Source organism: Eucalyptus grandis, chromosome 6, assembly GCF_016545825.1.
Source record: "Eucalyptus grandis isolate ANBG69807.140 chromosome 6, ASM1654582v1, whole genome shotgun sequence".
Taxonomy (NCBI): Eukaryota; Viridiplantae; Streptophyta; class Magnoliopsida; order Myrtales; family Myrtaceae; genus Eucalyptus; species Eucalyptus grandis.
Window position 1 is genome coordinate 32,115,878 of NC_052617.1, and position 68,624 is coordinate 32,184,501.

The window sequence follows — 68,624 nt, forward strand, 5'->3', positions numbered from 1 at the left end:
TTGATAGTTACGACAACGTTATTATCGGTCGATATATACTTTTATTGACAGCGGCAACTTGCGGGCAACAGTCTAGAATATTCTAAATTCTAAACCATCCTACAAGAGGAGTGCTTTGCTTGACCAAGTGATTATCTCCCTCTCTCTATCTCTGTCAATTCTGAAGTTCAATTGTACTAGGTATGTTTACTTTTCGAAAAATAAATAATTTAAAAATATATTTTTAAAAATAATCTTTTATATTACTTGAAATAATTCGTTGATGACAATTATTTTCATTATCAATAATAATTTATGCCAAATCTTTTTTTGTTTCGCTTATCCTGGTACTTCAATTACTAGATCTGGTGCCAAACAAACTCAATTAGATATTTTACATAAGTAGAATGGTTTAATTAAAGAAATTATAGGGATTCAATCAAAAAATAGTAAAAGTACGTGGATAAAAAGGAAAACTCCCTTCTTCTTTTTTTTTTTTTTTCCTTTTGGTCTGTTAACGTGCAGTTGAATTCTTGATTTCATTCTACTTACACGCCCTTGGAAAATGTAGGGCATGAACAATGATATCATCGCAGCTGATGACGCTCCATACGATAGGAAAGGAACCCATACTTAATTCTTATTACTCAGTGGTCCTCGAAGTGGAATTGCTATTTGGTTTTTGCCGTATGCTTTACAACAGCACTTAAAATCTTGTCTTTCAATCGTGGTCCCTCGCTCGTCCTGCAATGGTTCCCGACATTAATATCTGCCTTGAAACTTAAACAAAGTCGACATATGATTGCGCTTCATGTATCCAATGAAGTGTCACTAAGGAAGGACTCTCTTTTGTTTTTGGGGTATGACAAAGCAAAGAGAGTTTGGTGCGTAGTAACTAGCTAGTTAATTGCTCTGTGGTTGAACCAAGTTTTTATCGCATGATTAATTGACTAAATTACTTCAATGATCTCATTATTTTTGCCTTGTCTATAAACTAATTACTAGAGTGAATGAGTCCCCCGCTCCCTTCTCTATGAAATTGTCCAGTTAGTCTTAAACTTATTTTAATGCCAATTAAGTCCAAAACTTTTTAGTTTTGCCAATTTGGTCATGGAGCTTTGCGCGAAATTCCAATATAATTCTTCCGGTTGATTTTGATGGGAAATTGCCAAGGTGATGAAAATTGACCAGAATGAATACATTGGAATTTCTCGCAAAATTTAGAGCTAAATTAGCAAAATGAAAAAGTTTGGGACTAAATTGACATACATACAATAAATCTAGGACCAATTGGTTATTCCCTAAGAACCTCTCTCCTAGGGAAATTGTCAAGTTAGTCTTAAATTTTTTCTGATGCAACTTTTCAATTTTGTCAATTTAATCATAAACCTCAACGCAAAATTCTAACATAATTCTTCCAGTTAATTTTGGCAAAAAATCGCTGACACAATAAAAATTGATCGGAATTATTATATTGAAATTTCACATAAAAGTTTAGGACTAAATTAAAAAATCAAAAATTTTAAACTAAACTAGCATCTATACAATAAGTCTAAAACTGGTTACTTGATCCCCAAGAGCCTCTCTCTCAGGGAAATTGTCTAATTAAGTCAACAACTTTTTAGTTTTGCCAATTTAATTACAAACTACGCAAAATTCAAATATAACTCTTTCGGTCAATTAGTGATGAAAATTGGTCAAAATGACTACTTTGGAATTTTAAGCAATAATTTATGATTAAATTAATAAAATAAATAAATAAATATATATATATATATAATTGAAATGACATCTGTACTATAAATTTAGGACTAATTGTTTAATCCTCCCTGCTTCCCCAACCTCCCCCTCCCGAAAAACAATTACCACCTCACCTACAAAGCTGGTTGCGTACATTTCGTGTTGTGGCATTATTGGGTGCACCAAACATGGCAACGATATTCACCCAACAACATGTTTTAATTTCAATGAATAAGTTGTTCTTGAACAGAGAAGGGAGAAAGTACAACGATCTTGTATCGAAACCAGTAAACAAACGCCAAAAGATCATTGAAATGTGTACCAGGCGTGGGGCTTCTTCCCCCATTCTGACAAGAAGAAGACGTGGTCCTTATCGATGATCCTTTCGGCAATCGAGAGAACGTTCGGCAATCGAGAGAACGCCATAAAAGACTTTGGTCCATAGCACCGGTCCACATGTCCACCCCGTAGTGTATTGCATATCTTGAGGCTGGACCCAACACATCCATGTTGATGTAAGACATTGTAGATTGTAGTGAAAGTGTATAGTGAAATGAGCTTTATTGACCAAAGATCAGCTGTTAATTTTCTAGACTATCAATGCTAAAATCTCCAGTGCAATTTCATAATTAACTGTCACTTGTTTACAGTGTTTTTGTTCTTTCATAAGCTTCCACGAAGTTTGCCTATATAAAGATTGACTTTGCACTCTTTTTGTCGCCCGACTCATGTATGGGAAGGAGCGTTAAGTTAGTATGATGATTTGTGTTGAATAATTTGGCAAAATTTAGAGGAAGTTAGTATTTATGATTTTTATTTATAAGTGAAAAGGTTGGTGAGGGCCAATTAATGCAGTTATTCCTCTAGACTTTATCATGAAGGTCTCATGTAAACACATGCATTGCAGTAACTAATTTTTTATATGACAAATTAATAGAAGTGAGTACCATATATATAAAACTAGGTTCTTCTCGTTAATGAGGCCCATTGCATATAAAATCCAAAATATTTTAAATTTAATTTTCAATAAAGATGAAATTAAAATATCATCAAAACAATTATTATTTAATAGAAGTGAGTACCATATATATAAAACTAGGTACTTCTCGTTAATGAGGCCCATTGCATATAAAATCCAAAATATTTTAAATTTAATTTTCAATAAAGATCGAAATTAAAATATCATCAAAACAATTATTATGTACTAATATATAAGTTATTAATTATAAATTACCTGATTTGCCCCTCCTTTTCTCCAACCACCATACGGCCCTTGACTCTAAAGATCCATCATACTCTCTCCTTATTTTACTCGTATCAATTCAAATATAAATAAGTAAGTTAGGTTTAACATTTAAATGAGCAATTATGTGAAAAAGGAAAAACGCATAAAGACTATGTTGTTTTCATCTTTTTTTGACTTCAAATGCCTCCTATCACCTTAAATTGACCTTATTATCTCTTGCAAGTCCTAGATTTGACATTATATCTTACATTTTTTTTTCTTTTTTTTTTTTTTTTTGAAATTCTGATGCATTTAAAATTGACAAAAAATATATGCATTTTCCAATGGTTTGATTGGATTGTCTTATAATGCAATTAAAATTGTCATAATTTTCTTGTCAACAACTAATTATTCCACTTAATCAACCATACTTTTTGGTTTTTTCAATATAGTCATAAACTTTTGGATGATATTTCAATATAGTCTTTCTCGTCAATTGACATCGAAAATCGATGACGTGATGTCTAGTCATCACTGGAAATCTTAAGTGGCATGCTAACGTGGGCAATTTGTTGATTTCCACATCACAATTTATGACAACAATTAACAAGAAAGGCTACTTTTATATTCTTCTATTTTTGAACCGATAGCCTGGATTTATTGTTTACGGTCTCTGCTTGTTGGCAATAAAAATCTAGAGGATCCAAAATGTTTACAGTGATGAAAAAGCTCAAAATGCTGAAATAACTTAAGCACCTGAATAAATCTAAATTTGGTAACCTACACTTGAAGGTCAAGATGACTAGGGACAGCCTACAACAAATTCAACATGAGCTTGCACAAGACCTTTTATAACCCATCACTCGGGCTGAAGAAAAGGCACAACTGGAAGAATTTTTTGCTCTAAGTAAGCACCAATAAGACTTGCTCACGCAAAAATCCAGAAATCTATAACTCAAGGTAGGTGATAACTTGGCATCCCAGTGTTGACAAGGACTGGGAAATACCTTGGCATCCCATCAGGTTGGGGAAAATCCAAAAAAGAAATGTTTGCTTGGATGTTGGCCAAAGTTAACTCTAAACTGGATGGGTGGAAAGAACAATTATTTTCCAAAGAAGGCAAGGAAGTTTTGATCAAAGCAGTTGTACAAGTAGTTCCTCAATATGCCATGTCTATATTTAAAATCCCAGTCTCGCTTTGTAAATCTATCGAACAGAAAATTGTAAAATTTTGGTGGCAATCTCATGGTAACAAACCAGGAATACACTAAAGGAATTGGGAGACCCTAAAGAGCAACAAAGACACCGGAGGTCTCGGCTTTCGAGACCTTATTACTTTTAATAAAGCTCTTTTGGCCAAACAGGCATGACGTTTATTTCAACAACCCCTTATCATTATGGAGCTGGATCTTTAAAGAGCTTTATTTCCCTTCTAAAGATTTCTGGCATGTAGACAAAGGCGCTAGACTCTCTTGGGGGTGGCAAAGCATACTGCTCAGCCGGGATTCTATTTCAAACAAGCTCCAGTGGTCAGTTGGAAATGGTCAGAAAATTCGAGTTCGGGAGGACAAATGGATCCCTATAGATATTATTGGCAACCCTGCACCTAGAAATGAACCTCAAATGGTAGCCGACTTTATCTGTTCAGAACAACAGACATGGAATATACCCTTACTTCGATGTACTTTCGATGATCGACCATATATGAAATCCTTAAAATTCAAATCAAGCGGCAATTCACGTAGGATCAACTAACCTGGACAAAGAGATTAAATGGACTCTATACAGTTAAGAGCGGCTATAATCAAATAAGATCAGAGTATGGTCTCACCCTCAGATTCAACTCAACATTCAGTAATTTCAAACACACAGGTTTGATGTGTGGATACTGGAAATATTCGAAAAGGGAAATGGCTCACCGAATCTTGCAACAGTGGCGTCTATTTTGTGGCAGATTTGGAAAGCTCGAAATGACTTTGTCTTTCGCCAAAAAATTCCAACCCCAAATCAAGTTGTCCTTGCCGCCCTCGCCCATGCCAGATCCCATCAAAACTGCCACAGGATGCTGCTACATTAGAGTTCACAAAAGCACCACTCAGTTCGAAAATAGAGCTCAGATTCAAGTTAGGTTGATCCCGTGGCCCTCACCATCATTGGATCCACTTGACCCTGTTTGAGATCGCTGTAGAATCTGCGACCTCGACTACACCATTCTGATCAGATTTGGCGCCCCCCGGATCTGGGCATGCTGAAGATAAACATTAACGGCTCCTACCTTATAGCATCAAACAAAGGAATTGTGGCTTGTGTGTGCCGCGATTCCTCAGGCCGATTGATCGATGGCTTCACTTGATGAATCAACTCAGCGTCGGCCCTGCAAACAGAAGTGCAAGCTCTCAACTTTTCTCTCCTTTATTTATTATAGAAAGGACAAACTCGGGAACGCATCCTATTGGAATCAAACTGTTTACAAGTGGTTGAAATGCTGCAAAACCCTAGCCGCACGCCATGGGAGAGTAGAGCTCTTTTCGTTAAGTTTGTGGCACTGTTGCAACTTTTCCCTATCCTATAGCTGCGTCACTGTCGAAGGGAGGCCAATTCTGTGGCAAACTGGGCCACAAAGGTCCACAATCAGAACTTCCTTCCTTCAAACTGGGCTGTATCCCCCCCCTCTCCTTTTCTTTTCGACCTCATTAGTTCTGAGCCATTAAAATTTTGTAGCTCTGTTCCAAGTTAATGCAGTTTTTACCTCTTTCAACCAAAAAAAAAAAAAAGGTAGGTGATAACAATAGTAAGATTTTCTTCACCTTCACGATGCATAGAAGTGCACATAACAGGATAAATGATCTATTACTTGACAATGTCATTGTTATTACTAACGAGAGAGTTCTCAATGGTACAATAATATCTTACTATCAACATACTCTAGACAACTCCAGTCACATTTGTGTCCCATACGAGAGATATGCATCTTCATTCCATAAAGATGTTAATGCTCTAATGAACTTACCAGCCTTTCAGGTCCTAACAGATATAACGATTTCTTCTAAAGGGGGCTTGGCCCATCATAGGACAAGACATTGAGGATGTCGTCATGGAATTCTTCGCATCAAAGAGAATGTCGAAATCCATACATTCTACATTGACTCTCTTGTACCGGAGGCTCCTAATCCATGCCACTTCAAGGATTTTAGACCCATTTTGTACTGCAATGTTCTATATAAGATCATACCCAAGCTACTAGTAGAACTAATTCGTTGTGTTCTCCCTCAATCGCTAGCCTCAACCAAATCACTTTCATCTCGAGACGACAAATTTTAGAGGATATACTACTTTGCCAAAACTCTTACATAACTACTGCAAGGGCGGTAAAGGTAAAATAAATGCATTACTACACCAAGCTTGCAATAAAACTTGTTCTCATGAAAGTTTTTGACATGGTAAAGTAGAAAGCAAAACTTGAGGTAGTCAGGGTTCTTAAAACTTTAAATACACTTGATTTCCTAGTTGATCTAATAAATTAGTGCATCACTACATCAAGGTTCTTAGTTGACTTCAATGGCAAACAAGTTGGCTATTTTAATAGCATTAATCGGCTATGACAAAATTGTCTACTCTCTCCTTATCTCTTTGTTTAGTTTATGTAAATTCCTAAAAAAATTATCAATGCAAAAATTGATGCTTCTTCCTTCAAGTTCCATTGGCACTATAAAACACAGAATAATTACTTATTTATGCTTAAAAAATGATTTGTTCCTCTCTGCTAATGGGGATATAGACTTTGTCCTTTGCCTTGTTGATGTATGGGATGATTTTGCATTTCTCATAGGATTGCACTTTAACCCAAACAAATGTCCAATCTTTTTTTATTGGTTTTTCGAGGATGAAAAGCTCCTCATATTGAATCATACACATTTCTCCATAGCTACCCTTTAATTAGAACATTGGCATTCCCCTTGTTACTAGAAGGCTTGCACACTCTCATTGCAAGAGTCTGATTGGAAAAATCTTCAAGAGGATATGGTATAAAAAGCTATGCATGATGTCTTTAGTTGGCCAAATCGATCCTAATCTCCATCTGCACTTATTGGATCCAAATGTTTCTATTTCCAAAGCAAACTAGGTTGAATAGAAGATCAAACGATTCTTATGGGCAGGTAATACAGAAGTACATAGATCCCACAAAGTCGTTTTTTTTTTTTGGACTAATAAGCTGGATTTCATTACTAACTGAGATTCTGAGCAAATACAGCATGAGCATTAGTACAAAGTAAATCTAAAAGAGCAAAGGGGGGATTAGTAATCTAGTTCCTAGGGAGATAGCCCATACGATGATGGGCTTTTTAGCTAACCAATCGCCACTTTATTGGTGGCGCGATTACAGTGGGCTAAAGTAAGTCCCGAAATATTAGCCATTTTATGCTTGGCCCGGTCCATTAGAGGTTGCGCTACCCAACTTAAAGGAGCTGAGGAGAGAACACTCTCCACCAGCGTACATCAATCAAATTGAAGTAGGAATTCTTTTTCTATACTATTCGGGGAAAGCTTAGAAGAGATAAAGTCTAGGGTTTCAATCAAAGCTATAGCCTCCGCCTGTTCCACTGAACTCACCTCGATGTTTTTAGCAAACCCATCCCTTATCTTGCCAAATGAATCTCTGCAGACGCAAGCAACAGCAGCTCGAGAAGAAGGTCGACACTGCTGAGCACCGAAGAATCGTCCATTCTTCCCTTTGGTTAAATCAAGTCTCTGTGCCAGATCTAGGCTGCCTTCAGCTTGTCAATCAATGAGATCAGGGCTGGGAGATGCGTCAGGTCCACCATCGGCGTCGCTGCTAGTTGGGTAAGTCCTGCACTTATTCCGCTCTTTCGATCTGTCGGTCCTTATAGGGTGGGCTTCATTGTTGCGCCTGTAGTCCTATTGCTTTACTGGGGAGGCAAAATTAGTATATTTGATTTCATGGTCGGGATTTGTAGATGATGTAGATCGCCCGACATTGGTTTCACTGGTCAAGGGGAGCTTGCTGCAATCTTGCACTTCGTAGGTACGGATCAGCTCAATCGGGTCTGTGCTGAGGTTGCGATGGATCGAGGCTGGGTAGATCTGCATTGCGTAGGGGAGGGCAATTGCGAAAGTGGCTGCGTTCTATCTGTCTTTCAGTGAGATTGGGGCCAGGAAGATGTGAGTCGGACCCTACTTCGTTGTCGTTGATGTTCGAGTAGGTGCGGCCTCCATCTATCTCATCCATTTTGGTATGCAGAGCAGGGTAAGCCAACTTGATGCACCTCCATTCCTAATTCCTTGCTCGGGTGTTAGAGTCAGAAGATCTGATTTTATGGTGGGGAGCTGTAGGTGCTGCAGAGTAGTCATCTTTGGTACTGCTACCCAAGGGACGTTTTCCACGATCTTGCGCTTGACAGCTACTCGGCATCTCGGGTGGGGTTTTACTGATGGGCATGTTTAGGCTCTCATTTCTGTTGAAAATAGGTAAACATTGGAGTTTTCGGGCCTTTTTCTGCGTTGATTGGGCACTAACATTATCTATCATGTCTGCTTGGGGCATCACAGCTTTGTACTTTCTATCCTTTCGGGCATAGCTTTGTTCCTTTGGGTTATGTGATGTGTCGGAGTCGCTGTCGGCCACGTCTTCAATCGACACTAGGGTGAAGGTTGGGGGAGCACTTTGTTGGGCCAGTGCATCTCCGCAAGTTGAAACTGAACCCAGGTCAGAATCTGAAAATATGTCATTGGTATGCATAAGATTTTCTTGGTTGAAATCAGAGGAAGTGTTGGCTGTACAGGCAATGTCGAATGAAGCATCAATGTTGATTTTGAGTACTCCTGAGGTCGATGGTTGCCTCTTGTTAGGTAGGTCATGTCCTTGCTTCCTTTTCTGTGACTTTTCATTCCAAGTTGTGAAGCTTTCCTATAATGTTGTAGCTATAAACAGGGTTTGATGTGGGTTGAGAGGACTTTTCCTGAAGATGAAGTGGTTGTGATCCTTCCATATGCACCATAAGACAGTCGCAACCAGCTCAAAACTACGTGAGTTCCCTGGTCCTGCGAGATAATTGCACAACCAGTCATCAAATCGTATTAGGCCCATTCGATTTATTTGGACGTGCAGGGGAGACTCACTCCATAGTTGTGATGTCCAGGGGCAAAGCAGCAGGGTGTGCTCGATCGTCTCCGGTTCTAGTTTACATATTGGGCACATTGGAACAAGTACTATCTTTCTCATATAAAGATTATCCAAAATAGACAATCATTTTGACAGGCACTCCATAGGAAGAACTTTATTTTTAGTTGTATGTCAGAGTGCCATATATGCTTCCATAAGTCAGGATCAATCTGGTGGGATGCTATGGGCATTGAGGCCAATAGGGATTGCTCTAATTTTTGCCACTAGGGCATCATTAAACATGGACTGCAAGAGGTCTTCCTTCCATGTTGCAGCTTCAATGTCTATCAAGTCCGCCACTTTGTGTGGTTCATTCAACCTTGGAGATCCTCCAATTGGTCCAATCTTCAGCCATTTGTCCTCTCGAATTAAAATTTTATGTCCATTACCCACTACCCATGTCACTTGAGGAGCAATTGCGTATCTCCCGGCTATTAAACTATGCCAACCCCACGATGGACGTGACCCTCTACTTGCCTTCCAAAAGTCACAATTTGGGAAATAAAGGCCTTTCATAATTTGACTCCAAAGTGTGTCTGAATGTTGAGAAATCTACCAGGCTTGTTTTCCTAAAAGGCAAGTAGGTCCTTAAAGCCAAGAGCGCCTTCTGCCTTGCAAAGCTTAAGAAGTTCCCACTTTCTCCATTGCAAACTAGCTGTCTTCTTGTTATTTCTCCACCATAAGTTATCAATTTTCTTCTCAATGGCTCTAACAATGGATACTGGGATTTTGAAAATTGACATCGCATATTGAGGTATTGCCTGCACAACTGATTTTAGAAGTATTTCCTTACCAACTTGCGAAAGCAGATTTTCTTTCCAACTCTCCAACTTCATATTTACCCGAGCAAGTATCCAGGCGAACATATCTTTTTTCAAGGTCCCCTAGTCCGAAGGAATACCTAAATATTTTCCTGTTTTTGTAATTTCGGGAACTCTCAACATTGACACCATGTTTCTTCGAAGGCTTTTGGATAGCCTTTGCTGAAAAATATTCCATATTTATTCAGATTGATAACCTAACCTGATGCATAATAGTATTGGTTGAGGATATTCACCAAGTTTTGACATTCCAAAATTGTACCATCCAGGAAAAAGATAGAGTCGTTTGTAAATAATAAATGTGAGAGAGTTCGGCAATTTCTATTGAGCTTAATACCATGGAGAGTATCTTCCGTGAGTGCTTGTTTCATCATATGAGATAGGACATTTGCTATTATAATAAATAAATATAGGGATAAAGGATCTTCCTGATGAATACCCTGAGAAGGCTTGAAATATGGTGAGGACTCCCCATTAAACTTTATGTTGTAGGACACTGCTGTGACACACTGCATAACCCACATTACCCAATCTTCACAAAAGCCCATCTTGCGTAGACATTCTTGCAAGAAGTCCCACTCTATTCGATCATAAACCTTATGCATGTCAATTTTAAGAATGGCTTGGAATTTTTTCCTTCTGTCTCGAGTTCTTAATTTGTGTAGGACTTCTTGTACAATCAGAATATTATCCTGAATTTGCCGACTCCCCACGGAGGCACTTTGCTCCGCTTCAATGATGTCTAGTAGTAGAGGTTTTAGTCTATTGGTGAGTATTTTAGAGATAATCTTGTAGGCAAAATTGCAAAGGCTCATGGGTCGAAATTGATCTAACTTCTCTTGGTTTTGGTTTTTGGGATTGAGAATAATTTGGATTTTGTTTAGGGCTAGGGTTAGGGATCTAGATTCAAAGAAGAGCTACACCTCCGGAAGAATTTCTGGATCGATGTCTTGCCAATGCTGTGAGTTTGAGATTCATAACTGCATCAATTGAATTTGGAATTTGGTTAAGAATAGGTCGAAAGTTCCTAGGACCCCCTGAAGTGTATAAGTTTTTAAAGAAGTCCATTGTCATGTCCTTAAGAGTTTCATTATTCCTTACCCAATCTCCTTCAACATTCATTAGCATGGAAATGCGGTTTTTGTTTCTCCGTTGTATAGTAGTGGCGTGAAAGAATTTTGTATTCCGACCCCCCCATTTAAGCCACTTAATTCTAGATCTCATACCCCAGAACATCTCTTCTTGTCGCCATAGTGCTTCGATCTCTTTGTTGATGTGTTAAATTCGGCAATGATCATACTGCAATACTGGTTTGTTCATCAGAGACTGAAGTTTGCTTTTCAGCCCTTCGATTTTCTTATAAGCATTGGGAATCTTTTTTTATTCCAGACCTCTAGTTGAATTACCACTTTATGCAGTTTCTCAACCATATTCTTCCTGTGGGAATCCTCCCATGTTTGCCTGACAATCTGCCTACAATCCCCATCTTCAACCCAATAAACTTCATACTTGAACTCTCTCTGCTTGCGAAGCAATGTGGGTTTGGTTGACAAAATAAGAGGACTATGGTCGAAACTGATAGCTAAGAGGGTTGTAACTTCTGCATTTGGATAATCTATTCTCCAGTCCATGGTACAAAGAGCTCTGTCCAACCTTTCTCTAACATTATCGTCTCTATCCCTTCTATTTGACCAGGTAAAAGCGCACCACTTACTTTCCAGATCCATTAGTGAGCAGGCTTGTAAAAAATCTCTAAAAGCTGTAAGTCAAAAGTTTTTAGCCATCCTCTTTCCTACTTTTTTCCAATGGTACAAAATGTCATTAAAATCCCTAATACAGAGTCAAGGAAGATGATTTAGGACACTTATTCTATATATTTTGTCCCATAGTAAGACTCTGTCTTGAAAGACATTAGGAGCATGTAGAAAAGTAATGCAATTCATGGAGAAGGCAACACACGTTGATAAAGTATTCAGAATGCAATTCCAATGAAATGGTTATTTGTTCATCCCAAAAAATAGCCAAACCCCTTGATAATCCTTCTAGATTCACCAAAAAACTGTTTGAAAATTTGAGTCATCTTCTTATTCTTTGCACCATCTACTCTTGGTTTTTAATTTCCATTAAAAAGATAATATTGGGACTTAGGACTCTTAAAGCCTGAATTATCATGGGAAAACCTAACCCTTGACAATTTCAATTTAGTAGTTTCATGGGTGAGTCGGTGGCTTATTAGGGCTAGCCACCAAAGCCCATTTTGCCGAGTTCTCCTCCTCGGTAACAAGGATCTCCACTAGTTGTAAGTTGTCAGTGGACAGTATCCTTGAGGATTGTGCACCATACGGGCAAAACCTCTCCCCTTCTTTGCTGAAGGGAGCTTGGTAAATCTAAATTTGCCCTTAGCTTAGCCTCTTTCAATCTCGAAGTAATGTTGCCTCTCTTTTTCCACTTATTTAAGTTGTTCATTGTGCATCGTCATCGTAGATTCCTCATCTAAACAACTACTGTCTCTCTTCTGTGGTGTTTTGCCTTCTATGATAGTTAGGGCTCAAGAATATTAGGAATGGTCAGCCTGTTGTTGGGACCCCTCCTCTGAGAAGTGTTGGGTGCGGAGAGGCTAAATAAGCTGCACTGGACAAATGTTTGCCTACTGATTTGCTTGAGTATCCAAAGCAAGAGGAGACTTCGACACCATTTCTTCGTCTTTTAGGAGTAGGGTTTGTTTACCATAAAAAAAGCTTTCCATACGGGCTAAGTTCCTGGACCTCAGCTCGTAACCAATTCCCGAAGTTGCCTGGTAAGTCCTCCTCTAGCCTTGTAGTCTCATAAGGTATCTCTTTACAGGCAATGGAATAATGACCAATTCGACCATAAGAATAGTAATAATGCGGCAGCCTCTCGTATTTGAATTCAATCCACAATTTTTTGCTTCCCAAGTTAATGACAACCCCTGTTTTAAGAGGTATAGCTAGATTCAAATTAATTCTGGTTTTACCAACCTTATAAGTGTTGTTTCCTTTTGCAGCCAGTTTAACATCCAGGACTTCTCCAATCTTCAAGACAATCTCTCTTACAACGTCTGTCGTTACCTAGCCAAATGGTAAGCCAAACAAGTGCACCCAAAAGGGGCAGTGAGAGAAATCATAACACATTTCTGGAATATCAGGATCACATTGCTGGAGCACAAGGAGGTTGTTGGAAAAAGACCACGGCCCGGCATCTAGGACTTTTTGCTTCTCAGCTTCTGATTTGAAGGAGAATGAGAATAAACCTGGTTCTAACAAGATACAAGATACATTCTCCGTCCTCCATGCCCGTTTCATAGTGTTGAGAAAGGCTTGGAAATTGACATTGGGTCGAGAATAGAGTTTGTCAAACAATGTTAGTCTACATCTTGTTAATTTTTCATCGAAAATGCCATCCTTTACTTCAATGACATCACCGTCAAACCATAGGTTGCCCAAGCTTTTTCACAACGCCTCTAATCTGCTAGCTTCAAAATTCAACTTAGTCATATTTCATCCTACTAAAAGGCTCGATGATGTAGCTAACCGAATACCACAGCGTAGAAAGGGTCCCGGCCAGACTCCGCACAGATGACGGGACAAAGAACTAAGTGTGTCGCTTAAGACGTTGAGTAGAGCCTTCTTTACAAACTATAAGTAAAGGCGTAAGTGCTGGCATACCTTTCTTCGTGTCATAATTTCTGATGTTCAACACGGCAATCCGGACCAAGTGGAGGAGGGCAAGACAAATCTTTGGAAGGGGCGATGAAATACGACAGGGGAGAGGAGTGGGGAATAAGTGGATGGAGTTGGGTTGTGGCTGGGGGAAAGCAATAAAAGAAGGTGTGCAAGGGTGGAAGGTGGGTTCCGACCTAGAATGAAGAGCAGGAAAGCAAGGCCCGAACTTTAGGGTTTTGTTATAGACGCACAAAATGGAGGGAATAGTAGGTGAGGAGGTGCAAACAAAAGCCCAAACCTAATTTAGGGTTATGATGGGGTTTGAAGTATGAATTTTGGCGCGAGATGTTCGACAGAGATTATGGTGTTTTGGGTTGAGAAGAGAGCATCTAGGAAAGGGGAAATGGGGGTCAAAAGGGAAATCTTCCTCACCTCGAGAAGAATTGAGGATGAACTGGAACACTGAAGTGAGAGGATTGCTAAGGAAAGCTTTTGCACGAAGGAGGAATACTAAAACTACCAAGCGGTAGAGAGAAACCCAGAGCGTCTGGGAGAGCGATTTTTTTTTAATTCCACAAAGTCGTTTGGCAAGTAGTTTGCTTACCCAAAAGATAAGGAGGACTAGGTTTGCTCAATTTAAAATTATGGAACAACAAATTGCTAGGCCGCATGTTTAAGAACCTCATCAATTTTTAATTCTCTTCCCTATAGAGCAATTGGGTTCATGATACTAAATGTAGAGATACTCCAATTGTGCAACTCAACATAAAGGGTAGTATGACCTAGAGTTGGCAAGGGCTCCTTAATTTGAGACTTGATCTAACTTTGGTCATATTCTAGGTCTAGATATAGTTGTAAAGAGTTATATGACAAACTCAAACGAGTGGGATTGATCATGGAGTGGCATAACCTAATTTGGACCAATGGTATCAACAAACATAATTTTACTGGATGGCTCCTTTGCAAAGACAAACTTCCGATAGCAAAAGTTGTATCGTGATGGATGCCTTTAGTCGACATCAAGTGCAATTTTTGTATGACCTGTTTAGAAGACTGAATACATTTATTTTTGAAGGGCAATTGGACTAGAAGTATATGGCGTAGTTTCTTAACACAACATGGGATTCGGCATTTTGTAAGAGGATGGAATGATAAATTTCAATGGATGATTAGCGCTATGAGGTGCAAATACTTGGCAACAAGGCTCCTCAAGGTATCATTCTTAAAAATAATGTATTGCATTTGGATGTAGCACAACTACAGATAATTTTAAAACAAGTTTAATGATATCCAAATTATTTTGTCTAAGGTGCATAAAGTCATTAGAAGTAAAGCTCTTCACTCTATAAAAATATTAGACCTTCCCAAACTACTACTATGTGGAAACTTCATTTCTCCATCTTCTTGCATCATTAGTTCTACTTGTAATGCTGGGGATGCCTCCATACTTTTGCACTTCATGTGATAACTAATACTTACATTTTACACACACAAAAAGTATGCTTAATTAATAATTAATGATTTTTCAAAATAGAACAATAGTAGAGTCGGTTAGCTTTAAAAATAGAAGGTGAAAAGTAGTAATGGGAGAGATAAAAGTAGGGTGAATGAGTAATTAATCTTGTTTCATAACATAGAAAGTTCAATCGATTGAGAAAATGGTGTATCAAGGAAAAGAGGGGGTGGAAATAGCATTGCTAAACTTTTATGGTATTTTTATTGGGAAAAATATCACATGAAATTCAAAATTATACTTATTGTGTTGCAGTAACACAAACTTTTTTTCTATATTAACAAAACTCAAAATTTGTGACAAAATACCCTTCATCCATCACTAAAAACCCAAACTTTGTTCATTCCCATACCAACACCACAAACATTTTTTCATGTCACCAATATCTAAACTTGTATCAATTTGACGAAAAATGTCCTCCTTCTAGTATTAAAAACTCTTAACTTTGCCCACTACAATACTAATATCCCAATTTTTTTTTTCATGTGACCAATACCCCAAACTTGTGCTAGCAACATAGGGTGTTTTTATCACAGTAGCACAAGTATGAAGAATTCGGTGAAAAAAAAATTAAGGACATTGATGTCTTGGTTGATATAGTTTATGAGGCTTTGTTAACACACAAAAAAAAAAATGGGATAATTGTGTCACGACAAACATATTTTGAAGTTTTATGTGATTAAAAAAGAAAATTGCAATATTGTTGTCACAAGGAACTAAATTAGGAACTTTTGATGGTATCAACCCGTTTAATTTATAAGTACATGGAAGGACGATAAAGTCATAAACTTGTCAAATTTGTACAATCAAATCCTTTTGCTAACTTTGTTCACTATAATTTATAAAATATTTCACAAATTTGTCAAATTTTAAGTCATAAAATTTGTCAAATTTGTGTAATCAAGTCATTTTGTTAACTATATCCAACATGATTAATGGAAAATGCTGAAGTAAATTTTTTAATTATTGTCTCTCTCTGTGGTGATGGCGTGACGAAAACAATACAATTTTGGTCCAAATTTGTTTTTTTTTATAATAATTTTATTTAAATTAAATAAAAAAGAAGCAAAATCTTTTTTAAAAAAGGAGAATTAGAAACCATGCGTGTAGAGCTACAAAGCCCTGGCCGCTTGGTTTCCAACTCTCTTTTTTTTTTTTTTAAGTAGCTATATTTTAATTTAATTTAAATAAAATTTGCATAAAAAATTAGATTTGGACTAAATCGACATTGTTTTAGCCTTATTTTCGTGTTTTAGCCACGTCATCGCTATATAGGAGAAAGAAATATAAAATGGTCACATCAGCATCTTTTGTTAACCAAATTAGACGGAATTAATAGAAGGATTTGATTATATTTTTTGCAAATTTTAGAATTTAATTGCACTATTATGACATATTTTAAAACTTCCGATACACTTATCCATTTTCTATTTCCTTTGTCTAGTCTACGTCCAAATAACACTACCACATAATTTATCCATTTCGTTTCTTTATTATTTTTCTTTCATAATTATTCGAATTTCTTTTTTCCATTATAAATGCCTCTTCCAAATATAGTGGAATTGAGAAGAACATTACCTAATAAAAATCACCACCCATAATATTAAGATATATACTTACTTATACAATAATTAACCATACCTCTTTTTGTTTGGATGCTCGGACAGACAAGAGGGGAATACCCTCCTCCATTCCTCAACTTCTCTCAAACCCTAATGAAAGCGAGAGTTTATCTCATTTCCTGGAATAATGAACTCTTGAGGCTCTTTGGCTGTGAAGCTTTGCTTGGTTAGATCTTATTATATCATTATGACTTCTGGCCGAGAAAAACTTAATTATGACTCAAGACTCAGGGATTTTTGCAAACTAGTAAGAACCAAAAAGGAGAAGAAAAGTGGGCCAAAGTTAGGTTTCGCAATTAAATAATCCAATTTTTCGAATATATGTTTTCGAATTGAATTTTTTAAATAAAAAAAAACCATTAAAGTCTCTCATGTAATACTAAACTGTCCTAGTTCTCCTAATCTTAACAAGGAGCTAAACCCAAAGCCAGATTGAATGTTCAGCAGCAACTGATCATAGATACATAATGCATAAGAGGACACAGAAGATGAACCTTCCATTGTGCGGAGGACTTTGTTGTCCGGGTTCAGACCTTTTTTATGAAGCCACCACAAATGAAAACTGATTGACAGCTACAAGAGAAAAGAGCAAAGCCCATCGTGCACCCCTCCTTACTCTTCTTTTCTGAAACAGCATCACCTCCAATTGCCATTGGCATGGCCCTCTCTGTTTCGCCTTTCTCCCTTATCCCTTCAGATAGAAGATTCGGACCTCCTCAGACTCCTATTGGTGGGTTCATGCAAGAACCACATTCATTCACACATATCATCATGAACGCATCCTACGCATATTGATTGTCTATTCTTTAGCTTGGCCTACTTGGGAGAGAGCCCTACCTAGGAAAGAAAACAGAGCCTCTTTATCGCATCGTGGAAAGTGTCCCTCATAGTCACATTATTCTAATGAAGTCCTTGCCGACGATGGATATCTCTGAAGATGGCAAATCTTGAACCTCAGATGGCAAGTTAATATGACATATTTGGTTGTGTCGAGGGCATAAATTACGTATCGTTTCAAAGTTCATGCCTAAGATTCGGTGGAATTAGCCAGAACTTAAATTTGGACACCCTTTTGACATCAAGCGAAAACCATAATCCTCTCTCTTTGGAGGAGTAGCTAAAAAGTTCATGGAGCCAGTCTCAACAAGTATTTAAGTGATTAAGGTGGTTCTAGGCTTTGCCTTAAATGCAATCTGGAGCGTCCGCATCTATCTCGAAAACGGGTGGATTGTGCAAGCTAATCAAAGCCTCCTTTTCATTTGAAAGAAAAGGCTATCTAACGGTAGTCTTTTCGTGATCCGTTTAGATGATCTGGTGTTGTCCACTTCATAGATTGACAGATCGTGCAAATTAACAAGAAAGTTTGCATTTTGTCCCTGGGAGTTGTGTTGGAGATTATGACAACCACAGGCCATACCTGCATTACCGACATACTGGAAATAAATATCGAATGCTAATAAAGCTTTTGATGTGCTTTCTTGCTCTGTTATATTTATGTCTTGATGATTCAGAAGTAGGTTCCATGAATCCATGCAATATATGCGCCCTGAGTCAACGACTCGATGCCATAGAGCCATGGACCTCTTTCTGTTTTTTCAGGTGCGCTGTGCTGACAACGTCTAATGAAGTTAGAATTTTGCTGCGGCGTCGATTGTTCGGGAAACTGTTCGCTTCCTGTTGGGTTGGGGAAGTGCCTACCCTCAATTTAGTAATCCAACATTGCCTTTTGATTCCCTCTCTCTCTCTCCATAGAAAATACTAATACGCCCAGTTATGTACACAGCCTGTACTGCGCAAGCAAAGCAAGGCTGATTGGCATTTCGACAGCCAGCAAAGTATTCTACACGATTAGACCTGAATGGGCTGAGCCGGAAACGGCCTTGGGTTGATTGGTTCATTGGGATCGAGTCAAGTACACAGCCCAGCAATCTGTCTTGGACTTCGGTGCTCTGTCAGAAATCTTCCAACATACGAGTTCCAGGTTTCGTTTTTCCTCTCGGGCCAGTGCAACTTTACAGGGACTTCAAGAAATTTTCTAGCATGCGAGTGTTTAATAGCTCCATATTTTGCTAGAACAACCAAATCTACGAAAATGTGCATTATCATTCCTTTGGACCTTATGCTTTTTCATTGTGAAAATTACCAAAAAAAAAAATCTATCTCTATTGTACTTATATCAATTTAGTTTTAAATATTTTAATTGTGCCGATTAAGTTATAATTTTTTTTTTCATGTTTGGCCAATCCATTCCATCTAATCAATTTTAACTGTAAATTGTTGATGCAAATGTTGATTGTCCTACATAATACAACAACGCTGATGTAGGCATTTTAATAATATTTTATTTTTTATTTTTTGAACTTAGGTCCGATTTGAGCGATTCCTAGCCCTCACCCTAAGGGTGAGCAAGATAAATCAAATCGAGAACCGCCTTAACCATACTAAATCAACTAGTTCGGGCCAATTCTAGGAAGTGTTGATCAAATTCCTAATTCTAAAAATAGAATCCAAGCAATCTAGTTCCCAGTACCCCCTTGGAACTAGACCAAACCGGACCACCTAGACCGATTGTTTATTATCTATTTATTTTTATTTTTTAAATGTCTCACACATACCCCCTCTTCTCTTTCGGTCTTTCCCTTTCGCCCCATGACCAGTTCCACTAGATCACTCAAGAACCGGTCAATTTGGTTTCATCTGATATCCAATCCCTAGTTTGAAAAATGGGAACTAGTTTCTCCAATTCAGTTTCAGATTCAAAGTTGGGCCAAGTAGTAGTACGTTTCTTTCTACATCTTTTGTTGGTCTCAAAATCTCAATGTCAATTCGCTGCAGTGGAACGAACTTCAAAATGGTCAGATACTTAGATGTGTGAGATGGACCGAGAAAATCAGTTCTCTAACTGTGCAAAAATCGGAACCTAAATAAGATCAAAACGATTCGAGCGAGAAATGCACGCAAAAATGTAAGTTTGAAACGGCGGACTTTACGTTGTACGGTAGTTCAAAAGATGCTCCATACAAGCAGGTCGGGCCGGATATTACCGGCGCTAGTTAGTCGTGTTCCTCGGCATTCGCGAAAAATTTCACACGTGTTGTCCTTGTCCCCTCAAAAGCACGTTCTTGAAAGAGGAAAAGGAAAACGAGTTCAAAAATATCCCGAAAATCACCACTTTTCAGCTACAGGCGAACACCCTCTTTCGCGGGCACAAGGAATGGCGCTTCTCGGGATCGATTTCGCCTGCGCCCTCGAGTCCCTGCGCGACGGCGGAGTCCCGGACCGGGACTGCGTCCTGTCGCTGCTGTCGAAGCTCGTCGGGTACTGCCTCATCGCCGCTTCGACCACCGTCAAGCTCCCTCAGGTACGTCTCGCCAATCGCTGTCTTTCTTGTTGCAATGGAGACGAACCCACGTCGCGTCTCGTTCCTCGTGGATCGGTAAAGGGTGAAAGGACGGACCCTTTTGAGAATGATTTGACTTTGACACTTTCCAACGTAATGGGCACTCTGGTCCAATGGCGTTCGAGCTCCAGATCGTTTGGATTTTAGAATTTGGTTTGCTTGAAGGGTGATAATCGAATGCTGTCTCTGTTGCTCGCTTTGTCGGGGAGTGATGGTGCGACTCTTTGAGTGATTTTGGTCGTGGAATCTTTGCTTTGGTCACCGTAGATATTGAAGATTTTGAAGAATAGGAGTGCCAGAGGGCTCAGTATATTATCCTTCGAGCTCGACGTGGTCGGCTACACAATCGCTTTGGCGTATTGCCTCCACAAAGGGCTTCACTTCTCTGCTTATGGCGAGCTGGTGTTTCTTCTGATCCAATGTATGTTACTATCTCGAGCCATTGGAGGAAGCTTAGAGATTGTTTGGTTATGGACAATCTTTCCAATTTTTTCTGGGAGTTCCAGATAGTGCATTGAGTTTGCTTTCCACCAGATCGAATTATGTTTGCGCTCATTTTCATGGAGAATCTGCCTTGCATGAGACTGTCATTCATAATCATAGAACATTAATTTTCTTCTTATTTAGGTTTGGAGATTCAGAAAACAGTTCTTTTTTGTCTTTAGGTTTCTAATTAACTTCATTTCATTTCCAGAAAGCTGGGAAAAATGCTGCCTAACACTTTTTGCTACAGGCATTAGATAGTTTTCTTAAGCCAAACAAACAATCGGTTTTTCTCCCAGTTAGCCTCTGTGAACGTAGACGACTGATTATGTGATAATTATTGGAAGTGTGGCTTCCTTACCATCTTCAGTACCTCTTTCCAGGGAAAGCAGTAGTTTAAGGGTTGTCTTTATCTCGTCAGTTTTTCTGTCTTGAGATCTTAAGTTCAAGCAGATTAAACGGCAACTTAAGTAAATGAAGAGTTAGGTAGCTCTGTTGGTCACTTAGTATCTTCCACTATTGGTTTTTGACTGTGTACTTAATCAGAGTGGCAACTATGTCCAATGACAACTCTTATAGGATCGAATTTTCTGGCAGCACAAACTATTTTACTGCTCATATTTACTAAAAATTGCTTCCTGTATTCATAATGCTGTGCATTGACTGTAGGAGTTGGACCTGGTTTTAATGAGTGATGTATTCTGCTCACCAAATGAATGTGTTTCGATTGACAGCTCTGGTTATCTTAATGGAATGATTGTTGTTTTATTTTCTTTCCTAGAACTAAATACCCTGTTGCATGATGACGCTACAAGTTAATTTGATGTCCACAATTCACAGCTATAATTTTGGTTGCTGTAATATATTATTACTCACAACCTCTGGGAGCCAAGACATGGACCAAGACGCTCCTGTATCCTCCTTCCTTTGCCAGCAGAAGTGTCTTTTCCTGAATAGCCATGACTTTGATGTTCCCTGATGATTAGATTTTTCAAACTTTTTTCCTTAACGTGTAGTCATCCAGGTACTTTGCGGTGGCACCAACGATTTTATCTGGTAAAGTTGATCCTGTTCTTTTTGAAGCTTTATATGTGAGTATCAAATTCTTTTATCATTCTGCAGTCTTCTTCTACTGTCTGATTGTGTTCATTTCCTTTTCCCATTGTTCTTGTTATACTTTCGTCATGTATAAGTACTTTTCAAGATATTCTCGATCTTAGTTTACACCTATATGATTTTAACATAACATGAGACTGGAATCCTCAAACACAGGCATGCCAGCATGCAATATTCTTCTGTGCCAGAGTTCCACAAATATGGAAAAATTTCACTGTAAGTTCTCTTTTGGCTGAAACTTCACTACAAGTTGAAGAATACTAGTTTATCCTGGTTCAAGGAAACAGTGGTGCTTCTTCTGTTTGGATTACTATAGTGTGTTTTAAAGGGCATCTCTTTGTCTTGAGATAATGGAGATTTAGGATTTGATTATCGTTCCAATTGAAATAACCATGATGGTTGGAAACTTGCATACAAGTTCAGCTCTCCTTTCCTTAGTTAATCAATATTTTTATATTGATAAGTAGATCCCTGAGAATCAGCTTAGCTGCTATTTTCCTCACCTTTCTCTTTTTGGTTGCATTTGATTGGGAGTTAATTAACTAGACATGTGAACTCTCAAGGATTTTCCTGGTAGGTCCCTCTTCTACTTAGAATTCTGGTCCTTTCAGTAACAAGCATGCGATAAACTGGGTGTATCTTTTTTCAGTCATAATTTTTTGAAGGGGTTAATGGATTTTCTGTGATTCATTAAGCTGCCCCATTATGATATCTTTGCACTTTTAATCTTGCCATCCTCTTTCCATGAGAATATTTCACGGTGTTTGTTGTGATACTAATAGCAACTTCTTGCTGAGCAGACCAAGAGTACGGGGCAACTTAGCTTCTTGACAGCTTCCATGAATTTTGGAGGTTCCGTTGGTGAGTTTGAACTGCTTGTTGAATAGCTCTACACCATATGACATAATTTTAGTTTATGAATCTAAAGGGACATCTTCGGTTTCCTCTTTTATGGCAGCAAGAGTGTTCACCGGCATACAAGAAAAAGCCCCAATGAGCGGTAACCTTTCTTTTATTCCTTATGCTTTCTCATTTCAAGAACTTTTGCTTCTCAAGATCCACCAAAAATACAAAGATTTAATCATAAGTCAGGCTACCCTGGGACTCGAGAGGTTCTGTTAATCTTTGTGTCCAACATTTTCTTAAAATATTCATGATTTGCTTTTGCTTCTGTACCAAAATCACTGTGGAAGCAATGGCCTTGAAGTTGACTTAACGTTAGTTTGCTTCTATACAGTCGAATTACTTTGGTTTCCCTTCAGGAGATCAGAATTTCGATCCTTTCTTTTCTCCATCTGTCCACCTGAGGGGCTTAACAATGCACTCGGTGCAGACAAACACGAACCACCATTGTCAATGGAGCCAAAGTGACGGACATTCTAAAATAGTCTTCTTACCGATTTGATGTGGTCAATGTTAAAATCAGCACACCCTTTCTTCTTTTTTTTGAGCAAAAGCACACCGTTTCACAAAGCACCCCTTTTTTCTATATTTGCATCTGCCACAGCCTGTTCAGCTATTTTCTTGTTTCGCATGGATCCTGTCAACATGTCTGTCCTCATTTCTACTGTAGTTGTTTTGGGCACAATGCGAACTGTGGTGACGAACGGCACCATCCTGAGCCAGATAATCATATACCGCAAGCCGCGTGAAGAGAGAGAGAAGAAAGTCGAGTAGCGACCGTGCTTCAGCGCCCTGCAGTTCGAGCATGGCCTTCTTGTGTTTGTTCCAGTTTGATCAATAGTGCGGAGAGATGAATCGTCATCCCTGGAAGTGTATCTTAGATATTAAGCCTTTTTTCTTGGACGGAAGGACGAATAGGCTTGGTCGGTGGGCTTGATGAGTAAGGAGAAGTATTCGACGTGCACCGAAAGTGGTATACCTTTCCACTCTTTAGTCTGTAGAATTCAGCTTCTTATAGCTTTCAACGAAGTAATGCTGATTGAAAGTAGCACGTAGATCTTATTGTATCGTAATCGTGGCCAAACCACTAGAGTACTTGTATGTCCACTGTGAAACCATTCTGCCCAAGTAGTTGAACATCGGTTGAGTGAACCTTGACGGGGGTGCCAAATGGGTCCTTTGGTGTGGGATGCTTTAATTCGCAGGTTGTACTAGGGGTATGTATCGGTCGGGTTGAACCCGGGAATTAGATCGGACCAAACCAACCGATTTCGGGTGATTTTGGGAGGAATTGGTCCAATTCCTTATTGTAAAAATTTGGAATTCTTGCTTCCACGTAAGAAACCAGACCAAACGGATAGAGTAGCCCGTATTACTTAATATTTTTAAAAAAATTCATTCTGAAACAAACCCCAAATTAGTAAATTAGGTTTCAATTTTCACCAAAATAGAGTAACGACTTCCATATATGTGTATGGATAGACAAAATTATGAAGAATTGTGTAGGTTTGCTTATATATATTATGAAGGAATGTGTAGGCTTGCTTATGCATATTTAACACTTGCTAATGCTACGGGTGTGCAATGAGAAGCGCCCAAATTGGGAACCGCTCGGACCAGACCGGATTGGGCGGTTTTTGGTGGTTCCCAAATAGGGCAGCCCGGTCGGTTCCTACTTTTGTAACTAGTGGCCAATCGGTTTGGTTCCTAATTCTAAGGTGGGAACCAAACCGAACCAGTTAATTTATATATAATATTTTTAATTTTTTAATAAACAAACCCTAATTCCTGCTAATTTTTTTCCTTTTTCATTTTTATTTTTAGCTCAAAATAGCAAATTTACTGGTTCCACCAAACCTGACCAAATTGGTCCGGTTCTTGATCTCGGAATTTGGGAACCGAGAACCGATCGGTCTTAGCTAATACGATGCCATGTAATATAGTATTGACTATAAAATCCAATAGAAAACTAGTAGCTTGTCAATTAGCGTCTAATCGCAGATCATGTAAAATATTCATTTAACGAATAAACTAAAAATAATTCTCTTTTTTGAATGTAAGAAACTCCCACTTGTAGAGAATAGAGGAGGGAATTCTCTTTTTTTGAATGTAAGAAACTCCCACGGGGGGCGGCGAAGGAATCATCGGTTTCGAGACTAACCTTAGATCATCTTTGTCCGATTCTAAGATTGGGTGGGCTGATTTCCAGTTCCACAAATTGGAAATTGACGTTGCTCAGCTTAGCTCCTAATTCTAGGGTGGAAATTGACCCACTTGGAGACCAATCACCTCTAGGTTGTACATCAAAAGTAAGTAGTGTGTCGGCTCAATTTCAAGTTAAAAAAAAAGGAGGAAGAGAGAGAGCTTTGATTATAACAACCACCCCCCAACCAAAAAAAATTGCAAGATTCTGCCTTGTAGAAGAAGCTCAAGTCTCTATTTTTGCGCTCCATCTTCCGTTATGGGTTATCTCTTTGTACGCCAAAAGATATTTCATCATTTTATTAGTAAGCTAAAAGTGAAATCATTGTAATATTTATAAAGAGCAGAAAAGTTATAAAAAAAAAAGGTAATAGAAAGACATAATATTTTAATTGATTTAGGATATGGATTGAAATAAAAAGATATTCTAGAATCTAGATAATAATGTAATTATGAAATTATGGAAAGCTTATGAATTAGATTGAACAAAGCGGAATCTTTAGGATTAGATTGCAAATTTTGCAATAATGTAGGGGCTTGTGATTCTCTCTTTTGTTTGATCAAATAAAATCACTGCACTGAACGTTTGAAAATAGTCTAAGGATTGGATTGGAGAAATTAAAAGGTCAATGATAACATTGCATACTCAGCCAAAATATAGATATTATTAAAGTCATTTTCTATTCTTTTTTTCTTTTCAAGTTCTTTTATTTTAGGTGGTTGGGATGGAACGTATCCACGACGTTAGAAGTCTTTGGACTAAACTTGGGGTCTCTCTCTCTATTACATTTCAACGAGATATTCTCAAGAACAAAGGCCTGAAAACATGATGGGAAAGGCTCAACCACTCTACTTCCTAGGGAAGCCTCTTCAAATCAACCAAAGTCGTCATCAAATTTAAGGTTGGTAGGCATCGGGGGAACTCGAAGAGAAGTAACGAAAAAGAGAAAAGGTAAGAAAGGAAAAATAGGGTAAGACATATCAATGATACAATTTTAAGAACAATACTGTCTCGAACGGATTCGTCGTTTAACATGCGGTCGGCTAACTTGAAAGTCTTATCTAAAGAGACGATGCCCAAACTTGGATCTTTTCTTAGTTTGCATACTAAGAGAAAGCTAACAAGTTGAAACTTATCTGATACTCCCATGAGTAAAATGAGGAGAACGAAAGACGATGGAAGAGAACGGAACGAAAACGCTTTTTGTATAATTTGTGGAGACAGGATGTGATGTATCCTCAAAACCAAAACTATAGTAAATAACTGAATAGATACTTAGCTTATACTTTTTTTTATTTTATATTACCACAACCGTAGAAGTTCTAGACCTCAGGTTGAGTCGGATAATCTAGCTTCCTCGCGCTTTAGCATCTAGTTCATTGCGTCATCGCTTACGTAGATGTAAGAAGAGTCCATGCATGCGTCGATTTAGGTTGAGAATAAGGACGGGGATGGTTTTAAAAGCCTTTTGATCCTTGGAAGTTTGGACAAGACACTAGTCGTTCGGATGGCTTTGAGATGTACACGGAAGCATGAACCGAAAATTAGGTAAATCCCTTTCCAAGACGTATCTCGCGACCAATACATTGACATCTCATCACCAACTTGAGCCACGCTAATCACAAGTTGGAAGAGAAAATGGGGAAATTGACCACCATTCAAGGAACACGTTAAAAGGGCTACATTGAATTTTGCCATGAAGGTTTATGATCAAACTGATAAAATTAAAAAAGTTTCGGATTAAATTGACATCCGTGCAATAGATTCATGACCGATTGAATATGCATAATTTTTTCGAGAGAATGAGTTCTTGTTTGATTAAGAATATGCTCGCTTCATCGCACCTTTTTTTTTCCTATTTTCTATTTGTCCCTTTTCCAACCCGACTTTAGACCACAAAAATGAAGTAAAGCAAAGAACGAACGAGAGCCAGAAAAAGGAGGACGACCCGGGGTGAAGGTGCGTGAGTATTACGAAGAATTTTTCGGATGGAAAGCGCGCATCAAGCTTTCTACGTTCACTTTCGGCATGTGAATTGCCTAGCACTTGCATAGGTGGGATTTAGAAGCGACTCCCAATTTTGACTGCCGGCTCGCATCTTTACGTGAAAAACGAGATTCGATTTTCTTCGAAGCAAAGGTCAGTGTTGTGAGGTCCAGATCACTTTCCTCACAGAGCCTGACAGCTGACTCAACTCAACATGCTCAAAACAGCAATTGCCTAACCAATTGGCACGCGAAGTCCATGTCACAATAGTAGTCATGCCGCGACGCGATGAAAATCTATTGGATCTCTCGATGATGGTCGTCCCAGGAGGCCTGCATCAGCCCCCGCTGGCAAGCAACATGCACGCCTTGAGACTCGTCCGCAATTTGCTTGTGGAAGTCAATAGGCGCTCCCCGAGAGACCCCGGGACCGTCTACTCAACGGATCACGGAGCTCACAATAACTTGTCTAAGCGCCTTTTATTTTAAGGAAACTGAAAAAAGGGTCGTAATTCTCAGTGCCCCGTGATTAGTTAGGCAGAAGGCCGCGTGATTAGTTAGGCATAAAAATTTTGCCCCTATAGTCCTCTCGGCGATAATTAGCAACATATCCGAATTTCGACTAGAGTAATCACCAATCGAACCTTACCGGTGACCGAACAGGCAATCGACTCCTTCCAAAATCCAGCCCACAATCAAAGGTGATGCTCTCATCGGTGACACCGCTGGAGCCTCACTTATACAAGGAATCAAAAAATATATATATATACAGAAGCCCGTTCAATAGTAAACATTGTTGCACAGCTTTTTCAGGCTGACTGGTTCAGAACCTTGACACAAGATTCATACATTTTGACTACACCTTTATAGCTCCATGTGCAGCCCCGGGATGCAAAAGTGTCTTCGCAAATGGCATACTATATAAGCTTTTACTCGAACCATGAAGTAACCACAGAGAATTTATCAAGAGAAAACAGCCAATACCTCTTTCTTTGTCAATTGCCATTCAAGGAATAGATCCTGACCAAGCACCACACCTGAATCAAACAGGATGAGTCGATGAGAATCATCGACCACTGGAGAAAGGGGGCAAAAGATAATATCTCTTGACCATCTCCCAACTCGCAAGCCACTGGACTGAATTAATCTCGAGTAGCGAGAGGATAATGCGAGCCACTCAAGAATGCACACCAGTGGGCCAGCAACTGGCAATAAATCAAAACAATTCTCTTCAATTTAGAGCATCAATTTCAAACACGAGCATTCCTCACAAACTGCATCTCACTAGTCACTCCACAAACAGTACATACCTTCTGAGCATCGCCATCAGCAAGTTCGGGCAACAGCCGACTAGTGCTTCTACACCTAATCGAAATGGGGAAATTCTCCGTACAAAGTTTCTCTAGAGCTGTACATTTAGCGAAGTGAATAGTATCACTAACCATTGATTGCTAAAAACCACTCTAAACTCAGGCAATTTAATTCCAGCAAACTCAAGCACGATTTTTTTTAGGACCGACACCAATTAGAACAGGTTTGTGCATGTTAGGACAACAATCGGTGATGGCACGAAGCTGATCATCTGAAGATCAAAGTTCGAAACCTTCAGACCCATAAAGTCAACAATTCAAATTTGATGCGCCGAGGGACAGTCATTGGTTTACCCTGGCTGTTCAGAGATTCCCCTAAGATCTTGGCTTTTAGGAATCTTTACTGCCACTTGACCATCTTCTGAACGTGCATGCCATCAAACTCTTTCCTCTCAAACTGCCCAATCTCGATTTAAAGGAAGATGACCGACTGGTGCCGCTCGATGATGCAATATTAGCGCCGGCTGTTTGGCTAGGTACGGGAGGAAACTCCACATGATTTTCTTCTCCTCCACCATCACTGGCGAATGCGTCTATCTGTTCTTGGTCACTGGAGTCCAAATTCAACGCAAGCGATCCCCTTCTCATTCTTAACCAAGCTGCACCCTCAGAAGTCACTCCACCACACTTCTTAACCTTCAGTTTCACCAAGTTAGGGCAACCAGAGGCTAATGCCTTCATTCCTTCGTCCGAAACTGGGCAATTCTTGATGCAAAGCTTCTTGAGCGCCACACACCTAGCCGCGATGCACATAATCTCAGCGTCTCCAACCGTATCGCTACCGCAAAACGCCAGTCTCTCCAACGTGAGGCAGTTAGATCCTAGCAAATCCAAGCTCAACTCCGTAGGATTGACGCCGATAAGAACAAGTTCTCGCAAATTAGGGCAACGCTTTGCGACAGCAATCAAACCATCGTCGCCAATGCGGTTCAGCTTCAATCCATCAATATGGAGCTTCCTCAACAACGTACAACGTTCGGCAACCGATATGAGCCCTAAGTTCGTGCAGTGCGGTGTCTTTAACAGATGCAGTATCTCGAGATCCGAGCAATTAGATAGCGAGGCAATGCCAAAATCGCTTACCTGGATCCTCTCCAGATGGATCTCCACTAATTTTGCGACCCTCTCCACCATAACTTGGAGCACCGTGTCCCAATCTCCGTAACATTTCACCAGCTTCAACGTCCTCAAATTCTTCGAGCCGATGATCAGCGGACCGAAGCCCTGTCCGTTGTAAAGCTCCTTCAAGCAAATCGTTTTGAGGGAGGCGGCAGCCGCACCAGGCCCAATCGGCTCCGCCGCAGCACCTTCAGTGGGACTCCGGAGCCGCTTCACAGATAACTCTTCGAGGGAGGCGCAGTGATCAATCACGGCGTTCAAGCCTTTGGCTCCGAACGCACAGGATCCGCACGAGAGCTTCCTCAGCCCCCGGCAATTGCTCGTGAAGACCGCGATCCCCGTGTCCGTGAGCGCGCGGCAGCCCCGCAGCTTGAGGCGCGTGAGGTTCCTGCACTTGAGCGAGATCAGCACGAGCGCGTCGTCGCCGATGCTCAGCGCCTTGCGGTCGCACTTGAGCGCGAGCTTCGAGACCGAGTCGAACCGCGCGAACAGCGCCGGGACCGCTTCCAGCAGCTCCGACTGGGCGTGGAGGGCGAGCCTCTGGCGGCTCTGGCCCTCGACCGCGAGCCAGCGGCGGCACACGAGGGAGCACCGGGCCCGGTCGCCGGAGCCTAGGTACTGGAAGACGCAGGCCAGGCACTCGTCGGGGAGATCGGAGATGGAGAGGGAGAGATCGGGGGCGGCGCACTCCTCGGCGGCGGCCTCCCCGAGCACCGGCCAGATCACGGCCTTCGACTTGGCCGCCGAGTGGCCGTCGTCGGGGTCGGGGTCGGGGTCGGCGCCGCGGCCGCCGAGCGCGGGGGCCGTCGAGGACGACGACTGGCCCATCGCCGGCGGAGGCGGAGGCGGAGGCGGCGAGGGAGGTGGGCGGTTGAAGGGGGAGGAGAAGGGAAGATTCAGGCGGCTTATCTTATCCTTTGGTACTTCGGGTGCGCACGGAGGACTCACTGTGTTTTTTTGGTCTTGCAAGATCGAGGGCGAGAAATGTCAGTCTGGGGGAAGGAAAGGGACTGTTGCGTTTGAAGTCAAAAAGCGCGCACGGATCGGGCCCATCGAGGGGGCATATTGGGCCGAGCGTCGACCCTCGAGATTCGGCCCATCGATGGGGATATTGGGCCTGGCGTCGACGTTCAGGATTCGGCCCATCCCGTGGCTGACGAGGATGTCCCTCTCTTCATTTCATGCGTGTGTCCCTTTCCATGATCCCGAACGCACGCACGTGGCGCGAGTCTCGACACTCGTGTGGAGAGAAAATATTGCGCGCACGTTGCATGACCGGCGCAACAAAAAAGGAAGACTCTTGAGAACGCGACACGCTTCACGTGTGGGATCCAAACACCACACCAAATTCCGAACTAAGCGAGCCGGCCTTCTTCTTGGGAGAACACTCTCTCTCGCTCTCCTAAGGTTGAGAACTCGAGGCAATAGGACAGCGTCGTCGGTGTGAACCCTCTAGATTTATCGTGATCCGGCGACGGTGGAGACGAAGGCCATGTAATGGTTCGTTGGACAAGGGCTCGGTCGTGACTTGGAAGGGGAGAGAGAGAGAGAAAAGGCATAGTCGATAGAGCAGAGGTGCTGAATGAGCCGAAGCCGGAGGGGCAACACGAATGATTCGTTAGTCGGGGAGAGGGGAACCTAGAGAGAGGTGAGCACAAAGAGAAAGATCGTTTTCTTAAAAAGAAAGCCCGCCCACTCAGTTTAAGATTTGGGTTGACATTTGGGTTGTTTTCAAGGAGAAAGCCACAAGGTGCACACAATATTTTCTCAACTCAAAGACCAAACTACCCCTTCTTATGAACTCATTTCAATGCCTTCTTTGCTTAGGTTTTGGGTTCGAGCATTTGGAGTGGATGTGAGAATTCGAGACAAGGGAATGAGCAAGTAAATCGACAATTCTTTTTCTTTTTCTTTTTGTAAATATGCAATGGCAACAATTTATATGAAGACGCGAAATGGTCCTCCATAAATGAAATTTGCATTTGTGCTTGGTATTTTCCGAAGAGGTGTGCTAAGTGGCCAAGAAGGCGAGGAAGTTTTTGGTGTTATCTTTCCAAGAATTAGGTTGCAAAAACAATGTGATAAAATTAGGGATGACCGTGTGAATGACCATTTTATTGAAATATCAAAATGTGATTTAAATGTCAATTAAGATAATGTATGTTTCACGGAATATGAATAATTTGAAAAATATTTTTCTAACAAGAATCGTTTACATACTTATAAAAACTAAATATGCAAAAAACATTTTTATTTTCTACCAAGATAATTAGACACAAATTATTATTATCATTATTATTGATAATAGAAATATTTTTGTAAGATATAAATGATTATTTTTAAATATATATTTTTATATTATTTAGGGAAAATCTCAAATAAGAACCCGAAGTTGAGCTATTTTCTCAAAAATGACCTAAAGTGAACATTGTCTCAAACAAGGACCCCGAATTGCTAAGGGCGCATTTGGTAACGTTTTTGTTCTTTTTTGTTCCGGGAGCAGAAATAAAAAAAATGTTTTACATTGGGAACAGTTTTTGAACAAAAGAACGCGTTTGGTAAGTGTAAAAAAAAAACCGTTCTTGAAATAAAAAAGAACAAACACGTTTGGTAGCTCAGTCAATTTGTTCCTAAAATAAAAAAAGAACGAAACACGTTTGGTAACTGCATAGTCAATTTGTTCCTAGAATAAAAAAGAATGTAAACACGTTTAGTAAATGACAAAAATTTATGTTTTACATTTTCGAAAAAAAAAGCTTTTCTTTAATAAAGTTTAAACTTGATATTGAATTCTCATTCTTATGAAATGCTCATTAATTTTATTTTGTTCATGGTAAGTGAAGACAAACATTTTGAACATGATCATATGGCATATTTGGTAGAAAATTTTGTAAGTAAAGTTTGTATCAAATTTTTTTCAAGTACTTTTTATTTTTTATTTTTATAACATATAAACTTGATATTGATTTCTCATTCTCATTAAATGCTTATCAATTTAATTTTGATAATGGTGAGTGAAGAAAAATATTTTCAACATGGTCATATGTGCATACTTAAACGAAAATTTTATACATCTCAACATGAACCCTTCCATACATGACATCACAATAATGAAGTAATATAGTTCATTGTTCAACTTCATCACAGTGAATACTTAAAAACAATATTACAAAAGTCAACAAATCTCATGCATATTGTGATCCCTTGCCATTTTATTTGCAATACTTATCCTAAGCATATTTATCCCAGATGACTGCTCATCCGATGTATCATCTGCAACCTCCACTTCTGTAGGTTCAAATGGATACTCCGGATCTCCATATATGGAAAAATTTCTGTCCATCCTATCTTGATCACGAATGTAATTATGAAGAACACAACATGCAATTACAACAAGTGCTTGCTTCTGAATTGTAAATGGAGGCATATGTCTCAAAATGGTGAAGCGATTCTCCAATGCCCCAAATGACCTCTCAATTACATTTCTTAGTAAAGAGTGCTTATAGTTGAATAACTATTTTGCTGTTCTTGGCCGTCTCCCACTCCCTCTATATTTGCTGAGATGATACTGTTCCTTTCTAAATTGAGTTAAAAATCCCGGAAGTGCTGCATAACCGGAATCTGCCACGTAGTATTTCCCTACAACATGATATATATATATAAATTTGTTATGATATTAAACCATAATATAATCACAAATGTCAATATAAACAAAGTAAATACTGGGTGGTGGTTGGGGAAATTGTAATTGAGGAGTTTCGAGTGCCGCCGAAAGCACTTGACAATCATTGCGAGATACTTCTCATCCAAAGATACACGAAAGTAAATTTCATATCAAATGAGCAAACACACAACATGTTCGTGTGGTAGTCCCTCTCCTGCCTCTAAATCGAACCTGTTGAGACACCGGGATAATAGCATTTATATGGGTGCCATCCAGAGCACCTACGCAGTCCTGTCAATTTATTACCAATCTAAGATTATATAAGATTATGAACTACATGTATTTGATGGTATAAAGTCGATATAGAAATCATACCTTGAAGTAGCGCTTATGACTAAGATCAATAAGAATTTCTTGTGGGATGACATCAAAGGACGGTGGTTTGATTATCTCTTTTGAAAGTTTGATAATTGCTTTCAACACTTTGCTGAAATACTTGATGATCGTTTCTCCAGAATGTTGAAATCTCTCACATAAATTTCTATTTGAGCTACCATGACAAACCAAAGATAAGAATATCCAAATTTGTTCGTCTATTCTAATATATCGACTATCTTTTAACCAACCTCTTACTCTCATCAAATCACATAAATTCATAAAAACATGCCTCTCCATCCTGAAGGCTTCATATATCCTATCTGAATGTCCAGAAGCAATCTCCCTTATCCATTTGGATCCTAATAATTTGCTGTCCCTAATGGGTTCTCTTGTATGCACGGACGCGTCAATCGCAACCGTGCACAACCACGCTAGCAATATGCTAAGATCATCATCATCCAAGAATTGTTGAACTTGTTCTACCTCTTCACTACATATACTATATGATCCCTCTTCCATAGTACCTATACCATCACAAAAATATAAAAACATCAATATAGATTTTGAAAATATATCCAATAACAATCAATAACATAAGTTACAGTCTCAATAGAAGATGCCATTACATATAAGTACGAAGAGTCTCAACACTTATATCTTTAAAAACAACATATTAATAGATAACATAAGTTATACAATCTAATGAAACCCCATTCAATTCATAATATATTTCCAAATATCTACTAAAGATGATAAAGAAGTCCATTTCTCCTTTCAGGTGTGGATTTAATGAAAGCCACCCTCCATGAGGCACTATCGCATGCTCGATCCATTGCTTTATTGTAAAGATCTTGGTCTATCTCAGGCATAGTAAGCAGAATATCCATCACAGCAGCTACGGAGAAAGGATCCACAGGTGATGGCATAACCCCAGAGGTCGCAGAGCCACTACCAGATTGATTTGACTTAACTTTTAAAAAGTCTTGTATAGCTTTGCAAGTGTCATCAATACTGTTTTGGGTACTCCTCCTTCTCCTCTTAGTATTTGGAGTCCTATCCAATTTGTGCTTTCCACAAGTTGAAGTTGCAGCATCTTCTGGTGTAAAGACTCTCTCATCAGTGTGGTGATCACCGAAGTCATCTGTATGGCCACCACCAGCATCACCATAGGCATTGCCACCACTGTTGTCACCATATGCATTGTAACCACTATTGTCACCACCTACATTGCCATCACCATTGTCATCTTCCTCCGACACCGTCACATCTTGAGCATTTCCAATGCCATATTTCCCAGTAGCATATGTACCACCAAATACAATACATAGCTCAGGATACTGGGGAAATCCATCCTTCCTGAATTTTGCCCACTCTACATTCTCCTACAATTTTGACAATAATGACATTTGAGGAATATAATCATACATTTTAAAATTTATATACATAATGACATCAAAATGACCAAAAAGTTAAAAAAAATATACCCTAATGTGAGATTTCCATATGCTTGGATCGTCGACAACAACTCTTTTATTGACATTATCCCAACCGAATCCAGACCGAGACATAAGTTTCTAAAACCGATATCTGTTTTTCTCGAGTTTATATCTTGTTTTCTCGGTTTGTTTACCTTATTCCTCAACTGGACCATGCTATATTGGCATCCTGTTTGTCTAACGAATTCAGTCTGTATATTCCTCCACCCTGCTTTGTTGAAAGTAAAAGAGGTCCGATTTCCCTTTTTGACCTCATCCACCAACAAACCAATAAATATGCTGGTTACAGACTCGGTCCACTTTGCATTGCATGTTTGTCTCTCGATGCCATTTAATCTTTGATCGGTTGAGCAACATATGAGTTATGAGTTAAATCAATAACATAATACTATATATGTCAAACACAAAATCATTCTCAAGAGATGCAAGCCAAGAAGACTATATAATGACAAAAATGATAATTGTTGAACTAACTTGTGTAAAACAGATCATAAGTTGCATTTTGAGCTACAAGAAGTACATAGTACTATGACTAGCAATGATCAATCAAACAGAATGCTCAAAATAAAATAAACATCATTGTGAGAGACCTAAACAACTACTCTCATTTGCAATATTTTTGGGCTGTGAAATCCAAATGATCAGCCTGACCATTTCATTGTAATGCTACATATAGAATGCAACCATGAAATTCAGACAACACAAGGCAGCATTACCCTTGGTTCTTACCTTCTTACGATGCCGCGGTTGTCATTGCGCCTCGACTTCGGCTAGTTCTCCCCCTTGGTAGTGAAATCATCGTTGAACACCCTCGCCACGAGCTTCACCAGCCTATCCATTCCACAGCACCATGAGCAACAAAACAACAATTGAAGGAAACCCCAATCCAATCAATGAACTAAAATTCCCCCTTCCAAAACTAAATCAAGAAGTACATAACAACATCACTCGAAGCCCTGTGGAATCGAACGATCCACCCGTTGAATGGATCGATCAGCGTCGGTCCGTGCTCGCAAGCGAGCGAGCACGGACCCTCGCTCGAGCTAGCAGAGCTGCTATGCCGCTCGAGCGAGTTGGCGGAGCTGCTCGCCGCTCGAGCGGCGGGCAAAGAGCGCTGCCGCTCGAGCGAGCGGCTCCAGCTGCGGCTCCGCTCGACGTGAGCCTGCTCTGTCGAGCGACCAGAGCAACTCGAGCTCGGCAGAGCAGCTCCAGAGAGCAGCCGTCACCCAGATCTACCGCAGATCTGGGCGATCGACGCTCGCTTGGGGCTCATTATGCTCTCTCGAGTTGGCGAGAGAGGCTGCTCTACCGCTCGAGCGACCGGAGCTGCTCTACCGAGCGACCCACGGCGGCTCAAGCTCGCAGAGCGGCTCGAGCGAGCGCCGTCGCCCGGATCGCGCGCAGATCGGGGCGAGCAACACTCGCTTGAGGCTCGAGCGAGCGTCCCGCCGTCGGCGAAGGTGGGTCAAATTTGGGAGGGGTGGCTCTTGCCGAAGCCCTTGTCAACCGAAGAAGGAGGAGGCAGAAACTTACCGGATTCGGAAGCTTCAGTCGGTGAGTCGGCGAAGTGGAGAGTCGCCGGAGAGTCGGCCGAGTGGTAGGCGCCGGAGAGAAGGGAGAGACAGGAAAAGGGAGAGCACAAACGAAGGAGAAGGGCACAAACGAACCCAGAACGAAGGAGAGCACGAACGAACAAAGGAGAAGGGAGAGCACGAACGAACGAAGGAGAAGTGTTCCGGTTTTGTTCTTTTCATTTTTGTTCTTTTAGGCCTTCAAGAAGTGTTTCGGATTCGAAGTAAGTTTTTTTGTTTCTTTTTTTGTTCCAATTTTGTCGGGAACAAAAAAAGAACAAAAACGTAACCAAACGCGTTTCTGTTCTTTTTTGTTCCTAGGAACAAAAAAACAAAAAAAAGTGTTCAGAAACAAAAACGAGGAATAAAAACATGCAGGCCCTAACTTACTTTCAACTAAGGACCTGAACTTCTAACTTTATTCATAGTCAATGATACTTTTGTCCAAGAACATTGTTGTTTATTTTTTGTCTCTCTCTTTCTTCTTTTTTCTTTCTTCATCTTTCTCACTCTCTACATCACCTCCATCGCTCTGTGTCATCTCGTGTATGACCAAGATTGAGTTTTCTTTAACACGGGCCATTATAACGTAGTCTAAGTCGTTGAAATTTTTAAATTTCACTCCTCAAAATGGTTTGTAGACAATTCCACGAAGCCGAAATGAGCCTTCAAAAATAACTTCTTTTTATTCCAATATTCATCGCAAATTCTGATCTCAAAGCCATAATATGAATCTGCTTTTACTGAGACTTAACTTCTTGTCCAACTCCCAAGCTATGCAACTAATCCCTTTGGCGACGTATTTCTCTCGCCTTGAGAGTGCATCAAACTGCACTTATTCCGGGCCTTCCGCTAACCTAGCAACTACAATTTTTTGAGTTGTTTTCGGTCCTACTTGCCAACAATAGAGTAGCAATATCCAAGCATCTCCAAATTGTCTTGTTTGACTAACTTATGCCTCTATTCAATTAACACTTGGTGATCAATAATTTCACACCAAAGAACAATTTTGTTGCAACTGGCGACTATTTCAACGTCGACAAGAGTTTGCCACATCAATTTCAAATTTGGGTTTGCCTCTCTTGCGTAAATTCAATCTTTCAAAGATCCCCTTCCCCTTTCCAATGCCAATGGCTCCTTTCAATAATCCCTAGTTTGGAGACACTCACTCACACTCTTGCCATTCTCACCGACGCAACTCTTCTTTTTAATCGATACCCCATCTTGAGATTGATCATTAGTTGTATCTGACATCATTAACTGTAGAAACTGTTGTACTTTGTTGCCCCATTGCCGCCATTGACAAGTCCTATTCGAGCTCTCGACCTTATCGACCGCTACCCCTAATAGAAAATCCAACATCATCGTAGTCAAATGGAGGTCAATTCGAGCTTTAGGCTGAGCACAAGCGAGCCGAGATTTGACGCATCTTGAGAAATTAAGGATTTTAGCATCTGAGAAGGTAGCCAGTAGCAAATAACTCCAATCCGACTTCTTGTCACGAGGACCAATTATGTGATGACATGAAGCTCATGAGGTCGCTGGTGGGGGCCTGATTATGGTGTTGAAGAAGGAGGTAATGTAGACCAAAGGAGGAGGTGTGAGGAAGATGAAGAAAGAAAAAGAAATTAAAGAAAAAATGTTCTTGGACAAAACTACCTCAAACTGTAAATAAGATTGAAAGTTTGGGTCCTTATTTAAGACAAAATTAGCCACTTTAGGTCTTTATTTGATACAATACCCACTTTGGGTCATTTTTTGAGAAAATGAACCCACTTCAGTTTCTTATTTGAAATTTTCCTTATTATTTATTATCTGCGAAATAAATATAAATCACTTTCGAAGGAGAGATCTTTTCGTTAAAAAGCAAAAATCGATGAAAGCTTTGTTTCTCGAACGAACAAGCGGAGCCCAAATGCAGTGGGCCCGGCGCGGACGTGATCTCTCCCTCGCGAAGGAGCGTCGTCATCCTCGCTTCGGAGAAGCGCTGCCAGTGCAGAGTAGAAGCTTCGGTCATGGCAGCTCCTCCTCTGCTTCTGAGGAGCGCGCCGGTCCTCCGCCTCCGGCTCCACCTCCACCTCCGGCTCCACCACCGCCTCTTCGCCGGAGGCCTGCGTCCGCTGTGCGCGGCGGCGGCGGCGGCGGCGGCGGCGGACGCCTCGACCGAGCCGGCTTCGCCGGGGGAGAAGGCGTCCTCCGAGGACAAGAAGTGGGGCGCGGCGGTGTTGTTGAGCACCAAAGAGCCGCCGAGGTACCAGAGGTGGGACGATCCTGACTTCCGGAAGTGGAAGGATAAGGAGGACGAGATTTTGAGGGACATCGAGCCCACCGTCTCGCTCGCCAAGGAGATTCTCCACTCCGATAGGTCTCTCTCTCTCTCTCTCTCTCTCTCTCTCTCTCTCTCGCAATGATTTCTTGGACTGGATGTTCTGTGCCGACGATGATTCGATTATTCTTGTGTAGAGCGAATTCGTGAGTGTTAATAGTTCGTTTCGCACTGAGTTCTGGTGATTCGGTGTTGCGCGCTAATGAACTGCGTTCGGAATTTGGTTAGAGCGATTAGAGTTCAAGTAGAATTTGTGAATATGATATCGAGCCCTTCTTTAGTTTTATTGACTGAACTTTGCATATTTCGTGTCGTCGGTCTTTCGTGCAAGAGCATGAACTTATTGGTGGAAGATTGTGCCATAGGAAAGGAATTGATTCAATTAGGATGCTAATTCACTTGATGCCTGAAAAGTGCATGTTACGCGTGTTTCGATTTACAGTTCGTTATGTGTTTACATCGGGAGCTAGCTTGCATGCACCCAGCTTACGTGAGGTTTGCCTTGCAGCAAACGATGTTGAAATTTTTTTCTTTATGTAGAAGAGGGTTATATCAATCCGATAGCTTGCTTAAGGATGGTGAACTCCTCGATAAAGAACCTACATAGCTTGGAAGGTGAAAGTCGGTTGTGATTAATTACATGGGAACTTGATAATGGCTATGAATTTATGAATGCATCCTTCTTTGGCACCAAGCATCTTAGGTGAAGAATTGTAAGCGAACATGAAAACACACAACTCTAGGGATTTCTCTTTTTGTTTTTTTTTTTTTCCTTTTTGGCTTGAAAACCTGTTGGGATCTCTCATTGAATGAAGAGCCAGAAAATAAAGTCACAGCATTTTTATACATCTCACTCAGACGAATGAGTTGCTTACCCTTGGTAGACAGCAGCTCTCTCTCTCTCTCTCCCTCTCCCCCGCTCCCTCTCTATGCATGCGCACGCACGTATATTTTGTGCTTTCCTATTAGTTTTATCGGCACTTCTCTCATCCAACTATTTCTGTGTTCTACTAATTGATAAAAGTGGTTCTATGGATGGTTCTTGTGGTGAATTATTTACCATCCTCTTTCCTTCAGTTTATAACTCAGGATCCTGGTACTCTTGAGCACCAAATCAGAACAGCAGACCGCTCTTGTATTGCATGCCTTTTCTCTTTAGATAAACCATGACTGACTGCTTAGAAATCTGCAGACGCCTTGTACTATCTTCATATGATGTTCTTATCATTCCAAGCCTGAACATTTAACTGCTTTCCATAGAGGCAATTGATTTGTCTTGGAAAAAAATGAAGATGGATAATTTCCAATCTGCCGTTTCTCTCTGCTTTCCTTATCTTCTCTTTTCTTCTTCTCCTCCATTACTCTTTTACTCACTCTGATGCTAGCAATGGATGTTAGCTTTTCACTTTGTATAGAAAAAGGTCTAATTACATTATTAATAGTAATAATAATGCAGAACCTTCAGTTCTACCTTGAATTTCTGATTTTCCAACTCTACCGTGAAGGTACATGTCAGCGAGCCAGCAGTATTCCACTAGTGACATGATGAACTGCTGATATGGCTCAGCATAGGGCTAGTGTGGTGATAAGATTAGTTATTAAGTTAAAAAATGGCCTTCAAAAAAGTGAAAGTGAAAAGATGGTCAATAATCAGAATGATTTGCCCTGCATGTCCTAATCTGCACGTATTCTTATAGTTATCTTTGAAGCTGTCATGGGCGGTAGAAATTAGATTTTATTTTCACATATAAAGTGATCATCCTTAATGTTCTTTCATGTTTTTTTACAAAACATATATTTGACCATATCAGGACCTGTCAGTCTCTTATTTTCATTTAGCAATTTCGCTGGACATCGACAGTGATCCAGTAAAGATACATGGAAATGAGTCCCCTGTTGGGCCACTCCTTAGGTCAACTGCTGGGGCTGAGTCAGCATAATTGAAAATCAGCTAAATTTTTCAGTCTTTGTAGGATTCAGGCCCTAAGACAGCTATTAAAAATTTTGAAGTTATCTTCTATTGGTGCGGGTAATCATCATCTAATTATATTTGGCTTCAGGGTATTGATTATAAAATTTTGAGGATAACTAGAGATCTGTGAGAATTCTTCTGCATGTAAGTTCACTAGAGAGGGAGAAATGGACTTGCAGACTAAGAGGTTGAAGTGAAAAGATTCAGCATTTAATAAGATGAAGCATGTTTGATAATGTTTATTAGTTGACTTTCCAATTAAGTAAAAAGTTCGTGAAATTACTTAATGGTTTACTAACTCAATAGATTGCAAATCAGTTTGCTAAAACCTACATATACTATCCACAATTTCATATTAGGTAAGAAATGAATTATACTCAGACTTGAAATTTTGCTATCATCAAACAACTTTTTCTTTTCATTTTAAGCACTTAGGTCGACACTTAAAGTTCAATAATTAAATTTTCAATACTCATTTTCAATATTATCAAACAAGTGGTGAGTTCTTCTGTTGTTCTAATTTTCTTCCCCATTGTTCTTCCTCTTATTCTGAAAAGTAGAGATAAGATGATCTCAATGGGAAGGCACCAGAGTCATGTCAATTAGTTTTCAAAGGCTTGAGGGAAGCCATTTACGAAAAGCTCAAAAAAGTAGCTCAAGGATACAAGCATATTTGTCTTAGTTTCCTTGCCGGGTGTGGCCTTGGTTTCTCCGTTTTGGCACCCCTTTCTGTTGTTGCAGTTTTTGTGGCTTTGGTTGTTGTTGCCCTCTTTTTATTTGTCTCTTCTTTGCCTCTGTTTTGGCTTCTGCTGCTGCTTCCGTGTCTTTCTGGTGCAGTTTTCCCCGGCTCCCTTCCACTCGAATTGACGCCTGTGTCCTTTTGAGTGCAAGTTTTTTGGAGCCGGTTCTCTTGCTGTACATTTGTGTAGCTCTTGGTTCAAAAGTCAATATAATACTTACCTCTTACCAAAAAAAAAAAAACTTGTGACTTCTTTTAATGCCAAAAATGAGAAATTTGCATTTGTTCTTGTGGCCTTGTTTGGTTTTCTATGGAAATGGAATCCCATTTCTGAGAAACTGTTTCCATTGTATGGAAACATTACAAGGAAAAAGAGCACTGAAGCACTGCAAAATCCCAACAGAATCCAATTCCCTAGCTGATGGAGGTAATCAAAATCTCTTCCCATAGATTCATCTATTGTACTTGTTCTGCCTCCCTCAATGAGCTCTTTCCAGTCTCCGTTAGTGCACATGTCCTCACAAAAGATGGAAAATTCCTCTCTCTCTCTCTCTCTCGACACTGTAATTCCTCTCTCTCTCTCTCTCTCAACACTGTAACAGAGTAACCAAACAACGGAATAAGAATTCTATGCAGGGGATCCGATTACCTGGAATTGTGTCCATTTCCTCATCCAATTTCATTCTCCAATTGGATGGCTTGAAATGTACTGATGCAGACTTAATTCCTTCAAAGGCTCTTCGGTTGCTCCCTCTCTGTACACTAGAAAAAGGGGAGGGGTCACATATTATGTCTTCCTAGCCACATCTTTCAAAGAATGGTTTTTGACATTGATGAATATTGCATGAACACCATGTCTTAGTCTGTAGTCTGACTGGACAACTCTAATTCTTGGTTCCGCTTGGGGAAAAATATATCTAACTCATGGTTTCTGCTTTTGTGCCAGTTGCACAGAGCAATGAATGTGAAGCATTGCCTTTGACTTCTAGGCTACATGGAATTCTTTAACTGCTACCAATGTCTACACATAGAAGCATATAAGTCAAACCGGAAAGAAAAGAATTAATTGGCTGGGGATTGTCATAGTAGTCTTTGGTGATGCCTTCGCATGTTGCCTAATCAACAAGTAGGCAAGGAGTGACATCTCCTGTCTTGTGAACTTTTTCCGTCAAATTGATCTAATATATCGTGAAATTCAAGAAGTTCACTGATGTGCATTTGATGATGCTGTTTGCCAGAATTTGGGAGAGTCAATAATCACGTTTGTTTATTAGCGGGAACCTTCCTCTATACCATTAACTTCAAATTGAACAGTGACTGAGGATACAAATAGGAATAAGAAGAAATGAAAAGGGAAGGTTTATGGGCATTGCAGGAGATCAAGCCAACCTTGGATAGCAGAAGATGTGCCATGTAACCATGATTGCAGAGCAGAAATCGTTAGCTTTAGAACTAGAAGGAAACTTAAGAGATTTCCTTTCCCAGCTTTCATAGTTGTTATATGACATGGGTACCAACTCATTTGAAATGCAATAACTTTAAGAAAATGGTCTCGTAGCTAGCTAATAAGTTTCATTGTAGAAGGGTGCAGATGCCTAAAGTTGATTTTATTAATTATATTGGACCTTTTCATTCATACGTGGTGCCTAATTATATTCTTAACCAAAACAGTGACTGAAGAATATTTTACATGCCTGTGATGTTTGTAGTATGCTATATCCTCTTAGGTAATATTTCAGCACTTCATCCAACTACTATGTTATTCGTTTTGAAGGTATAAAAGACAGATACTTGTCCTCAAGCTCGATGCTGTTTGAAGATAACAATGCGTGGCTATATTGTTTGACTAAAAATTTTATATCCCCTCTATTGAGTGTAGAGCATAATTGTTATGGTTGTGGTTCTATTCTATCCTTATAGTAAATGTTTACCTGCGCGTTGTGCGGGATTATAAGTTTACTCGGAAAATTAAGAAGAAAAAACAGATAAATAAAGGATCCACAGAATCAAGGTCAATGAAAAAAATTAAGTTATTTACTCATAGGTGGTCTTTCCGGAAATGTAAATATGTAAAAGGAAGATGGGATCGATATTCAAACTCTAGTATAAAAAAGGATGAAACCAAGACCTGGCAAAACTTTGAACTGATAATTGCAGGAATTAGATGAGCTGTGATGCCCATTGGAACTATGTTAGTGTACATCTTCATCCTTGTTCCACATTGTAAGATAAGATTGACAATATTTTCAACTGCGAAAGAAAACTAAATTTCATGTCTCTATAATATAGTATTGACGTATTTGTTTTGGTTTTGTCAGTAAACCTAATCAGATTAGTAAATAACTAAATGGCTAAATTGACTTGAAAAAAAAAAAAAAAAAAAAAAAACAAGTTGAGATTTCATTCGTCCTACTCTTCCCAACAATGCTTAGATAATTGTTAGTGTATATCTTCATCCTTGTTCCACATTGTAAGATAAAATTGACAATATTATCAACTGCGAAAGAAAACTAATTTTCATGTCTCTATAATATAGTATTGACGTGTTTGTTTTGGTTTTGTCAGTAAACCTAATCAGATTAGTAAATAACTAAATGGCTAAATTGACTTGAAAAAAAAAAAAAAAAAAACAAGTTGAGATTTCATTCGTCCTACTCTTCCCAACAATGCTTAGATAATTGTAACAAAATCATGGAAAGATGCTAATCGGATTGCTGAAAAGAAATATTTTCTTGGAGATCATAGGGAAAACATTCAAAGTAATTATCAATTCGAAACAAAAGTAGTAGATAAAAAATTAAGTTTTGGATCATTCAAAGGTGGGGTAGAAATAAAAATGGTAAGACAAGTAATGGTGTAACAACAAAACTTAATGGAATGGAAAACTTGGACATTGGAAGAGAAGCAAAACACTAGGAATATCTGCTCATCTATCAAGTGCAAGAGGAGAGAACGAACAATTTTTTATATCCCAGAATTGATGTTGGCGACTCTAAATGTCCATCTCAGACATCCATGTGATAGTATTAAATTCATAAAATAACTATATGACATAGAATTAATGCACTGAGGAGAGGCCCAATCTGGCAACCTACAAGCTCTGTAATAACATATTTACATAGATGTATATGGTATTTACGTTTTCATTGGTGCAAATGGAGTCACTTTTTATGTATTTGTTGTTGTGACACTAATGCTATGTTTACGAAATGGGGGAAAATGGGGAAAATGAAAATTGGAGTGGAAAACAATGAAAAATTTAAAATTTCTGTGAGAAGAAAAAGGATGGAAAATTTAGAATTATGAGAATTTCCTTCACGTAGTTTCCTCTCCTAGAGTCTTTCAAATATAGCCTACAGATATTCTTAGTTTGTTACGCACGATTGCAGGTCATTTGTTTTCTACATGTATGTTTTAGACTTAAGATTATTAGGAAGAACTCCTATCTCCCTGACATTTTCTCATTGCTCAAAGGATGGCACCTGTCCTTATGACAAACAGCATTTACCATTTGACAGTGGCCATCACCACTTGACATTCCTCCAGCAATTTTAAGCTTAATAAATGTGCTTAATCTGCTGCTTGATATCCCTGCTCACTAAGATCTTCCTCCTCTTCCATTGCACTATTAAATTCATTTCAATCACTGGCAATATTTGTCCATATTCTATTCTTAATGGCCAGGAACTTGGTGGACTTTGTAAATCATGTCAAGCTCTCCCAATACACTCTAGTCTGTTTTCTGGTATTATGATGCCATTCGCTATTGTATGCTTGAATCTCACCTGCACTTCATGACTACTTGTTTCAGTTTTGGTTGTACTTTTTTCATCAGATTTCTCACTTCTACATTTCTAATCCTAGAGTTCAGGAAATAATGTGTCAAAAGTTGCATAAAAAAATATTCTTTCATAGGATTAATGAGTAATCTAGAATGGTGTTGTTCATACAAGATGCTGCAAAAGGCTTTTGATTTAAAATTGGCGGCATCAGTTATTTGGTGGTTAGCTGCATACCATGCTGATCATAGTTCAGTTAGTTACATTCACAAAAGCTGTTTCTCCTATACAACTTGTGATACTTGTAACAAGCTAATGGTGATTATAGGTGAAGAGGATTATTTGTCTTGTTTGATAGTTATCGAATTGTCCTTTTGGTGGACTATGAGTGGGATCTTCATACGAGGCTTACAAGTTACACAGTCATGATTTAGCTCAGAATCATTTGATTTCAGATAAATCTTAGAAGTTAACTGATGAAAACATTTGCATCACACTAAAAGTGTTGATAGTTGCTTCATTTGTGAACTGCGCCTACCCGTCAAAGTCATGTGCAGCAGTTGGTGAATTGAGAGTGCTCTCAGTTCCTTATTTTGCTTCTTTTTTTTTTTCTTTTGGTTACCAGGTACTTGGATGGGGAACAACTGACAGCTGAAGATGAGAAAACTGTTGTAGAGAAGCTTCTCATACATCATCCACATGCTGAAGACAAAATTGGTTGTGGACTTGATTACATAATGGTAAGCTCTTCTGCAATTATATTTGCTTTGAGAAGAAAATGGAAAAAAGCCACAAAAGAACCCCAAACTATAGCCTTTGTGACACATTTACGCTATACCTTTTTTGGTGACAGCAGAAAACCCAAACTTGTACTCATGTAACTCATTTACCCTCTGTTATGATTCCGTCAGAAAGTACCATTTGAAGTCCTACATGGCCACTGACGTGGACAACAGAATGTAAATGAAGCTGATTTGGCGTTTATGTCGATTAAGTGATTAAAATGACATCTTTTTAATGGCTTATGTGGATCACAACAGTGCCGTTTGCTCTCTTCTCTCAGTTGTTGAAGGCAATTTGTGCAAATTTTAGGGTTTTTCTTTGTGTTTATCTCTCTCTCGGTTCCTTGTCGAATCTGTGATTGTTTGACCAAGATTTATCCAAATCCAGCTTCGTTTCAACTTAGGCAAGTGACTATGAGTTCAAATTGTTCCAAAATATGGTTTTCTATACCGTCTGGTGTTTTTCTGATTCTGGGTTTTGCCCCTGTTTCTGGTTTTGAATTGCTTCAATAGCCTGGTCTAGTCTGGTTTGGTTCCACCCATTAATCTTCATTTTTAATCACTGATACACAAAACACTCAAATCCGACTCCTCCGCCACTTTCACCTTAGGAGGCAGTACCATCTGGTCTTCCCCTCCATTCCATGTAGCATCTGAGTGAATGCCTTGAAACATGCTGAAATATTAATTATTAGCATTGTATTAGCTCTGATTTTGTCTCAGATCTGTCACATTCCTTATCCTGGCTCTCTTTGCAACTCGCAAGGCAATTTTCTCCTCCGTGCTGTTTCACACCTCTTCTAGGTCTACATGGTCTTTTCTTTTCTTTTTTTTTCTTCTTTTTTTTTTTTTTTTTTTTTGTGCAAACCCTCCCTTTTATAATCACTAACCCCAGGAAGAACCCGACCTCCCAAAACCGAGCTCCAGGAAGAATCCTAATGTCCAAAACGAGAGAGACAAAGAGCAACAAGAGAGATGAAGAGCATGGCACCGTTTTGTTAATGTCCACTTAATCCAGATGGGTGTGGCATCGACGCCATTTGCATTCTGTTGCCCACGCTAGCCGCATTTAGGACTTTTAATGATGCTTTCTAAAGGAAACATAATCGAGGTAAATATGTCACGCGAGTACAAATTTGGGGTTTTTGGTGCAAAATAAAACAATGTAGGATAAGTGTGTCACATTGGGCATAGTTTGAAGTTCTTTGTGGCTTTTTCCCAAAGAGGAAAAAACTAAAAGAGACATTCATGTTACAGGCAATTATTTTTAAAGCACTTACACTGCTAATTAAAATTTAAGTTATAACCACCTATTCCCTTTACCTCCCCTCCTCAGAGAGACGAAAAAAAGAAAAGATAACTTAGCAGCCAAGTTGAAGATTGATCTCAAACAAGTTGTTAGGATGGTGATGTTATTGATGGATATTTAGTTTTCTCCTAACCACAAAATCAAGCAACCAAGTGGTATGGCATGCATTTGGCATCTATTGCAAAATTTTGATTCTGTTTTCTGCTCTTATTGCATTTTTCAGCTGCAAGCCATGAACTATGATTGTATATTCGATGGATCCACTTACATCACTGAGTTAATGACCATCAACTGTTCCTGGTTCTGCATATCTAGCCTATGCTGGCATCTCATATTCCTTTCTTATGATATCACACACGGTTACCCTTTTCTTTTAATGGCCAAAAGTGCTCCCAATTGCAAATGCTAATGTTTCTATAGTTCAACTTTTTGGGTTGTCTTAGTAGAATTTTGAAGTGCAGTACACTTGCTATATCCAACGATGCTTGTTCTTGTAATAATTTTCACGTGTAGACAGCAAGTGGGCTTGTAAACATAACTCACATGTTCAACACTTGATTAAAATCTGATGCATAAGTAGATAAATTTTATAAACCACTCTTAATAGGCCTATCATCGTCCTTTAAAAAAAAAAAAAAAAAATTAATGAGTTTACTCAGTAATGAGAGAATGAGTTTATGCTACTAGCATATTATGCCTGGTTAATATAAGGAACTCCTTGTGCTTCTCGAGGATCTAGTGCTTTGCTGTTTGAGTTAAATGAATGTAGTTTAATACGAAATACATGCATAAGGAGAAAGAAATTATTAATCCTAAGAAAACTAACAGTGACAAAGTGGCATGCATAGATGGGTATCATACATGTACCAGTGATACTTAGATCACAGAGGAAAAATGAATTCGATAGGAGACTACAAGCACTGAGGAAACTAGGTGAGAGAACTCATCATATTGACAGTAACTATTCCACAGAGTAGTGGAGATCGAGGTTTCATGTCATGGTAAAATAATTCAGTTGCAATGATGCTGCAATTGCCCCAACATCCCACGCTGTAAGTAACAGACTGGACATATCAAATTATCGTTAAGTTGACTTATGGCTTGCTTCTTCTTTTTTCTTTTTCTTTTTTTAGGAGTTTTTCAGATATTTCTGTCCTTTATTTATCTCGGTAAAGTTCTCTTTCTTCTTTCTCTGTCAACTTGAGTGCCTGTAGGAGTCATTATTTGATATATTCCTTAGCTTTTCTTGGGTTTACCGTCACATGCCCCTTTTACCTGGCAATCCATTAAGTGTATGACCCTAAAGGTGGCTTTTGAATTTGAGGTGAGAGATTATGACCATTGTTTTCCACCCCATTGCTTTTTGTACCACAGAGCTTCTTTCCGGTGTGGTAATAGGTCTATTAATTTGTAGTTAGCACTCAAGATAGAGCCAACATTTCTAGTTCTTATTTGAGCAGAAATATGTCGACACAGTAGTTCCAATTGCTCATAGTAATTTATGCTTTTATGGTGAAGTTTATTGCTTGTCATTGAGGTAAACATGGGACATACTTTCTTGCCAGAACATGTCATGACATGATCGAAACATTTAAGGAATGATCTAACATGCCTTTTCCTCTCAATGAAGGTGGAGCGACATCCCCAGTTTAGAATTTCAAGGTGTTTGTTTGTTGTAAGAACCGATGGTGCATGGATAGATTTCTCGTACCAGAAGTGTCTCCGAGCATACATCCGGTTGAAGTACCCATCTTATGCCGAAAGATTCATCCGGGAACATTTTAAACGCGGCAGTGGTTAATGCATGTCGAAGACTTGTGCTTCATACTGTAAGTGCGACAACAGTTTGGGAATCACTAGACGTTGTTGGCTCGTATAAAATATTCCGAATTGGCTGTGAGGCTAAAGAAATGCTCATGCACTTTAGATTATGTCAATAGTCAATGGAGCAGATGCTGCTTTGACCGGCACTTCAAGTTCAACTGTTGGTTCACATGTGGGGACAAGAACATGATTGAAGGTGAACTCCACTTTTTCTTTTAGGTTGTCTTTAGGACTTGTGTTCGGTAGGAAATTGGTAGTTAGTCTCTCTCTCTCTCTCTCTCCAGCTATATGGATTCCTTTGTCTGTAAAGGGACAATCATGAGTGAGCACAGGGTCAAATGCTGTTGACTTATATGAACAGATGATGTAGAACTACCTTAATCAATGATGGTTCAAGGTTGATGCTTGATTAGGTGACTTGTTCTTTATGAATGAGCTATTATGGACGGTCCTAGCCCGACTTCACAAGTTCCTGTGGTGGTCCAGGAAGAGAAATTGGAGTGAATGAGTCAGGAACCGGGTCAAACTCAAAAAAGGAGTCGCTGTTCAGTTTTGGTCTTGCTATGCTTCATTTTGAAAAAGTCAATGGAGGGAATCCATTATTGTCCGGCTCTGAAAAGACTGCAAATAATGTTCTGGGGATGGAGGACACCCATATCTCTTTTTCTTCTGTGTTTTCGGCACATAGGCGATTCGATACATGTTTGGACAAACCCTGCTTGAATTTTTTGTCCTTTCTCTGTCCTCCATGGCCAAGTGATTGGGCAATTTCTACTCCAAGACATCAGAACATCATGAACTGCTGCTTTAAGGGCACGGCTCCCATTTTCTTACTCTAAAGTTTGGTTTGGCATTGCCTATTTTCTCATGGGAAGGAAGTTCCATTTCATCTCTTGAACATAAGGATCACGTCTTTTTTATAAATTAAGTGCATTAAATGCTTTTCTTATACATGTTAGCAGGGTCAAAATTGGCATTTGATGCTCATCCTTTTTGAATGACCCCATTCCATACATGTCATGGTGATCTAGGAATTGAAATCTCCATCTTCTAGTGTACAATGAACTTTTGATGAACTTTTCTTGGACAGTGGTTTTGTACACTGGTCATGAAAACGAAAAAATTTCTTTAGGGAAGGTGATTTTAGTTCTTGGGCACTGGGAATTTTCTTTTCGCAGAGGTTAGTAAACGCCACTTTCATGATTTGATCTTCAAAATGATGATTGGTCGCACTAATCTCCGCCTAGACAAAGAAAATCTGCTTTGCTGAAAGTGAGGGGTGAACTACCATATCTTCTAATAAGGATTGAGGACTGCCAGTTCAACCATGGGGCGGTCAATGTGATGAATCATTTCGATTGGGTGAAAGAACCCCAAAAATTTTGATTTATCTAATGTTAAGTATATTATTACCAGTAGATTAAATTGATTCACTGAATAATGCGACAGACTCGTATGGATAGTCGATTGCGGCCTATTTGTAGTTTGCCTCTTATCATGTTCTTAATCTGATCATTTAATGGTGATTTTTATATGTCTAGTGTTACTCTGAGTTTCGTGTGCACGCTAGAAAGTCCATGATATGATGATGCTTGAATAATTTACCAACTTAATTTCTTTTAACTTTGTGTTTTGTGTCCAGTAAAAGCAATTTATTCAAGGGAGAGAACAGACAATGTCATGGGCTAAAGATTGATTTCTCGAAATTATCAATTTTTCTTAATGGTTCAGAGGCTTACTGACATTCTCTATCCTCGAATAAAAGAATAGGGAATTCTTTATGGGTGATGTACTCCTCGCAAGTTCTAATGCATTCTTATTTTGTAACATGTGCGTCATGAGATTGTAGTTATCATAGTAGAGTGCACAGGGCTGTCTCTAATTATAGATGGAAACTCATATTGCAAATGCCTAATGTACAACACTGTTGTAGTATTTGTCGTCAGTAAAGTTCTGATTAAAAAAAAGAAACAATAACATCATTAGATGGTACATAGTGTGATGCTTAGAAATCCTTATGCCACAAACCATATTTTATGTTACATTTCCTTCCAGATCATTCCATTTTTGCCCCCTCTTTTGTTCCAAATTCGTTTTCTGGCTTTTTGGACTACAAATTATATGGTTTTTGCACTGTAGATTTCGTAAAAGGGGATTCTAATTAGTCAAGCTAACATACCTCTCCGTACTTTTTTTTGAATGCTAAACCTCTCCGAACTTGGCAAGCTAATGTTTCTCTCTTGTAGTTTTCTGATCTCTGATTAGCCAAGTCACTCTTACAGCTCAATTAAGATATCTAATGGGCAAATTTCCATGGACGATAATCATAAAATCTCCAAGGAGTGAACGTGATGTTGATGATATGTAGCAATAGGTCAACCCTTTTAATCATTATGTTGCAAGATCCAACCCCAATTCCCACCCTAGCTCATGACCACATCATTATTCATTCAAAGGTGGATGTCTTTTGCTAAAGAACCGGTCGATTTGGAAAACGTACTTGTTTTGGAATGATTATTTATTCAGCCTGGAAAAAATGAATTGGCGAAATTGTTTTGAGTGTAGATTTTCATTGATAGTAGCAAAATTCTCCTTTGGCTACTTCTTCTATCATATAGTATTCGAATATTAAATAACGCATTCATCAATCAACTTAAATTTATAGAACATTTCTCAGTGATCCCATAAAATTTTACAGCGTATCAGAATCAAGTTTTGTCTCAATGTAATTGCCGTGCGCGTCCACTCCATTATTCCTAATTCTTAATTCGACTTGCAATGTAATAGATGGTATTGAAATATCTTATATCTTTTGACTATGGGGTTAATATGCTCTTTATACAAATGTGGGGACCCCTGCCTATTAACTAGCTTTTAGAATAATTAGTAATTGTTCTACAAAATCTCAAATAGTATTAGAGCAGGAAGTATTGAGGTTAAACTTTCCAACTTAATTTCTTTTAATTGTCGCATTTTGTGTTCGGCAAAAATTTTGTTAGAGAGAGAGAATTGATAGTGTCATGGGCCAAAGTTTGTTCTCGTGAAATTATAAATCTTTTTTAATGGTTTGAAGGCTAATCAACATTCTCTATCCTTGAACAAAAGAATGGTGCATTCTTTGTGGGTGATGCACTCTTCGCAAGTTCTATTGCATTTTTATCTTGTAACGTGCATGCACTGCTCACGGGATTGTAGTTATCATAGTATAGTTTACAGGATCAACACTAATTACAAACATGGAATCTCATATTGCGAGTAGCTAAATATATAATGCCGTCGTAGTAGTTCTTGTCAAAAGAATGGTCCTTGTACAAAAGAATGGTTCTTATCACTGAAGTTTGATTATAAAAAGAAAAATAACGTCGTTAGAAGGTACATAGTGCGATGCTTAGAAATCCTTATGCCACAACTTTATGTCACATTTCCTTCTATATCATTCCATTTTTGCCCTCTTCTGCTCCAAAATTCGTCTGGCCGCTCCTGGACTACATATCATTTGGTATTTGCACTGTAGATTTCGTCAAAAGCGATTCTAATTAGTTGAGCTAACATGCCTCTCTCCGTGCTCTCTCTCTCTCTCTCTCTTTTTGTTTTTTTTTTTTTTTTTTTGGGTGTCTGTCGGCACTTGGCAAGCTTAGTGTTTCCCTCTTCTAGTTTTCTGATCTCTGATGAGCTAAGTCACGCGCACAGCTTGATTAAAATATCGAATTGGGCAAATTTCCACGGATGATAATCATCTCCGAGGAGTGAACGTGATGTTGATGATACGTCGCAATAGGTCAACCCTTTTAATCATTATGTTAAAGGATGCAACCCAAGTCCTACCCTAGCTCATAACCACATCTTTATTTATATAAAGGTGGGTTTCTTTTGCAAGTGAATCGATTTGGAAAACGTTCTTGTTTTGGGATAATTATTTGTGCCGCTTAATGAATTGACGAAAATGTTTAAGAGTGAATTTTCGTTAACTGTAGAAAAATTCTCCTATGGTCAATTCTTCTGTGTTATAATAATATCTGAGTATCAAATCATGTATTCATCAATCACCTTAAACTTGTAGAATAGTATAGTATCAAAGTTAGGTTCTGCCTTAATTTATTTGACATGTGCATCCATCCCATTATTCTATGTGTCACTCCTAATTTGATTTGCATACAAGAGAGGGCATTAAAATATCTCGCATCGTTTGACCATGGGGCTGAAATCCTTTTTATATACATGTGATGCTCTTCCACTTATTGACAAAAAAAAAAAAAAAAAAATTTAAACTTAAACTTTTGAAAATTAGAGTAGTTCTACAAAATCTCAAATGATATTAGAGTATAAGGTATCGAGGTTGAACTTTCCAAGCCCTTAATTTGCCTCTCTATTATATATTTCCACCCTATAGTCTTAGAATAAAATCTAGTTTATGCATTGAAGGAAGTGGTAGAGTATTTGAATATTAAATCACGACTTCACCTATCAACTTAAACTTTCTAAAACAATTAGCAATAGTCCTATTGCATGGGCATCGGCCCTATTATTTCATGTATCATCCTAATCCGGATTGCAAGTAAGAGTACCTATTAAAATATTCTACATCATTGAACTATGAAATCTATATACTCTTATATATATGACGTCTATTTAGTCTAGATTTTTAAAGTAATTAACAAATGTCTTATATAATTTCTAAGATTTTTAGAGTATGCATGAAGAAGTGACAAACATGGTATCAATGTAGGACTTCAAGGGCGATGATTGTACCATAGAATATGAAAGTCCATCAAATTAAAAAGGAAAGAAAGAGACTCCCATGCAAGCTCTCTCCTACAATTACGGGGAGAAGCACCATCATTAGATACACCAAGACACCATCTCTCGGGACAGCTGGAAGCTGCAAGATATCCAGTTGGGTCCTCCCACCTTCGCACCGCAGGCAGTGAGTTTCTCATTAGTGGGGTCTCGACAATTTGGTAATAGTTGTTAAATAAAACATCATAGTCTCCCCTTTCCAAAAAATGTCCCACTGAATCTTAACCCCCAGCCCCCACCCCCAAAAAGAAAAAAAAAAAATATTAAGCCCCCCACCATAAAATCTTCGACATATTTGAACAAAGAAAAAGAGAAATATCGTGTTGGGTAAGAACTGTTTACAAAATTCGAAAGTAGATTTGTTGGGTCCACCATTTACAGTTTACCGCATCATTTAATAAATTAATTTTTGTAAATTAGTTTTGGTATTATTAACCTTCCTTCAAAAGAAAATTGGGGTAATTTCCTAAAAAAAGCCACAAACTTTAGGTCTAGTTTCATTTCGAACTTTTTTATTTAGAAAAATTCAAACTTTAGGTTTAATTCCAAATCTAGTCTAATTTTTTATCTTAGAAAAAATGCCAAACTTTAAATTAGTCTCAAATTTGTCCCAAAATTTTCATTTTTATTCTTAGAAAAAAACCTCAAACTTTAGGTCAATCTAAAATCTATCTTAATTTTTTTTTTTGTCGAAAAGAAAATTATCAAGTTTTACTCTAATCATTCATTTAACCCCATTAGCCCTCAATCCAAAGTCGTGGTTAGTCTTCCCTAATTTTTATATCCTACAGTGATTTTATTTTGAAGATAATTTTCACATCACCTTGTCGATGTGTATTTATTATCGATGTATAAATTTTATGTTAAGTCGGGACTAGACTACTCGATAAATTTGAGAATAAATTAAAAGTTGATGATTTTTTTAGAATAAAATAAAATTCAGGATAAATTTGACAATAAACCTAAATTTTAATATTTTTTTCTAAGATAAAAGAAAAGTTTACGTCAGATTCGAAATTTAACTTAAAGTTTGGGAATTTTTTGGGGAATTAGCCAAAGAAAATTGTGAGTAGAAAGATATTGACGGATGGGGTCAAGATAAGGTGAATGTGAAGTAGGTACGGTCTGAGAGTAGGAGCGTGGGGAACGTGAACAGTGGGGAGAGGGATTTCGATGAGTCCCAATGAGAAAAAAGAGATTGTGCCTTTTTCTCTGATGGCTGCCATTGGACATGGATTTACATCAAAACATGTCTCTCCCTTTACTTCTGGCAGAGAATGGTCTCTTCTGATCTTTAACCCTATTGATGATAATAAAACTGCTCATTCTTTTTTTAGGCCTTTCTCTGTCTGAGATTTGGTATAAAAAAAAAAAGCAAGAGGAAGATAATCCCAGAAATCTGTGTGCGCGAAAGGGAGAGAATGATAGAGATGAGTGAGCTCGAAAGGTTATGGAAATTAAAGGCTCGTGTTCTCAATTTAAGAATTTGTCTTAGGAACACACACATGTAATATATGCCGATACAAATGAAAAATAAGGCCACTTACCAAAACAATTATCTCGAGGATTTGTATAGGGCATGAGATAAGAAGTGGGGAAGCAATCCAGTAAGTATATAATTTTTTTTAAAATTCAAGTACTAAGTGAATCGGGATTCATATCGCAATGTAAAGCTTGAATAGTCACACAACACCAGCCGTGAAGTCGATGCATTAAAAATTTTCTTGTACATGATGGTGTTGTGATTAATGTTTCGATACATAGATTAAGTAAGAACGAACAAGCATGTTTGATAAACTAAGTGAGAACTAAAAATTAAGAATTTAGTATTTAATGATATTAATCTTATCAATTACATTGCTAAACCTATCATTACGAATCCACGTTCGATAAGAAATTAATTATAACTCGCGAGCAACAGTTATTATCGAACGGTTCTATAATTTTATTTTCAGCATTTAAAATTCTCATTTATTATTCAGCTTTATCAAACAAATATTTGCCTTCGAGCTAAACTCCTGCCAACTATTCTGGCCAAAAAAAAGCTCTTGCCCACCATGCGGCAATTTTTATAGGTCCATACTGGGCACTTGTATATGATATTGACCCTAGTTATGTTGCGGATTTTTGATCGTACGATTGTTGATAAAAGGATGGAGACAAATATTTTTTTCTTCCTTGCAACCTATCTTGCTAATGGAGATTATCAAACTCTTCGACGAATTCAGGATTATCATTTTATCCGGAAATGAGGAATTGCATCTAATGTTGGACTAGAGCCAGGGGCACTCCGAGATCGGTTGAAATTAGCCAAACGATGAATAAATTGGGAGAGTTGAGATAGAATTTGCCCCACTTGCTACTTTTGTTAATCAAACATCTTCCCTCTGATAACTATTCGCATGCGAAAATTATTAATGATTATAGGTTGTTACTGAAAACTTTCGGAGAGACGAAGCTTATGCACCCATTTCACGAGGGAACCCAAAATGTGCTAATGCTTTGGGCACTACGTCTCAGACCAATGACATTATTTTTGTCACTGTTGTTCTTGACTTTCTTGGTGTTGTTTTATCGTATGATTCTTTGAGGAATTTGTCTCCCTCCTTACATAACAGTAGATAAACTTTCGTCTTTTGAGTGGACGCACTTCCCTTTAGAACAAAAAAAACATTATCAATTTTATCATTCGTTATATTCAATTTTATCCTAAATATTACTACAATCAAGAGATACTAAACATATTAAAATTTACTTTAGTCGAACTTTTGGATCGTGCCATTTGACAAATTGGATGAATGCAGACAAGTTTTGTATATAGATCGGATCTCACACGGTGGAATATTTAACTCGATTTTTGTCACATCACTAAAAATACAAAATGGATCTCAAAGCACTTATAAAGTATGTTCTATGAGAAACAATTACAATCTTCTTGATAAGAGGGAGTAAACCTCGTTCTAAATGTTACAAAATTTGAAAACGTCATTACAAAATGTCATGGGTCTAGGCACATTCCTGCAAGATCCGAGCATAAAATGTAGCAAGAGATATTTACTAGACCTAGGATTACTGTACAAGTAATGCCGAATTGTGAAACAGAGTTATGGCGAGAACTCGATAAACTTCTTTATCCCTGCTTTTCCGGTCCTTGGCGGGGGAGAGGAGGCGGGGGTGTCGAAACTCGAAACCATCAATCACCCGCAAACACGATCTCTCCATTATCCCCCACCTTCCATCACCACTCCCTGTCTGCCTGTCTCCCTCTAAATCCAATGGATCCTGCACTACTTTCACCACCGATTGCACTTTTTCTCTGTCATTTCATAACGCCTTCTCTCTCTCTCTCGTAGGAGACACGGACACAGAGTTGGTGCATGCATTTCTTTGGAGAGCGAGCCCATAAAGAAGTGGTGAGAAAAGAAAGAAAAGGTTGAGAGAGGAGGGGAGAGGGAGAGAAAGCAACGTTCCAGTTCTGCCCCCCTCAAGCAAAGCGAAGGGCCTGAAGAGAGTCTGAGTAGTATTCACAGTGTTACGTACACTCTCTCCCTATCTCTCTGTGGGTGGGAATAGGCAAAAGAATGGAGGGGATGGAGGGGAGAAGTACGTACTTTGGATCTGCATCAGTTGGGCTTACTCGTTGGCAAATGGCGATGACACTTTCTTGCAATAAAAAAGGAAGGTTCGTGCGACCTGCCTTCCAAAAGCTGATTCAGCAACCCCACTCCCACTCCCACACCCCCTCTCTCTCTCTCTTACAGTTCAGTTTGCACTTATTATCATTATGAAAAAAGATAATATACATGCTTAAAGATTAGTAAAAATGAAATTTCAAGGAGAAATTGAAAAATGACTTTCCGAAAAATCTATTTTTTTTATAATAAAATCTGTCTTAAAACAAACACATTTAAAATTCCAGCATCTTAGTTGCTTTTTGTAGAGGATGGTAATTTACCACATCAGGCCATATAAAACCTAATTAGATTGTGCAGAGGAACGTGGATCCCCACCCCGGGAGTTCTATGGCTATCTTAACCTATTACTTTAAATACACATTTCATGTACATGCATATAATGGATCGAGACGCCTATATAAGGGGACATGACTCGCGAAAAGATACTCGTTGAACTTGTGGAGTTTTCGTATTAACGTTAGAGGGAATTTTTCTTTTGGGGCCAGGTGAAAGAGATTGCATGGACTCAAGTCAATTTCGTGCCTCAAGCATAATTCATGCTCAAAACAAATTGAGTCAAATTTGGGAGACCTACGATTAAGTTCAAACTAGGGATGAGTGGATTTAAGTTCTACTTTGAAACCTAAACCTACATATTATAACGGATTCCTTAATTTTTTGAAACTTATAACTTATCCAAGATATTCAAGAATCTATAATCCACCCTATCACGGGTTTCAAGGTCAATTTGGTTACTCGGATTCTACTTGTACTCTTGATTAAACGATTGTAATAATTGATTACCTCTAATGATCACTATTTGTTGCTAAATTAACCGATCACAACTAGTATTTAAACACATGAAAATTATTAAATATTAACGAGTAAAACCAGGTCATGAATATTCTGAAATTGAAGCTTAGACTAGTAATTTTATATTACACTTATCATTGGACATCGCATAAATACATTAAAAAAAAAAAAAAGGAAAAACACAAAAGACTCGTTCCAAGTTTCAAGTTGTCCATTGAAACGGGTTTCCAATTTTTGAACCAATGACCTACCATGCATAGCCTGAACCTAGAACCAAACCAATTCCTACTTATCTAGTTCTCAAATTCCAATCCTACCATTTCAAACAATTCACGAGTAAAGCTAGACATGTGAAAAGATAACAGGAGTATAGTCAATTAATTTATTTTGGCAATATAATTTTATATACTTTGTTTGTTTTGCAAAAAAAATTAGGATTAATACGAAAAACCCAAACCGGGCACACTTGTGCACAAATTTACCCAAAACTATTTTTTTACTATGAAAATTCCAAACCGATAAATCTGTGACAAATTTACCCCGACTGACCATAAAAAATCATAAACGAGTATATTCATGACAAATTTACCTCAAACTAATTTATTCGACCACAAAAACCCAAATCGATAAATTTGTGATAAATACACCCTCCACTAAATTAGATTAATACTACAAAAAAAAATCACAAAAATTGTAAAGTGTGACAAGCGGAGCGTAAAATCCAAATTGTATACTGCCAGTCAAGCATCACGTGTCATTTAACTAAGAAATGACTTAACGGAAAATTTAACAAAAACTAATAGATGGTAAATTTATCATAAGTGTACCCGCCTTGAGGTTTTGTGGTAAAAAAAAATAGTTTGGGGTAAAATTTGTTACAAATGTACTAATTTGGGATTTTAGGATATTAACCCAAAATATGATTTTGAGAACATATTCAATTATTTTTTTCAAAAATATCAATGCATTAAAATTAGAAACGAATTCCTAAATATGAAGAGATGAAAAGACTTTTCATAATTGCTCCTATCAATTTTATTGATTTTTTTAATTTTTTTTTCCTTCTCCCTCGATTGATTGCTAGGCCTAGCAACAACCAGTGACCAACCACAAACACAGGTCAGCGAGGTCAAGCCCCACTTGTGGCTTGTTTGCCAACAAATCTCATGGAGACCTAGCAATCATGAAGGTGGAAGGAAAAGAAAAGGAAAAAGAAATAAAAACATATAAAAGAAAAATATATTTATATGAAAGAAAAAAAATTCAAAGTTTTTAGCAAAAATAAAGTTAGGAAATTGAATTCATATTCCAAATGAGATCTAAACATTTAAAAACATTTTGATCACAAATCATCAAACAAAGGAAAATTATCCATTTTTAGAAAATAATTTCCTAGATCCTTTATCACAACCTTCTCTCTCAAACAAATGCACTCTAAGTCACAACTGACGTGCTTTGACTTTATCATAAACTCGCTTGAAATTTTCACAATAAATGTTGACAACTAGATTTACATATGATTTTTTTCATGATTTTATGAAATCGGAATAATATTTTAAAAACTTCGGTGAGAAGAGTGCATTTGCTTTTATTTACGTCCAAACAAAACAACTAAGATGAATTTCGTCCGTACTTATTTGTTTTATTATGGTAATCTAATAAATACGTTAATATCAATTGATGAGTGACTTGTAAGTCCAATTAATCCCATCAATTTTTATATACATAATCGAGGGGAAAAAGAAGGGGAAATCGGGAATTTTCTTAATTAAAGTTATGCCAATTTTGCATTACTTAATTTAATTTATAACTGCTCCGAATTTTCCTATACTTTGATTTTGCATGAAAACGTAAACAATTACTTAATCGTGAAAGATTACTAGATAATTAAGATAATTAAAGCACTATGTAGACCCAACAAAGATTTTTCTAATAGTAAATTTCATTTTTTCTTAAAACTTAGGGGCAATACCGATATTTCACAATCCCATCAAGTCTAAGGGAGACTCTCGGCCCATCAACGCCATATTCAGGTTTGAACTTTATTTCAGCCCACTAAATTTCGGACCTTTTTAATTTTAAATTCCTAATTTTAAAATTATTTAATGTCCTTATGACCGGCCGCAATTTACTAATGTGCCCCGGAACATTGCATGACAATCACGGTTTCGACTTCGCAGAAAAAAATCAATCATGTAACATTTATATCATGCCACATAATATATCTTTCTGATACCATGTAATAATGGCCATTATAATGTTGGCATATCATATTCCATAATTTTCATGCAAAAACAATTTCACGTTGGTCTTGTCCTTAATCAAACTTAATCTGTGCTTGACCGTGTCAGCGCCTCGAAAACTTTTCAAGCCAAAAAGAAAACCCAACCAATTTAATGGTGATAATCGCAGATGGACTCAGGGACATTCCTACTTTTCTTTTCACGAATTTAATTAGTTTTACTTAATACATGCTTTACCGCCAAGGTGATTGGCCCATGGTAAAAGTATAATTTATCTTTGATGAGATCAAAGTTTAGTTCATGTGGCAAACGAGTACGGACCCTTTGTGATGATGTTCAGAAGAGGTCCGCAGGCACCAATTGTACGTTTGCTCCCTTTGCTAATAGAAAAGAGGAGAAAAAGAAAAAAAAAGGAAAATTTTAATTCTCAAATTCTCCACGGCTCAAAAAAATCCATTTTTTTTTCAAGATTGGCTTCGTGCAGCAAATGATTTGAAGCAACGGGTTGCAAATGTAGTTGAGTGGAGTCAAGTTAAAATTGCAGGAATAATGACACAAACAACCATTGGATTATGATTTAATGTACAATATGATTCATAAATTTTAATTTATTCTATGTTGTTGATGAACTTTACCAATTTTCAATGCGATCCATGGACTTTTGATATATTTAATGTAATTCGTGAACTTCTTATACTAGTTTAATTTAGTCCCAAAGTATGAGAATATTCAATGCTATCATTTTATTTATTCAAATTCGGGAGTAAAGTTGAGCGAGTTCATATATTTTAGTGATTAAATTGGAGACCATATTAAACAATTTAAAAATCCGAGAACTGTATAGCACAATAAGCTAAAATTCAAGAACAAATCAAATGAACTAAAATTCACAGACCAGGTGACATATTTGACCAAAACTTAGGAGCCATTTATGCTATCTTCCTAAAATGGCACATGGCTATGGTTCTGACGTAGCTTTTCTTTTTCCTTTTAACTTCTATACCCCTCACTGATGCTCTTATGCCATTGGCCAAATGGCCTCCTTGGTCTTCGCAATCGCTCCTATATTAGATTGGTTTTACTAAGGGACCCACGTACTTCTCTGATGGTGTTTATTTTGTTGAGAATGCTGCATTTGTTAAGAAATTTTACTTTAATTTTTGGGCCTTACAAGGCAGTAACCAAATTGGAAATTTTGAAAAACTAGAACTCATAATTTTTAATTATTTATATTTTCAAAATAAACTATTATTCTACGATATATAAGAATGGATACATAAATATTTCTTGAATTTTTCATTAAACGAATGATGTTGTAAATTCGATTGAGTACTCATTCTAGTGAGACCCATGGATGGTTGGCTTATTTAAATATTAATTATGAAATTTGCTGGTGCAATTTCTCGATACGTGTGGCTTAGCTCTATTTTGTATCGCTTTCTTTGGGTAAATTATAGGAGGGCGGAAATAGAGAAAATAATCTAAGTTATACATTATAAGGAGAAATGCACATCGTGTAATCCCTCTCAGCTTCCGAAGGAGCGTCACTAGTTTGTAACGATCCGAGTTGATAGTATGGTGCAAATTCCCGGAGAGGAACGCTTTCCGAATGATGACTTTCGAGAGTTGGGTATTCACTAATGGGCAAAGAAGAATACCGCTTAATTTATATAAGATAATCCAAACTTCGATAATATGTCGAGTCATGGTTTATTTCATGGGAAAATTTTCTACTCCTGAGTAAAACAAGTGATGTTATCATACACATAACTGTTATTTTTATCTCGTCCAAAGTTACGTGTGTTTGTTTATGTGAATACACTATGCAGTTCGTATAATTTTTTTTTTTTAGAGTTAATACCATAAAAAACTCAAATCGTTACACCATTAAAAATTTTACCTCCAAATTATTGGTATACTAGTGGTAAATTTACATTTATTAGATTTTGTTAAATTTAAAATCAAATTGCTAAGTTTGGATAGGTTAACGGATGTACCGGTTTGGGATTTCACCATTTGTTTATCACTAGCATAGTAGTTTGTGGTTTTCGTGATATTAATCCAACTTAAAAAAGTAATGGAGGTAAATTTGTTGCAAATGTGCTAATTTGAATTTTTGGTGGTAAAAATTAATCAAGTATATTTGTCACGTGTACATCAGTTACAAGAACTTTCATAATACTAATCCTTCCTTCTACACTACTAACATCCAATAATATTCATTTGAAAATTAGATCAATTTTCTAAATTATAACTACTCTTTATTAACGATAATAGGGATGAGTTTTAGATAACTTTTTCCAAATAATAAGCGCTTTCGTCAAATGATTTAAATAAGTCTTGAGCATCATATGAAAAATTCTTCTCTCTCTCTCTCTCTCTCTCTGCGCAGAAAAAGACACACTGCAATAAAGAGAAACGCAGCTCGAAGACCACAAATAAAACAGATCCCTTTTGAGAACTCATCAGTTCCCCCTACTCCCCCGGTCTACTCCATCAAACCCAGAGCTGCTCAGACAGAGAGAGAGATGGCTCCGAGAGCAGGCCCATTCTTGGACCTCTCTTTTTCTTCTTTATCTACACCATCTCCATTGCCCCTCTCCTTTGGAGTAATGATCTTGTCGTTCATCGACCCTTCTTCTTCTAAGAAGAAGCAGAAGCAGAAGCAGGAGGAGGAGGAGCAGAAGGAGGAGATGGAGCAAGTTATCAACCCCACCCACCATGGTCACCTTCGTCAACACGACCCATCGAGCTCTCAGCAAGAAGAGCAAGTCCTTTTCGACGCCCTTTACTGCTCGGAGGAGCACTGGGGAGAAGAAGACGAAGGAGAGGGATTGGCGAGCGATGGGCTCTTGTCGGAAAGAGAGATCACAGATTGCTGAGCCCGCGAGCCTTGCTCGATCAGGACCTGCTCTGGGAAGACGAGGAGCTGGCCTCCCTCTTCTCCAAAGAGGAGCCGGGCGGCATGCGCTTGAATCTGGAGAACGACCCGTCTTTGGCCCGATGCTCGCCGCGAGGCCGTGGAGTGGATAATGAGAGTCCACGCGCACTACGCGTTCTCCGCTCTCACGGCTCTGCTCGCGGTGAACTACTGGGATAGGTTCACGTGCAGCTTCGCCTTGCAGGAAGACAAGCCGTGGATGACTCCAGCTCTCCGCCGTCGCTTACTCTCTCTCGCCGCCAAAGTGGAGGAGACCCAAGTGCCTCTTCTCATCGATTTCCAAGTACGTTGCCGGAAAGCGTCCGTCCTCCCTATTTGATAAAACGCCTCTGAGAAAAAGTGTCTGCTTGATTTGCTTGTTAATTGACTATGTGGGTTCGGTCGTTTTATGTAAGTTTTTTTTTTTTTTGCTTCAGGTCGAGGACAGTAGCCCCGTCTTTGAGGCGAAGAACATACAGAGAATGGAGCTCCTGGTGCTCTCGTCGCTCGAATGGAAGATGAATCCAGTGGCCGCGCTATCGTTTCTTGATTACATGACAAAGGAGACTAGGGCTGACGGGCCATCTGTGCTGGGAGTTTCTTAGAAGGTGCGAGAACGTCCTCCTCTCTGTAATCTCAGGTAGGTCATTCCAAAATGCCCAGCTCCATTGCTTAGCTGATACGAATGGCGTATAAGTCTTTTGGGATAGTCGCGGGTTTTTTGTTTCTGACTCACCGTGCATTTCTTCATTCGACAGATTGCAGATTCACGTGTTATCTTCCTTCAGTGATAGCTGCTTCCACAATGCTGCACGTAATCAATGGCCTAAAGCTCGTCTCGATGTCGAAGACCAAACCCAGCTCCTGGGAATCCTAGCAATGGGCATGGTTGGTCTCTCTCTACCCTCATTGATTTGTTCAAAACAGGACATTACCAAGATAAATCCTAAAACTGAGCTTCAACATCACTCTCTGAACAGGACAAGATCGATGCTTGCTATAAGCTCATCGACGACCACGCATTGAGAAGCCAGAGATATTCCCACAACAAGCGCAAGTTTGGATCGGTCCCCAGGAGCCCCAGAGGAGTAATGAATTGTGCTTCAGCTCCGATGGCTCCAACGATTCTTGGTCCGTGGCGGCTCGGTATCGTCCTCCCCCGGAGCCTCACGCCAAGAAGAGCAGAGCCGGCGAGGAGCCGAAGACCGGCTTCTGCGGGGGCTCGAGGGCGAGGAAGATGACCCCGCGAGCGCGGATATCTTCAGCTTCCCTCACTAGCGGGCACTTCATCCGGGTCCTGCTATCATACTCTTATATATGTTGGGGAATAACGGTTCATATGTTTCATGTAATGCGCAAGTTAAATTGCCAATCATCTCGGTTCCAGCCTAATTCCCCAGAACGATTGAAAACACACCAGATCGGAAGGTTGCAAGAACCATTCTCGACTGGGATTGCTGGGTTCCTAGGCTTTTGAGATTTGGAATGGAGATGGTTGGCATTTTATCCGGATTATAACTTTAGGGATTATGAACAAAATGAAGAGAAGAAATCGTTGGGAAGGATCCTGCTGTTCCTGTTGTTCCTTTTTTCCCCTGTACGGTCCCCCTCCTTCTTCCCTCTTTTTCTGTATCAAAGCACTTCTGCAGCAGTTCAGCTATAGGTAGTACTTTGAAATAAAAGAGTTCATCATGAAGGGTAAGCATTTTGTTTCTGATGTTTTCTTTTCTTTTGGGTTTTGGCATATTGGGTCCTTGACTAATCATATAAAAAAAGCCTGGAAGTGAAAGAAAATAAAGTTAGAGCCTTTGGACAAATTCATCAAACTCTGGAATATTTTCTTTTTATTTCTTTGGTAGGATATCTTTCGGATTGAATTTTACAGTCCGCATGAAGCCGAGTGACTTTATAATAATTCACCGGTAGATCAAAATGCAACGGATTTTAGTCGTTCAATAGATTTTAGTTTGGAAAGTGGTCATTTTTTACTTTTTCGATCTCACCCTATTTTTTCGACTTCTCTCCTGTGGGCTGCTTACCTTTAAAAAGTACAAGCTCCAAAACATGGCCAGTGTTCTTAGTTTTCGTTTCCGGGAGACCTTTATCTTTTGGAAAGAAAAGTCAAATCCTTCGAACATTGTGAAAGATCATCCGTACCACTTTTTGGCAATATATAATGGAAAAGGCCATGATTTCGGAAGAATTATTTTCTCATTAAATTTGTCAGAAAAATGACCAAAGCTCATGTTTCCTATTGTCATCTAGAAAATATATCGATGATTTAAAAATTATCCATCTAAAAATAATTGCTTCTATAACTTAAAAAATTATTCATGAAAATATTTTATTATAAATAACAATTTATGTCCAAATTTTATGAATTTTTTTTGTTATTTTATTCGTTTTCAATATGCTATGCAAAAACATAATTTTTTAAAAATGTAATTTTCAAATTATCGGTTTTCCACCAAATAAATACAACCGGGTATTTCTTTCCTATTATTTTTGGCATGTGAAAAGGAACATGTGGTCGGCCACTCACGTATCTTTAAGAAATTATTTTCAAATTATTATCTCGGTTTGACCTCGTTAGAAGAGCTCAAAATACACCTAATTGACCAAAGACTGGAGTAGATCTAGTGGAAGCCACTTGTGATAAAATAGTTTTATGATAAAACAGTCGGTGGTTTTACATATTGTATAATACGCATGTGATATTTGATGATACTTTTATTTTTATTCTTAGAATTATGTGAGGAAATTCCTTCTTTTTGCAATCAAATTCTTTAGTAACTGATAAACAACAGAGGCTTGCATTTGATTAAGAGCATTTTAATCATGTTACGTAGCATGCAAACTTTCACCCACACAAATTATGAAATGGTATCATATTACATTCACATAAAAATTTTACCTTCAATTTTTCTTATTAGATAGTAAGAAGTAATAAAATTCGATCAATTCTCAAATTAATTCATGTATGAAATTGAGTACTCGACCATTTCTCGACGAAAAGGCACTTATCGTACCGACCTTTTCAATCATACTATTCGCAACAATGACTATATATACTCATCCTATCTAGTACACTCTTATTTACACACTTTCTATATCGTAGATGGGAGAGGCATAGCACATGATGGTCAAAGCTGTAGACCTTCTGATGCTAGTTGCTCGATGTGATAATAATTACTATGCCGGTGAAATTTCGAATTATCTTTACTTACTTTACCCTCGCAAGGGAGAGAATTTTAAAAATTTCCAATATAAAAAATCTAAAAATTCATAATCAGGCCTCATCAGCCTAGGTGTGCCCAGCTGGAGCCCATAAGAGACTATTAACATTTAAGAAAACACATAACATAAAATCCATATGTTTATATATATATATATATATATATATATATATATGCGCGTGTGTGTGTATGTGTATCCCATCATTTATGCCATTGACGTGCTTCTCATCGTTTTCCAAGCAGAACAGAGCTCGAGAACGGCCCTTAAAAGCCAATGCTGCTAATCATGCACCATTTATTAAAGTCGAATCCACCCATCTTTATCATAAATTGACACGACAAAAATAAAATAAAATGGGAGTCTGATAAATATACCGGTTTTTGTATTCAATCTGAGGGAGGAGAAGTCCAAGGAGAGAAGCACATGCGAAAGGGAAGTTGCATTAATGGGCGGTATTAATGAATATTCCTTTGATGGAAGCCGATTTGCATGTTAGAACGCAAATTGGTGGGAGTTCGAAGTACAAAGCTCATTTATGCACATTTCCAACTGTGCAATATATTGATGTTTTGTATTTGGGTTGATTCTTTTGTAGGCGAAATCAGCCGTGAGATCCTCCCAAGCCTCATCAACTTGTTTGTCTGATCTGTTTTAACTTATGTTGGTAACAACACTTGGGGTAGTTTTCTTAGAAGAATTCAACACAAAGTATCCACCCTCAAATACTTTATTTGTCTAGCCCAGAACCCAATTCCGGTTTATGCCACCGTCCAGTCTAAGAGAGGGAAACTGCACGTGAAAAGATTGGGAACTTGCATTGAAATTACACTATGAACTTTTAAATTTTAGTAGATTTGTATATATAGAGAGCATATAAAATCTGTATATGAGCTATGCATGATAATTTAACACTTTATAAGCATATAGGGACGTGAGAGAGGAAAAAAGAAAGAGATGTTGCTCAAAGTTGAAATTCGACCTTGGCTTTGGTAGAGGAAATGGACTATAGGTCTAGTATTTCTACTCTTTTAGGCTATCAAAAATTGACCTAACTGGATGTATTTTTCAAAAAAAAATTCCCACCAAAACTTAAATGTCACATGGAGGGCTATGCACTAGCTACTTAATGAGCAGATCGAGTGATCCATGATAGATTAGCAATAGAACTACAATCAAACGTGCAATAAAACCTCGTGCGCGCGGTGAGAGATTCTCAGAATGAGTACGACACGACGAGTGCCTTATGACAAGAAGCAGGAATTAAAATTTCTCTGAATGACAATTTAAAGGAGAGAAAATAAATAAATGAATAAAATGATAATATAATTTGATTTTTTTTTTACTGAGGGGGAGTTGTTGGGAGTAAGAAAAGACATGCACAAGGGGGTTTCCTTGTGCTTTCCACCCCCACCTCTTTGAATTAAAGTTTTTGGAATCATGACTTGGCTTTATTCCCTCAATCTGGACTTTATATTATAATCCCAAGTAGATGAAAAAATATTAAAAAAATAAGATTTCACTTGCCTCACTCACAAAATAATCTCTAATCCAAATTCATTTTGGTCTTTCATACATAGCGCCGTGAATGTCGGAGCCATATGAATTGACAATTCCAATCGATGTCAAATCCACTTTCGTGGGCTGGTCGCTCCTGCTCTGATCAAGTGGGAATATGACAGTTCTTTCTTGCTTTCTCTCTCTCTCTCTTTCCCAAAAATAAGTTTGTGATTTATGAACAGATCTTGTAATGGAAGTGA

At 38.6% G+C, this 68,624-nt stretch overlaps 3 protein-coding genes and 1 pseudogene across 11 annotated transcripts; 3 read left to right on the plus strand and 1 right to left on the minus strand.

Annotated features, from left to right (window-relative positions):
- The first annotated feature begins 19,909 nt into the window (after positions 1 to 19,909).
- Positions 19,910 to 23,818, plus strand: LOC104449300 (mannose-P-dolichol utilization defect 1 protein homolog 2). 2 transcript variants are annotated; one of them, XM_039314947.1, is made up of 8 exons: positions 19,910 to 20,125; positions 20,432 to 20,585; positions 21,488 to 21,560; positions 21,664 to 21,703; positions 21,920 to 21,979; positions 22,564 to 22,624; positions 22,722 to 22,763; positions 23,337 to 23,818. In XM_039314947.1, the coding sequence occupies exons 1-8, from the start codon at positions 19,979 to 19,981 to the stop codon at positions 23,438 to 23,440; spliced, it is 681 nt and encodes a 226-aa protein (XP_039170881.1). In that variant the 5' UTR covers positions 19,910 to 19,978; the 3' UTR covers positions 23,441 to 23,818. The 2 variants fall into 2 exon arrangements, with proteins under 2 accessions (XP_039170881.1, XP_010061719.1); XM_010063417.3 differs by having other exon boundaries at positions 19,913 to 20,125; positions 21,672 to 21,738.
- A 3,681-nt stretch (positions 23,819 to 27,499) lies between these two features.
- Positions 27,500 to 30,327, minus strand: LOC104449299 (F-box protein At1g47056). 7 transcript variants are annotated; one of them, XR_726526.3, is made up of 3 exons: positions 28,519 to 30,327; positions 27,839 to 27,891; positions 27,500 to 27,755 (listed from the first exon to the last, which is right to left on the minus strand). XR_726526.3 is itself a non-coding variant. In XM_010063416.3 (2 exons), the coding sequence occupies exon 1, from the start codon at positions 30,169 to 30,171 to the stop codon at positions 28,555 to 28,557; it is 1,617 nt and encodes a 538-aa protein (XP_010061718.1). In that variant the 5' UTR covers positions 30,172 to 30,327; the 3' UTR covers positions 27,507 to 27,891; positions 28,519 to 28,554. The 7 variants fall into 7 exon arrangements, 2 of the variants coding, with proteins under 2 accessions (XP_010061718.1, XP_039171605.1); XR_005552216.1 differs by adding an exon at positions 28,165 to 28,262 and having other exon boundaries at positions 27,507 to 27,891; XR_005552215.1 differs by adding an exon at positions 28,165 to 28,262 and having other exon boundaries at positions 27,507 to 28,059.
- An 8,064-nt stretch (positions 30,328 to 38,391) lies between these two features.
- LOC120294964 (protein DCL homolog, chloroplastic-like) lies at positions 38,392 to 49,595 on the plus strand. 2 transcript variants are annotated; one of them, XM_039316130.1, is made up of 4 exons: positions 38,392 to 38,817; positions 45,894 to 46,008; positions 48,990 to 49,188; positions 49,287 to 49,595. In XM_039316130.1, exons 1-3 carry the CDS (start codon positions 38,468 to 38,470, stop codon positions 49,158 to 49,160), a joined length of 636 nt encoding a protein of 211 aa, XP_039172064.1. In that variant the 5' UTR covers positions 38,392 to 38,467; the 3' UTR covers positions 49,161 to 49,188; positions 49,287 to 49,595. The 2 variants fall into 2 exon arrangements, with proteins under 2 accessions (XP_039172064.1, XP_039172063.1); XM_039316129.1 differs by having other exon boundaries at positions 48,990 to 49,595.
- Positions 49,596 to 63,403: 13,808 nt separating this feature from the next.
- On the plus strand, positions 63,404 to 65,107 carry LOC120294429 (annotated as a pseudogene).
- The last annotated feature ends 3,517 nt before the right edge of the window (positions 65,108 to 68,624 follow it).

Excerpts from the sequence above, each read along its gene's own strand:
- LOC104449300 (XM_010063417.3), top strand. The coding sequence starts at position 19,979 with ATGGCGCTTCTCGGGATCGATTTCGCCTGCGCCCTCGAGTCCCTGCGC. Across the intron at positions 21,561-21,671 it reads ACATGGACCAAGACGCTCCT|GTACTTTGCGGTGGCACCAA; the intron begins GTATCCTCCTTC and ends GTAGTCATCCAG. Across the intron at positions 21,739-21,919 it reads TTCTTTTTGAAGCTTTATAT|GCATGCCAGCATGCAATATT; the intron begins GTGAGTATCAAA and ends CCTCAAACACAG.
- LOC104449299 (XM_010063416.3), bottom strand. The coding sequence starts at position 30,171 with ATGGGCCAGTCGTCGTCCTCGACGGCCCCCGCGCTCGGCGGCCGCGGC.
- LOC120294964 (XM_039316129.1), top strand. The coding sequence starts at position 38,468 with ATGGCAGCTCCTCCTCTGCTTCTGAGGAGCGCGCCGGTCCTCCGCCTC. Across the intron at positions 38,818-45,893 it reads GAGATTCTCCACTCCGATAG|GTACTTGGATGGGGAACAAC; the intron begins GTCTCTCTCTCT and ends TTTGGTTACCAG. Across the intron at positions 46,009-48,989 it reads GTGGACTTGATTACATAATG|GTGGAGCGACATCCCCAGTT; the intron begins GTAAGCTCTTCT and ends CTCTCAATGAAG.